This window comes from Phoenix dactylifera, chromosome 4 (genome assembly GCF_051530095.1).
Source record: "Phoenix dactylifera cultivar Ajwa chromosome 4, Ajwa_hap1_PhDact_Kaust_v1.1, whole genome shotgun sequence".
Taxonomy (NCBI): Eukaryota; Viridiplantae; Streptophyta; class Magnoliopsida; order Arecales; family Arecaceae; genus Phoenix; species Phoenix dactylifera.
In genome coordinates, this window is record NC_143193.1 from 46,903,135 (window position 1) to 46,974,451 (window position 71,317).

Below are 71,317 nucleotides of genomic sequence, written 5' to 3' on the forward strand. Positions count from 1 at the left end.
AGAAGATAGATGGGGTGGTGGGGTGGTGGGGGAAGAGAGAGAGAGAGAAAGAGTTGGGAGCAGTGAATGCATTAAATTCGAGTTCTTGGTTGGAGGCATGTGTAGGTGGGGATTGTTAAAGGTAATTAAATGCTATATGTTTTTATGCCTAGAGCCCTGCACTCTTGTCCATCAATTCGAACTCTCCTACAAAATGAGTGCACCTTTCCTTTCTCCTGCTGTCTTATATCACTTGGTATACATGAGGAGGGTTTCTCCTGTTTTCTCTTATTTAGTAGTTCTACTGTGAATAATTTTAGTGGTGGTCTTGGTTTTATTTCTAAGAACTTCCTACACATATGACAATCTAGATTCACTCCTCCCTATTGTTTATCTAGTCTTACACTTATTAATTAAAAAGTTTACTAAAGAATGATCATTCCTATAATTTTGTGGGACCTACTAGTCTCTATTGTAAGAGGTGGATCTAGGTCCTAATCACCTAGATCTAGAACCCTACCACATAATTTGGAGAATGATCTAGATTGACTATTGCATACATGCACCTTAGAATGACATTGTAGTTATACAGTCAAAATCCTTATATAAGGCGAAAATCTAGACTATAAGCATGCACTTATATGATGGCTAATAAGGTGGTGATTGAATGTTCTCGCAGGCCTAATGATCCGAGAGATTTATCATGTTTACAATTTTATGTCAGTGATTTTTTCATTTATTTCAATCTGGAGCTTCATCCAAATATCATACCTGCAGTTTAATCATAGTCCTTATTTGTTACGATCAGCAATGATTGGGTTTTTCTGGTCGGCATACTAATGTGAGCCTCCAAAAAATAACTTATGATCTAATTTTAAACATGTTGCAATTGCTGCATGGTATTGCAGTAGATCAAGAAGAATTTGCGGCGATAATGTCATGTCTAATTCTATTGATTTCCTACTTTAATTCACTCACCTTTTACAAAAATGCATTCAATATTACAATGAGGAAAATTTAGTGCTGCACACCAACTTCAGTAACTCAATCATCCAATTCAATAAATATAAACAATACTATCAACCAGTATACCTTTGAAAGCTAAGCAAGGATGTAGGGTTTAGATTCCAGTTAGAGAGAGTGTGAAAGAGTAGGTATAGAGTGGAAAGATAGAGATTAGCCTCTTCTAATATCCATTCACAGAAAGAACAAAATATACAACCACATTTGCAAGCGAAGGCAGTAAATTTGATAATTTTATATTTATTTGAAAATAGATTAGTATTTTTTTCTATGAAAGAAGTACTAATAATAAAAACTAGCATGCATGTCTCCAACAAAAAGCTAAAATTATAACTGATAGAAATCTAAAATTAATATTTCTGTTTTTAACAGAAGAACTATTTTTATACAGTGACTTGACAGTCTTCTTTTCTCACCTTTTTAGCCCAAATCTATTATGATAAAAGATAATTTATAAATCAGAGAAGGAAAGTATTTACTCATGAAAACATGTGAATCAACAAAAATAAAAACAAGAAGTTGATTAATATCTTACCTTTGCTTCCTATTTTCTATATTCTTTTCCACTTTATTTGTCCCTTATTTGTCTCTAATTTACTCTTGAGTTCTCCACCCATTCGCTGCAGAGGAGCCTTGGAGTCTCCAAAGTCTAAAGTTGCTGTGGTGCTGTCATTGTTGCAGATGGCTTGCTTTGTTTCTCCCAATGCAAGCCATCTGGACTTTTTTGACTTCGTAGAGAAGGTAAGAACGGGCCAAAAGTGCTTTTCCATGGTCCCACCCTTGAGGCTGCCCCTCTTCTGTCCAACAACTTAAATTCCAGTCCCTGCTTTGCCTGCTATTTGTTAATCAGGGTCTGTTTGATGCATTAATTTTACTTCTTGATCTCTTATTTTTGTGGTCAAGTAATTTTTACCCTTTAGCCTGTGTATAAAGTAATGCTCACTGACTATTATGTTCTAATAAATCTGTTTGGCATGCAGCAATGGAACTCCTGATAGCTAAAACATGTCGGCAACGAATCAGCAAATGTATAGTAAAACTTCTTCGCAGCATCGACATTCTTTCATAATTAAACCAAAATGAGATGTGGTTCATGGGTATTGACTATTAAGAATTAGCAGCCTTAGAAACATGTTTTAAGAGGGATAAATGTTGAACCGCTCTCTCAACCATCTGATCGATCATCGAATTAATTCAATTTAGCTTCATAGAAGTAATTAGTGGCTATAAATATTTATTTTTTTTTTCTAAATTTGTATTAGGGGTTCTATTGGTGAACCCTAACCTACACATAAATAGGACCCAAATGTATAAATTAATTAGCATGTACACGAATTAAAATAGAATAGATGCGCGTAGCATCATGAAAGTGGTTCAATGGTGATATTTTATTCCAATGTGGCATCGATGTGCAGCATACCAAGAGATTATCATAAAACATATTTAAATACAAAAGAAACACTGCTAATTGATCTGTTTTTGTTTTCTCTCTCTCTCTCTGTGTGTGTGTTAGGTTTATCGGGTTCTATTAGTCTTATGGTGCAAAGTCTTGTAAAGGTTTTATCGGTTGATAAATTGGGAACTTCTATATGGAGAAATACATTGCTTTTTCTCAGGGCAAATATGGAGTAAAGTAGGGACTAATGTAGGTGGCAATTTTTGTTCCCAGACTGTAGCTTTGCAAGTGATGATTGTGGGAGGTTTTGCAGTTTCCAGTCAAACTTTGTTGCTAGAAAAGCATTAAGAAAAGCAAGGAAATAAGTGACCATCTATTTTATTGGAAGCACTAGCTTCATACTCCTAGGATACCCATGAGATAGAATAAGACTATAAGAAGGCAAGACCTAAACCTAAATTAGGGCTAGACTTACTTAAAAATTGTAGACATATGTGAGGCTCAGAGCCTCAGACTGTAGTTTGGGGACTTTACTTCCTTTTTTTCATGGTACTATCTTAATTCTCTCTTGAGAAGGATGTTCTTATATTTTTTGTTTCCTATATGAGGTCATTGAACTACTATTATGTAAGTATATTGTTGTATTGTTTGTGTATATATTTGGGTGGGTAGTTTTAATAGCTACATATTTCCCCATTAATATGGATACTGCCATATTCCTCAGCAATGATTTTGTGGTTCTAATGGTGTCATAAACTTCCTTGTACAGTCCTTATCTATCATAAAGAAATGTCATTGTTATGATGGTTGCTACATAATCAACATCATAGCCATCATGAAGCATTCATGAGCTTCTCAAAAACTCAAATACCTTTATCATACTAATTTAAAATATTTAAAAATATTATAATAGTAACAATTTTAGTCTTTTCTGAGCAAAAAAGGCAGCTGAACCACCCCATTCCATTTCACCCAAGCAAGAAGAAATAAGTTATTATAAGAAATGCTATATTAATTATATATGCAGTAGACTATAACTGAGTCTATATTTTTGAGAAGACAATGGATCTAAGATAATGAACAGTTAATTTTCTTTGAGCTACAAACCAGTTGCAAACACTAGGAACATATTATGGCAGTTATGTCACTAACAGCATATAAGAGTTTCTAATTGTATTAATTTACTCGTTTTATTCAGTGATGTTGGTTTAATTATCCCTTTCGATGTATGAAATTAAAATTATCTCTTTCCAACTCCTCATCATGCCTCATAATTAATGAAAATACTGTAACCGAAAAGATATCTAACAAACTATGATGTCGCTTGTATGCGTGACATACATGCTCGAAGTTGGGATATTTTAATCAGGAGTTCCATAGAAAAAAAAAAACATAACTAAGCTACTTCAGTTGTATCTTTTGACTGGCCTAAGAACCATAATTTTTTTTCATTTCTTCATAGCGGCATTAAAGTATATGCCCAGCTTCTAGTATATTGACCTATGGTTGGGAGGTTTCAGAAACTTTGGCATTATGAGGGCACCAGCCCTCTTCACATGATATGCTCTCCTTGCAGTAATTAAGAACTCATGGGTGGCACTTTGGACCACCTATTAAATTGCCTCTCACAAGCTTCATGTGCAAGGGTCCAAATATTCATTTCATTCTCTCTGATTTAGATGCGAGCAGGCCCAGCCATGGCACCTCTTCTATCACCATTTCTTTCAGCATCAGATGAAAGGATGGTCATCCATAAGACACTTCTTTTTATTTTTTGGAAACAAAACATTGTATCTATTTGCTCTTCCTTTTTGTTTTTGGGGGGTGAAAAGACAAAACTATTACTAAGGTCCAGAGGAGAATAAAAAGCAGTTGAGAAATAAATGTCACCATGCCAGCAACCAAAAATTGGCCCAAACACCCATTGTTACAATTTCCCCAATCTATCTCCTAGTCTTGATATTTTGCTTGAATAGCTGCTTTTCCTCACTTTGAACATTAGATGGAATCTTTTCATCCATTCTATAGTCCTTTCTCTCGTTATATTGATGTGCATCGCACATGCTAAAATCGAGCGGAATTTGAGTTCTTAAGCACATCTTCATGGATAACAACAATAAATTCAAGGTACCAACCAAGGCTTATCTTAGGTGATTGGTATCTACTCTTCGCTCGATAAAGGTCGTAGGAGAGGTTTATGTCAAGTGATTGGCATCCATTCTTTGTTCTATAGAGGTCATAGGTTTAAATGATGCATGTAGAGTGTTGTTGGGGGCATTCGAGGTATGAAGTTCATGGAGCAATTTAGTGAAGTCTCGTGCCCGAAATTAGGCTTTAGAATCTTTCAATTTAGACCTTAAAGTCGATTACCAAATGACAAATACATAAAATTTGCAACTTTGAGGTGAAGTTGAAACTTGGCTATGTCTTGTTACAAACAAAAAAAAGAAGAAAAATCTGAACTTTTCATCATTGATAGTGGGTGACTAAATAGTAAGATTTGATAGATGGTTTACCAAATTAGAGCTGCAATGACTAGGAGGCTAGGCATTTAACTTGTCAACAAGCATCAATAAATTTTTTCACTCATTAATCAAGTTAAATATTTATATGCTATGCTAAGAGAGTGAATTCAAATTGTGGAGGAATATCTTTCTTGCAGAAATTATATATATGATCCTTTTTGTTGCACCTCTTGCAATTTTGGCTACCTCTAATGCTCTCTTTTATTTTCAGCCTCTGCATTGGAGAACAAATCAGTTTTAGCCTCCACCTATCTTATGTATTTAATACCAATACTGATTTCCCACACATAACATGCATGTGTTTAAGAGGAAGGGCTGAATGGCTGTCCCATTAAAAAGTGAGTTCTAGTATATCTCTAAGCTCTTTGATCACAGCCATCCTAATAAAATAACTTTCTTTATAGAACCCTACCCAATTGCAATCTGACGCAGAAATGTTTGATGCCCTGTTTTCCTGGAAACATGTAGCCTCTGATCCACCAAAGCCACATCAATTAAGTTCATGGTCGTAAACTAGAGTTGTCCAATTTTAAAACGCACACTCTAACTAATAGAACCCTTAACCCTTTTCTTTTTGGGTAAATCGGATAAAATTAAACCATTCTAGTATAAATACATCTGTGGGAGTCAGAAAATAAAATATTCAAAAATTGAGCCAGAAGATTAGTTGTGGAATCCCATAATATAATTCTGATATGGTCCAAAACCCTAAACCTTTCAAGAAAACACCTGCAAAATGACTGTTTTTATTTGCTGTTGTGAAGATCACAGCACTCACCTGCATCCCAAAATAAAAAAAAAGGTATTTTACCATTTTACATTGTGCAGCACAATTGTCAGCAATGAGAAGAGGGAAGAAAATTTTCACAGTTTCTGGCCTACCTGCAAGTTTGGGCTTATAGTCCTTGGGTTAGGCAGATGAAGTTATATTTAACAAAATTGTCATGTAGCTGTTCAGGACTATTGTCAGCAGTTAGAAGGGAGCAAAATTTTTTCAAAGTTTCTGGTCCACTAGAAAGTTTAGGCTTATTAATTCTTGAGTTAGGTTGAGCTACTCTTGGTTCTTGGGTTAAGCTGAGATACTCTTAAAGATATGTCCCTACTTGAAGCTAAAATATGCTTTGGCCAGCAAACTAGGGTAGGCAGCAAATCAGACTACCTAGATCAGACAAACTCAGACCTAGGCCTCTTTTATCAATATAAGAGACTTTACCAACACTATCAGTTAGCACCCTAAAAATAGTTATGATAGCATTTGAACTTAAAATATAGAGAGAAGAGTACCTATGCACTAACTTATTTTTTCCTAATGAAAATCAACAAAATAAATCACTTAGCAGCCAATAGCTTGAATCATCTTGGTTCATCTTGTAGTTGAAATTGAGACTAAGGCCCTATTTGGGGGAGCTTTTGGAGGGCCAAAAAGCACTTTCTGGCCCTCCAAAAGTACTTTTAGTTAAAAAATGATGTTTGGTAAAATTTTGGAAAAACTGTTTCAGCTTTTGCGGGAAGCTGAAAACAGCTTTTGGGGGAAAGCTCCATTTTGGAACTTTCTGAAAACGCTGTTTTCAGCTTTGTCGGGAAGCTGTATTTTTGACCAAAATATCCCCATTTAAAAGTTCCTTTTTTCTCTCACTTCTCCTCAATGCCGCCGACCCTTTTTTTTTTTTTTTTTTTTTTTTTGGGAGGCAGCCCGTGGCTGCCCACGATGGCAGCCACCACGCCGGTCACCCGTGGCCGCGCTCCCCAGCCGCCGCTGCGGCCCGTCGCCTCGGCCGCTGCGACCCCTCGCCTCGGCAAAAAAAAGAGGAAGGGAAGGAAGGGGCAGCCATGGCCGCCGCCTCCCCGGCAGGCGCTGCGGCCCGCCGTCCCAGCCCCTGCGACCCCTCGCCTCGGCAAAAAAAAGAGGAAGGGGAGGAAGGGGCAGCCATGGCCGTCGCCTCCTCGGCAGGCGCTGCGGCCCGCCGTCCCGGCCCCCTCCCGAGCCCCCCCTCCCCCCACGGTTGCCGGGGCCTGCCGTCCCCGTCCCCTCCCGAGCCTCCTCGGCCCGCCGTCCCGGCCCCCCTCCCGCGGCCGCCACGGCCCGGCCCCCTTCCGGCACCGCCGGCCTCGCAGGAGAAGAAGAAAGGAGGAGAAGGAAACAGAGGAAGGAAGGAGAAGAAGAGAAGAAAAAAGAAAAGAAAAAAAAAGAAGAAAAGGGAAGGAAAAAAGAGAAGAAAAAAAAAGAAAAAGAAAGAAAAATAAATAAATAAATAAATATGTATATAAATGAACAAATAAATAAATAAATATATTTTAATGAAATAAAATAATAACTAAATAAATAAAAATAAATATTAGTAATTATTTAACTAATTTTTTTACCTAACTAGAAAATTTGTTAGAGAGATAAATGGTCATCAAAAGAGTGAAAAATTAATTTATACTAATAATTATAATATTTTATACATTTATTATTGTATTATACTATAAATATAATATAATATAATATTATGTTATGTTAAATAATTACTTGGCTAGTCTTGGTTCAACTCAAAACAATGTGGGCTGTACCCGCTAGCTAGGGCAAAGTATTCGGCTGAGGGCCTATTTGCATAATCTCGTGTAATTTAATAGGATTCACAAGAACATAGGATAGGCAAGGCCTATTTGTTTTTAGAGTAGGTCGGGTTTTTTCTCCATCCTACATGAATAGATTGGAAGAGATCCAATTGACATGGGCTCAACCAAGGTCCATTTTCCTTTTTTATTTCTTGATTTGTCCTTAAGGTCAAAGTTTTTTTTTTTTTTTTTTTGAGATTATGAGAGGCTAATTCCTACCTTTTCTATCCTATACTCATCCCCCAATCAACTATAATTGAACCCTCACCCCCCTCATCCTTTATGATAAGATGGACAGATCGACTGGCATGAATACACTTAACAAAATGGCAATGTTTTTTCCAGAATTGAAACTACTCAAACTAGCTGAGTTAGGTCATTTGGATCAGGAATCAGCCAATTTGGCCTTTCCTTGAAGATGTTCTCATCAGTAGTTATTTATTAGCCTCCTTGAAAAGTGACAATAGCATGAGCTGAATCAATTAGAAACATTATAGTTTGTATTAGGTCAATTCGATTAGTTTGCTTGACGTTACATGTAACCAAAAAGCCCAACCCAAGTCCATTTGTAGCCCTTGCACATCAGCCGTTATTGATCAATCTAATAGATTTGATGGCTCTAGTTAAATCTTGAAAGTTGATCAATGGTCACAGTTAGACCCAGAAATTCCAAATGGAGGCCAGATTTGCCCAAGGACCGGCAGACCAGAGCGGCCCATATCATCATCATAGCCTGTTCCGACCCAAACCAGGCCCATTCCTACCTCCAGGGCCCAACTCAAAGTCATGCCGCAGCGTAGCGGGGTAGTGGCAGTTTCGTGAAACTCAAGTGACAGTAAGGTCAGTTTCGGCAATCAAAACAAAACAAATCCAAACCCTAACCCCTCCCCTTTAAATCCCCGCCTCCTCTCTCCCCGAAATTCCCCATCCCTCCTCCTCCTCCTCCGAAGTCATCTTCTCTCTTGATGTGTATGTACTCATATTTTGTCGCGTTTAATTGTTATTCTCTCTTTTTTCTCTTTTGTAATGTTTTCGTTGATGCTTGGAGATTTCTAGGGTTTCTTTTGATGATTAGAGAATATCTGAAAGCAAGATCAGCTTCTTGTTTGGATCTCGAAATGCATCCGATCCGGACAATAATGTTTCTTAAACTTGCGAGATTGAATCCAGTCTAACTCACCTGGATCTGATCCCTGTGATTTTCCGGGCCCTTCTTAGCTGGTACAATCTGTTGCGATTATTTCAGTTCTCTCGTTTTTTTTTTGTTCAATTTTGTTGCAGTCTTGCAAGTTGTTACATGGATATGAATATGATGATTCTCACGGTGTTTTGTTTGATCGTAGCAAACGCACTCTGTCCCAAAACCACATCAAATTAATGTTTTGAGGCAATTTCTTCGTTTGCGAGAGTAATCGAGTTTCCGGGCTTCCGCTTCCGCAAGGGAGCAGATGGCAGTGATCTTGCGGAGGTTGGTCGGATTACATTTTAAAAATAATTTTTATTTCATATTCTAATTTTATGGGAGAAGCAATTTCCAATTTTTTGTTTACTTTGATAGCCGGTTTTGATTGTTTTTATTTTTTATATTTACACTATAATTTCTCCTTGGCGATCTACGAAATTAAATTACTGTGTATGTTATAATATTGTAGGAACAGTATCTTTTTCAATTGATTTTGTAATGTAATTTAAAGGGATAATCCATGTTTTGTCTAATACAATCAAATTAATTTATATTATTATTGGTAATATTGATGATATTAGTTATGACCCTTTTAAGCCTGAATTTTTAGTATTAGGGTTTTGGGAATATTATGACAAAGATATAAGGAAAAGAAGCAAGCTAGCCTCTTGGCAATTTATTTAGTTTTAAGAGCATTGACAATATGTGTATGTAACAACTAGTTTTTTCGAGTAAATTATAAAAATTTCTCCTTTTTTACGTCCTTTGATAGTCCTTATATCATGTAATGTTATTTTGATCATTTTAAAATTTTTTTCTGATATGATGTTTGGATTCTATGAAGGCTCGGTTGATGTGCCTCTTATGAAGGCTCGGTTGATGTGCCTCTTATGAAGGCTCGGTTGTCTTCTTGAGGTGACATTATGTCTCAGAATGCGTGCTTTGCTAAACTGAGAAATCAATTGCAAAGAAAATTGCCTCCAAAAAGTTAAAATAATTCATATAAACTCATTCAATATATTATCATGACACTGTTGATAATTAAATCTCACAAAATTTCCCATTGACAGTGAGAACAGGGGAACAAGATCTATCACGACCTTTTCTTTAGGTGGAAATGGGCCAGAATACAAATCAGATCTGGCCATATTTATAAAAGGACCTTGATTTCCAGAGATTAGTTTAGATGTCAGAGTTTTAAGACTCTCCAGTGTTTTTGTCATAATTTTTTACAGGTATTTGAAAGCATACTGATAAGTCTATAATTTTTGAAAGTAAAGGATCAAGTTGCTCAGGAATCAGACTTTTATGTATGTACTTTTTCAATCACTAGGCATAGAACCCGTCCTAAAGAAATCCTCAGTAGCATCTATAATGTCATTCTTGATGATGGGCCAAATTAGGAATTGAAGGAACCAAACTAGGCATTCATTCTCTATTCCATAATCGTCTAATAGAAAAACAAATTAAAATGCTTACTTTAACTTCTCACCTTCTCAATCTTATATTTAATATCCGCCTCGGCTGTGCGGAACTTGCCCTTACTCTTTTTTCCTTGGGCCCTCATCCTGCGAGGGTCCTTCTTGTTGGCCTCCCTCAGCTTTCGTGTCTCCATTTTCTTTTTCCTCTCGAGCTTGAGCTGTTTCTTTGTTTGATACCTTTCCTTCTTTGGAAGCTCTATTTTGCGGGTCTCGAACCTCAGCTTCCCATCCGATAGGATGTGGTTTCTCGTAGCTTAAACACCTCGAACCCCAAGAACGGCCATAAGGATAAGAAAAAAATCAAAGCTTTTGAAGGAGGGTAAAGAAGGCCAAACCTAGGGTATAGAGAGAGGGAGAGAGATTGAGAATAAGATGGAAGGGAAGATGGGAAATGGTGAGGTAGGGTTAGGGTTTGACTCCAAAGAGGAGTGGAGGAGGGGATATTGGAATTGGAGGAGAAGGAATGGAGGAAATGAGAAAGGTTAGGTTGGGTTAGGATGGGATCTTTTTGAGTTCGGAAGCGGGTTCCACATTTGGATGCAGAGTTCGAGAGAGGGAGGGGAAGGCCGAAGACTTGTGGGTGCAGATGTCTTCTTAAAATCTCTAGGGGCTCGTTTGATTCGCGAAAAGCATTTTTCCTTCTAGGAATATGATTCTTGGAAAACAAATTCGTAAGAAGAGAATGCCTAAGAAAGTACTTTTGGCATGTTTGGTTGACCATCGGAAAGTGACAAATTTCCAAAGTGCTTATGTTTGGTTGGCCATCCACTTTCCTGAGAAAGTTATGTATAATTCCTATTATGCCCTTAATAAAAATTAGGTCTTTAATGTATCTTTAATTCTTCTTTAATGCTAAAGGGTTTTTTTGGAAAAAAATAAAACTAAAGTGATTTCCACCTCATGAGAAAGTAACTTTCCTATGTTTCTCATGAGAAAGACTTTTTCATGAAATGTGGAAATAATATTCCCATGGAAATACAACTTTTCCATCTCTCTCCTTTGAAAACTCCAACCAAACAAGAGGCATCTAATTACTTTCCCGTTGACCACACTTTCCCCCTTTATTTTCCCGCGAACCAAACGAGCCCTAGGTGATAACCTAGGATTTATGCTTGGTCTCTTTTTGAGCCTTTGTTTAGAAAAAAATTAAGCCTTAATTCAACGCCATGTTGACTCCCATTGATTTGTTTGCTATCAATGCAATGTTACCAGAATTGTTCAAAGAGCAATACATAAAGTATCATGATTTCTTTGGTTTGCACATGTGCAGGCCCAAAGTGTCCATATTTGAATCCACAATGTTGAAAAACACATAATATGAGCCCATATAATGGTGAGCTACCCCACAATATATAACCATGTCTTGCCAATTACTACATGCAGGAGGCTAAGCCGACTAGCTTGCTTTAGGAGTGGCAATCAGGTTGAGTCGAATTTATGATATATCAAACATTTGTTAATCCAAACCTAGCATATTTACTAGATGGGTCAAAAATCTAGACGCGAACTAACCATTTTATTAAGTAGATAATCTAACCCGTTCTGTAATGAGTTGAAACAATTTAAACAAGTTAAATAGTTAAGCATTGTCAACCCTAGGCCCTACTTACTTGAGTTGTGACCCAATCATCGCATTTGACATGATTCCAAGATCGGCGGAACTCGTAGTGGGCACCGTACCGATTTTTTGGGGCACAAGTTGGTACCGGTTGTATCAGACATAGTACCATGGGAGAGAGGAAAGAGAGAGAGAAAATGGGGAGAGGGAAGAGGCCAGTAGAGGGTGGCGGAGGTACGACGGAGGCCGGCGGGCGGCAAGGCCACGACAAGTTCCCCTAGTTCGAACGAAATAGGGGCCCCTCTCCCTCTCCCTCCCTCGCTCGCTCTATCTTTCCTTCTTCGGCCTCGGCAATGGGTTTTGTTTCCGTTGCTGGAACTGTACCGGTGAGCCACCAGTTCGGCTTGGAACGGCCATAACTGCCTGATTTGAGATGGTTTTGCTGACCCTTCATGAATCTAAGCTTAAACCTTCCTACTATAGCTATGAATGGCTCAAATTATATGCCATATCGGACAACTAAGTTTATAATCTATATCACTAAGAGCCATGCATGGCTTAAATTGTATGCCATATCAAACAACTAAATCAGTGATCTATACCACTGAGTGCTTGCTTGGATGGTATTGCTCCTTACCATCTAGGAAGAAAGCAAAGCGGTAAGCAAATGGTGCTTGAATTTCAAGTGTTGTTCGTGCTTCTGGAGTGGTTAATATGAGCTCTTGTAATTGCGAGGGAGAAAGAGAGAGAGATGCTTGATCTATGCCTTGCTTCATTAGCTCATCTTTCTATACATAAATGTGTTATTTTAATCTTGATAGTTGCTACAACTTTATGAGCTGATGCATTAAAAACCGAGGACTCTCCTAACCTGTTAAGTTATGTCCTTGAACCATTTCAAGGCATGTGTTTTAAGTAATGGCTTTAAATGACATTATTTGTGAATAAAAAAAAGCGATGCAAATCCCAAAAACATAAGTGGGTGTATCAATTTGGGTGCATGATCATCTTAAATGCTTGTAAGACACAAAAAAGATGATTAATCGTTGATGATTCTTTTTCATTTTTTAGAGTTTGGATATTTGGATTTGGTGTGACGCCAAGCCTCATTGTGCCGGCCTATTGGCCTAGCCCAGCATTCGAATGTCGTCCAAAGGCCCTTCCGTACCAAAACCAAGGCAGAGCCCTAGTTAAGCACGGCAGAGGAGGATGAATCCTCCTCGGACTCTGTCGGAGACTAGGAAACCCTAGTTTTTGCTCCATATAAGCTTCTTCCCATCCCCCACACTGGAAAGCCATCCCCAATCAAAGTTTAATCATCGAAATCCTCTTCGATTCTTCTCGATCGTCGATCGTCGATCGTGTCAGCGCTGCCGCCACTGTGGGCCACCATTGCTTGAAGCTAGGCAAGAAACCGACAACTTTAGATTGACCTTCTCCTTCTTCCGTAGCCCTTGGAAGCTCTGATTTCGGTCGGTGATCACCGGATTTTCTGTCAAGAATGGGTGCTCTGTTTTATTTTGTTTTTCTTTGGATTTTCTCGATTTCATTCCTTTTTTTTTTGCCGGTGATGCTGCTAGATCTTGTCACCAAGGCCTCCGCTTGGTTCCTCACGATGCTTTGCAGCCTCGGTTACATGATGTAAGGGGTAGAGATCTCTATTTTTGGTTGGGTTTTCACCATCGGCCGCCTGCTAGCATTGGCTGTTGACAATCTGTTGGTTGCCCGTCGTTCTCTAGGCCTTCCATCTTCCACCAGCAGCCAATCTTCTTCCTTGGTTAGAGAGAAACTTTCTTTCTCTTTTCCCTCTCTTCCCCATACTTTCTCTCTCTTATTTCTCTTTACAAAGTTTCTCTCTCTACATGGACTTTCTCTCTACTCTCTCTAGGAGAGTTGGATTCAATAGGAACTCTTCACAGTGGATTGACCTTAGTGAAGGGCTCTCATCCATGTTTGGCGGGTAGCACACTAGCTCCTACTTTGGCTTTTCTCTGACATTGTTAGATTTGATTAACCCTTCTTCTCGATCTCTGTTGAATTATTTGTGCTTTAGTCCGTGCATGATTCGATGAATTTCACTTTTTGATCGGACCGACGGGGTATCGGGCACTCCCGCTTGGTCAGCCTTATGAGGGTGTTAGAATTTAAGATTTTTATTTTTTAAAAAATAATTATAAATTTTTTTTAATGAAAAATATAATTTTTGGATATTAGGCTTTGAAAAAGATTTTCAAGATTAATTAGATCTGTTGGTTGGATTGAATTCGTAAGATAAGTAATGTATCACTTTTTTCTAAATTTATTAGCAATCATTGACTTATTATATTTATGACTTTTGAGTGGTATTATTCATTATGCACGAATTTGATGGATAATATATTATTATAAAAAAAATATTATTTTAAAATATTATGACGATATATGATCTTATTATGGATATGATTGATTGATTTTGACACCGCATGATTTTAGAACTCTAAAATATGAAACTTACAACTATTTGAATATCGACTTGGCAATGTTGTACACGCTAATGGGGGCTAATACGCTGGCATATGATTTGTTCTGAAGGTTGTGTCCAAGATGATTAGCGAAATACCGCTAGCAGACCAGAGGTCCTGAAGGACTTTGCTGCAAGATGATGCACATCTTACCACAGGAAGATTAGTCGGTGTTAGAACCTTGCCATAGGATGATGTGTCATAGCTCGGGATCAATAAGATGAATTAAATATTTGAAAGAATTTGAATCTATGAACAAAATTTAATATTTTAAGAAAGATTTGATTCATATATTATTACTAGATATATGCTTATTTTCTGTTATTATCTATTTGACTGGCTGATTTTGTTTAGTTAAAGTGATTATTGCTTACTGGGTTGTCTAGCTCATTATATATTTTTTGTTTTTGCACAGATTCAGAAAACTAGCTTGATCGGGATTTTCAATATGGGAGAGCGACTAGCAGAACTTTGGCAAAGATCATCTTAGAATAGAGTTCATTTAAATTGATGTACTACCCTAGAATATTGTTAAATGGTGAGACATTTAAATGTTGAGCTAGTTTTTGAAATAAAGTTTGCATATTATTATTTAATTTGTTTTGCTGCATATTTATGATATTATATTGAGATGCATTTGTGGGGAGGGTTTTCTATGAGTATGCGACGATTGACACGACCCCTGGTTCATGAATTTGGGTTGGGGGTGTGACAGAACCGCATTAGAGCGGTAGAGTTGAGGTCGGTGCTTGCATCACTCGGCCTCAAGTAGGGGAGGATCGTCAAGAACTGCCGGAGGATAATCAACATGGTGGATGCCGACAAGACGGTATGGTGAACTTCAAGGAGTTCAACCAGATGATGAGGGGAGGGTTCGCAGCCTTGAGTTAGATCAAGGCTTTGAAGATACAAAAATCACAAGATTAAGAACTCGACATGTTCATATAGTTTGTTGGTTCATGGGATTTGACCGTTTTCATCCCTTTTGTTTTGATTGCATTTATGTTCCTTTTTTTTTCTTTGCATTCTTGGCTATAAAAGCTTTTAGTGGACAACCGTATATGGATTGGATAGTTCTTCAATTTGGCTCCTCCCTCTTCCTCTCCTCTTTACTCAACACCATGGCCGCAAGACTTTTAACTCAATTTGGTAGATGAATGCTCCAATGGAGACTTGATGTTAAGAAAGCTGAGAATGGATGAATGTTTGTAGTGGAAATCTTTAATGGTGGAATTGGCACCAAGAAATGCAGAGAAATTAAGCTCTTGTGATTCTAGCAAGAAGCCAAAATTAAGTCTAAAGCAAGCTGATGGGCTTAGCTTCCTGCATGTAGTAACTGGCAAGTCATGGAAATATGTTGTGGGGTAGCTCACCATAAAATGGGCTCATATTATGTGTTTTTCAACACTGTAGATTGAGATATGGACACTTTGGCCTTGCCCAGGTGCAAGCCAGAGAAATCATGATACTCTATGTATCGCTCTTTGAGTAGTTCTGGTTAGGTAGTAATGCAGGCAATACTAATATACAATTGAGAAAATTGAAAATAAATGAGAGCATACTAAATAATTAACAAAAGTACAACCTTCTCCCAAGAACAAGCTGAAGTACTGAAAGAATAGGTAATGCATTACAGAAAATGTGGTTGTGTCAAGCTTCTCTCATATTATTGGAAATTTTCATTCTTAAATTATTTCTTGTTTAATTTTACGTAGAAAAACGATAGCGGTGTTTTTGGAATAAGTATATTAAATGGAATCTTTAATTCTAGTTTTTGAAATAGATAATTTGATTTCTTCTCATTTGTCTTCCTTAATGGCAAATTGTTCTATCTGTTTATTGTGGTTTGTGTTGCAGACAATGGTGGGCCATTTTCACTCACTTCAGATACTGAGGAGTTTGTTACTTACCCTTCCCCATTTATCTTCTCAACTCTCATCTCCACTTAGGTAAATAATCTTGCTTTTTCCTATCATTTCTTCATTTTTCTAGCTATACCCATTTCATTTATTTTTGTTTGTTTTTTCCAAGTAGTTATATTGCTCCTTATTACAAGAGCTCTGGTCTCTTGGAACCATGTAAGCATTCATTGGTCAGAAGGAATTTTATACATGGCTTTGCAAGGCCTGCCTTATTGCATGGACAACTGAAGCCTAAGACTTCTTTAGGATCCATAAGGTAAACAAAAGTTATGTTTTGTTTCATTTGATTTAAATTTGAAGTTGTTTTGAATCATATAGCATGTCTTCTTGTGGTATTATTTCAAAATTCTTTTTTTGGACGATATTTTTCAAAAATTTCAAGATGGATACTGTGCTTGGGGGGCACTTTCTCTGGTTTTGGTTGAATAAACATGTTTAGAAAAAACCTTTTGATGTGTTGAATGTTTTGACATCTTTTGATATTTTGTTTAGCTAGGGATGCTAAACTTTTGTTTCAGTGTGTTGCGAAATGAATTTAACATTTTCATCTTTGTAAAAAAAAGGCTTGGTTGCGTTTCATCTTTTAACTTGTTTTTATTCAATTTGATGGTGGAATTTTCTTTAACTACTAGGTTGTAGGACTAGAAATGGACAAGGTTGGGCTGCCTCATTGTTTGAGCCTGGCCAAAAAATGACTTAGGGGCCTTGGGCTAGGCCCAAACCTGAAATGTAGGACAGTGTAGAGAGAGGAGAGGAGAGATGGTGAACAAGGTGGGCTTTAGGCCATGCTGGGCTTGGGCCCCTAGGTCAATTCAACCAGGCTGCAATTTCCCAGCCCAGGCCCAACACAGGCCTTTTCAGGTTGGGCTGGAAGCGCACCCCCCCCCCCCCCCAAAAAAAAAAAAAAAAAAAAGAAAAAGAAGCAACAGTTCACAAATATTTGCAACTACATTAGGACTGTCATTGTTCAAGTGGTTCAGGATGAGTTATCTTGTTGAAATAGCAGAGAATTTAGCTTCTTTGGCTCAACCATGCTTTCTTGGAACATAAGTTCGCAGGCATTAAAATCATGATAAAGTGCAATTATGTATATAAAAGGGCTTTTCAGAGAAAAAATAATACTACTTTCGTGCCTCAGTTGAGAGATTTATTTCCTATAAATGAAACTTGATGACAGCGAATTTTGAAGATTTTAATTTTATGCCCATTAGGTATTGAGTTTTCCTGTAAGGTAGATTTCAGAAATTCATTGCTTTTATCCAATGAAAGTTCTCTTTTTGCAATGGACAAGTGACAGAGCTGGGACCAGTTAACTATTGAAGAAAAATGAAGCTATTGAGAAACTTGTTTATGAGTTATTGACTTTGGGATTTGGTTTCTTCAGTAAGGTAGAGTTAAAAGAGAGATGGCAAAGGTTGATTTTGACCATATGTAATGAGAAAACAACTAGAGGATCGAACTTTTGTAAAGCCAAACTGATATAAAACTGAGGGACAAAGGATTCCCCAAAAATGGAGAGAAAGATGGGTTTGTCAAGTATGCTTAGCATGAGTTGGGTAAATAGAGATACCATTATAGTTTCTTTGGCAGCACACAATCAGCATGGACTAGAATATGTTGTGGTTTAACTAGAAAAGATTGAGTTGATAATGTGTATATTTGAGAAAGCACACTCAAGCATCAAAAGCTAGTTAGATAAGAAATTTTGAGATGCTTTGGTGAATGTGCAACCTAACCACAGATGGCAATGGAGATGAAGGGGTTCCAACAACAGGCTAAAGTGTCAAGGAGGTGGATGATACAGAAGGCTTAGAATTTTTGAGATGGTGATTGAAGAGTCTTCCTTTGTGCTGAGGACATGTCTTGGATAAGAATATCAAAATAGGAACTGTAATGGCAACCACTGATAGATGGGATAGGCTTATTAATATTTATGCTTAGAGATACTCTGTATTTTTCTCTAGTTTTATGTGTAAATATATGCTGCTGTGATTTCTAGTGAAGTATATATACATCAACAAATATGAAGTTTTTTCTTTATTAAATCATACAGTGAGTAAATATGTTAATGCTAAGTGATCACTATGTTAATCGTTATGGCACATTCAATCACTCTATTATACCACTTCTGTAGATTTGTGTTTTTGTACATTTCTGTTTGCACTCTGTTAATTGTCTTGCTCTGTTTTAAGCAAGTGGGAAAAGTTTATCATCTTGAGAATCGTAGTAAACCTCATGTTGCAGTAGTTCTGATGTTTTATGCAAGGTTCATAGTAAAAGACCTATCCATGGGCTTCTTGCCAGTATGGAACAATTCAGTCTTACTGGTTGTTGTAGTATTCATACAAGTCAGCCTGTTGACAACATGGACCAGGATGTGGTGGAGCCTCAACATAATGCAGGAGATGTGGTCTCTGTTGATGATAATGGTAAAGCCAAAGCAAAGAGAAAAAAGTTGAAAGGAAAAAGAGCAGTAGTAAGGTGGTTGAAGTTCTTCAGGTGGAAGAAAAAAAAGGAGTATGAAAGAATGACTGTGGAAGAGAAGATTTTATACAAATTAAGGAAGGTATATTTCTGCTTTCATATATATATATATATATATGTCATTATGCTGTATATGTTAAATATATAATTTGATAGCCCAGTGGAATTTGTTTCATTTGATAGCCTAGTGTGGAAAGATCAGAGCCTCTTTCATTTGATGAAGATTCTGCTAGCAACACATGACATAGTTTGTAGATAATTTCTCCTCTTTGAATCTGTGGGCAACTTTTACATCATTAATTCTTGTTGTTTTTGACGAGCCTTTTCTAAATAAATAATATAGCAATGGATGTTCTAATTTTTCTGTAGAAGAAGATTATGATTTTCTCATAGGTTAGTGATGTTTTTCACATATGTTAGTGATGTTTGTCCTTTCACTGTCTGTAAGGCCTGAAACTTTGATCACCAGAGCAAATTTCTCAACTGTTCGCATATAAGATCCCAATAAAGCTCCTTGTTTATTGTTTTTTGATGCTATACATATGCTAATTGCATATGGAGTTAGCATAGAAACTTTAACTCTCTTAAGCATGTGGGTTTAAGTATGCGGAATTCCTCTCCATGGCCTAAACATCTGGCACTTCTGTTTCTGATTTAGTCATCATGTGTATTTAAGTTTATTCAAGTTTGCTGCTTATTATTGCCAACCAATTTGATATTTGCCATTTGGTGCCTGCTCGTTTACAAACTAGCAATTTTAGTATAATAAAGATTTGAGGGAATTTCATTGGATTGTTTGATATGATCATGATCTGTGGTAACCACTTTGAAATTGTCAAATTGTGTCCGAAACATTAAATGTTCCACTTGCATATTGGAGCTGAAGAGTTTCATGTTGATATTGGATTCTAAAACAATGTATTTATATGCACAAACATTTGCAACAGCCCCAAAGACACTCATACACAGTTATGAAGTCAGATATAATTAAAGTGATTAATTGTTGGTAGGTTTTCTTGTACATTGCTAGAAGTAGTTACTATTTTATATACTGATGTGAACTTTTTCAGTTTCTTGCCAAGTCCTTCAAGTCCCATCTTTTTTGTGCAATGGCAATTGATCTGCTGTAGCTTTGTTTTTCATGGTGAGATATTCTTTGTGTGGATTAGTTTTGTCCTTTCCTCTTCTTTGTTCGTCATGTTGCAAAAGACTCATTTTACAGCTTACGTGCAAAGATGCTTGTCTTTCTTTGTAACATGGCTCTTTATTTAATGCATGCTCATGCTAATTGTTGCCATTTTCCGAGCATGTAATTTTTATTTAAAAAATGCATCTTTCTAATCCTTTTCACATCTGCTTTTTGTTCATGCAAGTTATCTGTTTTTGTATTTGGTAACTATTCCCTTAACTGCTGCTTGCCTCATGATTAGTGACCTCCTAATCCTATATCAAGACTTAGCAATGTGGATGTTTTTCTGATCATGAATTTTAATTTTTTATAGACATTGTGCATACAAAAACAGATCATGCACGGATCAAAAGTGCAAAAGGCATCTCTTACTTTAAAAAGGGCATCTGGTGCAGTTTCTTTACCGTTTAGTTCTTGGATTTAGCATTTGGTGACATGAACAGCTTAAGATTGCTCATATCCTTGTTGATTAACTAGAGCAAAGGCCTGAATTCTGTAACAAGATAAATGATGCATCTAAGTCGAATTGCATTTAAATTTAGATTGCCAATTGATTGTCATATGCAGTATGAATGCAGCTTGCACTGCAGGTTGTTTTGTTTTGAGATGACATGGCCTTTTCATAACTTTAGTAATGATTTAAATGCAAATTCAATTTTTGCAACTCTGACTATTTTGTGGTGGCAAAAAAAGGCTCGTAGGAAGGAAGAGCGATTTGTCCAGGCACTAAAGAAACTTGAACCATCAGAGACATCAGAAACTACACACGACCCGGAGGTACTTACACCTGAAGAGCATTTTTACTTCCTCAAGATGGGCCACAAATGCAAGAACTATGTGCCTGTTGGAAGGCGTGGTATTTTCCAGGGAGTAATTCTGAATATGCATTTGCACTGGAAGAAACATCAAACATTGAAGGTTGTGGTGAAGACATTTACACCGGAGGAGGTTCGCGAGATTGCAGCGGAGTTAGCTAGATTAAGTGGAGGAATTGTGCTTGATATCCATGAAGGAAATACCATCATCATGTACAGGGGGAAAAATTATGCACAGCCACCAACAGAGATAATGTCTCCAAGAGTTACTCTTTCTAAAAAGAAGGTACCTTTCTTTGTTCCTAAGATATAAGTATAAAGAATTTACCAATGCTATATGTGTAGCTTATCTAAATCTCGGCTATGGTAGAAAAAAATAAAAATACAAAAATCTAATATATCCAAATGAAATTAAATTTAATAAAACTAATTCTGCAAACGTATTAGTCCTTATTCTAGATTCCTTTATTTAGTATTTCTTGTTTATATTTTTTATTGTTTTGGATGTAACTTGTAATGAATTACAAAATCAAAACAATGGATGTTCCACATAATTTTAGAGTGATTTTTTTGGTTGTGATTGTGGCAAATATGATACATGGAAATTTAAAGAAAATGAATGAAATCAATAAATCTATACTTTTTATATAAAAATTGCAACACTTCCGCTTGAAGATCAAAAATTTCTCTATATTGGTAATATTTGTACGCAAGGATGATTGATCTGTAGAATATATGGGAAAGGGATCACGAATTTTATTCAAAATCTGCTAGGGGTATTGAAATTGAGCTTAAACCTCACAAAATCAAAGTTCATATTTGTAAGTCCGTTAGGAGGCCAATCTACTCCACAAGCACCTACTATCTTTCTGTTTAAGAATATCTTAGAAATGATAAAATCCAATCAACCTATAAAAAATTATGTTTCTCTTAGTTTTGCAGAACTAAACACGTAATTGCTTCAAATTTTCTGAAAAACTGGTAAAATCCTAGTTTCATATTAATAATGTACTTTGAAGCTTAATGAATAGATGGCCTATAAACTACACAAATAGCTGATTAGTAGTTCAATGTGGTTATGTAGATTTTCAGCTGAATCTGTAAACTGATCTCGGTTTTGGATCAGCTTGAGACAAAATAGTGATGTTTCAATATTTGTTTGGAAGGTGTGACCAAACCTAATATCTATTGTATGTATGATCTTGTGTGTTGTATGTGATGTGTGTCTATGTGTGTATTTGTCTGTGCGTACATATCAATATGCACCCATTCTTTTCCGGATATTGACACCTCAAACTGTTCATTGGATTCATATTACTCTCTTGCTGTAAAATGTCGATATATTTACCTTATTTGAGAAGTGTTATCCCATAGTCATGGTTATAAGCAACATGTATGAAATCATATCATTGATCTTTTGAGTTTTGAGATTTCGGATCTCTCCAAATTGCCTACACACCTCTAGTCGGCAGTATTATGGGCAAAACAGGGCCGACCATAGGAGGGCCTGTTGGAGTGCGGCTCAGAGTCAGATGTACATCAATAAAGCATAGGAGAATAACTATTATAGCCATGAGTGTAAGTCTGGAACAGCTGATTTGTTTGGAAATTGCTTTTACAACCCAGTATCAAGCCTATATCTCTGTCAAGATGTGTCTGCAACCATGAGGTTGGGCAATTAAACCTGACTATCCATCTAACAGAATTAGCTTCGGAAATCCTAGACTTTGTAAGTGATTTTGCCAATAAAATAAAGATTATTAAGTGCATGGACTAGAAACTAGTTTACAGTTAATATAATCATGAATATTGGATGCCATTTCCACCTTTTATACTGTAAGTTGTTCTTTTTTGAAATGTCCATGGCTTGCTTATGAAGTTTCACTTGCTTTCGTTCTCATTTTATAATACTTTGTTGATCATCAACCTGCAGAATATGTAAAATTATTCTCTGTCCCATTCTGAAGGAAGTGGTTTTATAATTATCTACTTCCTTTTTTGTTTGGTGGGTCGTAAGCTTCTAGAGGAAGAATTACTTGTCCTCCTTGATGCAGCTTTCTGGATTTGCCAAAGATTTTGCAATTTTGATCTCAACCATTGGTCTTCCTGTATCTTTCACTCAGGCTCTGGATAAATCCAAGTACAGAGATGCCCTCCGGGCTGTCAGAAGGTACATCCCAAAGCTTCAACAAGACCTCGAAGATATTCAAGTGCAGATGCAAAGAGAGGGAGAAAATAAGGGCAAGCTATCAACCAATAAAGAAAGTCCAGATGCTGAAGGTAATGGAGCAATTTCCGACCACCAGCTGGAAAGATTTGAGGAGCTCGAGGTGCAAGAAGATGGAAGCAATGAGCTGGAGGAAGATGAATCACTGATGGAGTCGAGCACTTGGTCAGATTCGGAAGATTTGTCAGATATATTTGAAACAGATTCGGAAGGTGAGACAGAGGATAAATTGGAGAAGCCTCTATATTTAGATGCAGTGGAAAGGTTTCCATCGGTAAATGGTGGGACGCCAGATGATTTTGAGGAGCACTTGCGTCAGATTGCTGCTGCATCGAAGATCGGTGATTCATTGGAAAAGGATGTAAAACTAGAAGAGCTTGATGAGATCGACAAAATATTTTTAAGAGCTAGCTCTCTTTTGAAGCGAAGGAGAAGATAATTTAAATTGTGATCATTATTTGATTATTGTTGCAAATTGGAGTGATTGTTCCATTTGCTCTTTTTGGAGGTTCCATGAAGCCCCATATTCTTCCTGTTCTTCTGTATATTTCATAATATTATAGTTTTATGTATTTGAAAGAACGATGTGATTATCCCTAAACTGATACCATATGCAAGCAGTCATCTCTAAGGAGGGAGCAGATCCATCAAATGAGACATTCTCTGGTATTTATCTGGACAGAAAAGGAAATAAAGAAATCTAGAATTAACGAAAGCTATGTTTCATATATTATGCTTCTTTTTTCAAAATTTTTGTGGTAGTGGACCTCCCACTTTCTAAACCTTTTTATTTATGTGGTGCTTGCTAATTGGTGTTTCATGTGATGAATGAAGTAGAACTTCTGAGCACCTTTGCTCAGATAGCTGCAAATGAGGTGGCAGTTTCTGCCAGTCCAATCAATTCTACAATGATTCCGAGACAATTTAGCAATTCAAGCATACAATATTTGTCCTTGTCAGAACATGTGCATGCAATCTAATTTATGCTGCTATGTTACTTCGATATCCCCTTTATACTGCATGTGGCCAAGAAAACTTTTCCTTTCTTTTTATTTTTGTTATTTCCTTACTCTTCTAGCTGGTAACCTTTGAATAACTATTTTTCTTCCACTCATCCTGTCATTCCATATCTTGAAACATTTATTTCTTGAACTTTTTGTACTACTGAATCTTGGATGTTTGAATTATTAAATTTGTAGTAAGAAAACAACAGTGAAAATCTGTATTTAACATGGGAACTCATTTCACTAGTATGATGGATGATAAACTTGACTTCAACCTAATCTCTATCCAAAGACTTTGGAATTGTTGGTTCACGGGAAGAGAAAAAAATATGGTCAACGAAAAAATGAAAAAATGTCTCATGTTTAGTTGAAGTATTTAAAGAAGAGAGATAGAAAAATAGTTTTTTCATGATAATAAGATTCCTACACTCCATAGAAAAGAAAAATTTATATGGAATATGAAAAAGTATAATTTCAATCTCCTAAAAACTGAAATATTTTTTTTTCGAATTTTTAAACTTTTAAATAGATTGTGATATTTTTTTTATTGGAGGCATAATAAATATTTTATATAATTTTTATAAAAAAAGTAGAGGCTTAATCATAAATTATTTTGGAATATGCCAATTTTTTTAATAATTAACTAAACATATAAGAATTATTTTTTAAATTTAATATTATTTTTTTAAAAAATATTTTGGTAAGATTTTTTTTTTTTTTTTTTGTTAAGCTTTTGATCCGATCCAACCCAACCTAACCCGAACTCCGGAACGGACCAACCCAAAATCCGGTAAAAGGAGTGCTTATGAGTCATCACTGTCATTGGCCCTCCCCTCCCTCTTGTACTTCGTATCCGGAAATGGGAGGCCGCTTCGTCTTGCTTCAGGGACTCAAAAGATCCCCGCTTTCTCGCTTCCTCCATTCCTTCTCGCCAATCCCAACTCCCCCTCCTCCACTCCCTCTCAGGTATCAAACCCTAACCTTACCTCACTGTGTTCCCTTCTCCCCTTCCATCCTTTCCTCAATCTATCTTCTTCTTTTTCTACCCTAGGTTTGGCCTTCTTCTACCCTCCTTTAAAAGCTTTGATTCTTTCGATCCATATCGCCGTTCATGGGCTTCGAGGAGTGTGAGCTACGGCTCGGTAAACCTCGTCCTGTCGGACGGGAAGCCGAGGTTCGAGACTCACGAGATAGAGCCACCAAGGAAGGAGAGGTATCGGACCAAGAAGCGGCTTAAGCTCCAGAGGAAGCGGGAGAAGCGGAAGCGGAGGGAGGCCAACAAGAAGGACCCTCGTAGGATCAGACCCAAGGGAAAGAAGAAGACGGGAAAGTTTGCCACCGCCGAGGCAAGGATTAAATATAAGATTGAGAAGGTGGGAAGCCTAAAGTTAGCATTTTGATTTGCTTTTCTATTGATTTCAGCTTGTTAGGTGGGAAAGGTTTTCTTTCCCCCATTTTTGTGGGCGGATATGAGATTGAGAAGGTGAGTTGGATCGGTATTTTGCATTATCATTCTCTTTAAAATCATCCTGTTACTCTCTATATTAGTATCCGGGTTATATTGGGATTATTTAGATGAGTGTGGAAATTATTGAAGGATTTGATTCTTTCGCCCCCAGCAATTATTGGTAGATACTAGTTTTTGTAGGCTTTTGAGTTAGGGGAAAATTTTGGGGAGAGGAGGTGCATGGTATGGAGAGGCTAATTATTCTGTCAAACTGCTGCGAGCTTGTTTGTGTTTAAGGTGTGAATTTTGGAATCTTTTGCTTGCAATTGGAGTTGTTTGATGGTGGAGATGCTCCTATCAAGGTTTTATGTGATCTATTAATGGAGGGAATTGTGTACATGAATCAACCTAGTGCTCTGCTCCTCCATTATAAGATAACATGGCGCATAGAGCTTAGGTGAAAAAGCGGTTTCAAGGTGTATGCAAAGGGCGGATGCTGAGAGCTTCAGCTACAAAGGCTAATAGTGTAACTCTAGGAACTGCAGAGTCCCGTTAGCTCAAGAAGCTGGGGGTTCTCATCGGTCAGTGGAAGAAGAGGTGAACAGAGAAGGAACAGGAAGAAGGAAATAATAGTTTGTACATCTGTCTTGAGGAGATAGATGGTCATATTTTTGCAAAAATTTTGTAAAGAATTTATTACCTGTGGAAGTTGTCATCTATGTATTTCTTTAAGCCACCAAATAAGCGAGCATGCCAGTCAGATATTCCTAAATGATGGTTGCTTATTCCTTGCTCCTTACTCCATAGGGATGAGAAAGCTTTATTCCTCATTAAAACTATGATGAGTTCACCTTTATTGCTCATTAGAACAAGAAGATAACTCAAATCTATTCCCAACTAAGTGCATATCACTAAAATTTACTTACAAGTTTATCCCTTTAAGAGAGTTTTCCATAGTAAATAAACCCTTGAAATCATCTTCATTCTAAATCTTTAAAAGTCTCCACCCATCTTTCACGATCACCATTTTCCACCAATATTGTTTATCCTGATTTATCATGCTGTGTTTCACTTGTGAGTAGTCGCATTAAATTATTGAGATAGTTTTGCTGTCAGTCAAGTGTTATAATTGGTTCTTCTGGCTTTTTCCAACCACTCTGTTTTTGATTAAGAAACAGTTTGAGTGGAATTGATCTGCAATGTCCAATTTTATTGCATACGGTGTTAGTCTTCAGGGGTTTGGAACCATTTGGCTACTGGGTGTGGCATCTTCATAGTTTAGTTTGTCTAATTCACGGTTTATGAATATTTGAAGGGCCCAAATAGGTGTTGTTATTATGCTTTCCTGACCCAGAGTTAATTCAGTTTTCTATTGCTATAGTAAGTAATTTGGTTTCTCTGCCCTTTTCATGTATCTGTGTTACTCAGAAACTTCACTTTTTGAGAGTTTTGAAAGTGGTATCATTTTTGGACACTTGGATATGACACCACATGGCACAACCTTTTACTTGGAGTGGGAGCAGGTGCAGGTTCGGGAAGCAAATTTCTCTGCAGGTGTAGGAGCAAGTTTTTTGGGAGGTTTGAAAAAGGGTGTGGGCAGCCCAGGTAGAAGTTTCCTGCTACTGAGGGCATAGCAGTCCACAAATCTACAAAAGAATGGAGTGTCCTACTTATGTCAGCTAGATTATTACCATTTGACACTTTTTTTCTGGAAGTGTTCTGTCAAAAGAATACCTTGCTGCTGTGGATGACACTTGAATTCTCAACTGTATTACCACTAAACAGTATTAGTCTGAAGTGTCTAAACTCTTTCTATGAGACATTACACCTTTACTTTCTTTTTCTTTATTGTTATCATGGCATGGGCGCAAGTTTTTTTCTAATTAAAAGTATCATTGATTGGTTAATATATGCTTGTCATCGGCCTTTTTTAGGACATACCATACTTAATTTTATCAAATGAATTGTATCAAAAATGTCCCCCCTTTTTAGGATTTTTGAATGTTAAAATGCTGGACACTTGGCACCCATGGCACTTATGAAGTGTCTCAGTATCAGATCCTGGTACTCTAAATGATTGTCACTACATTATATGCCCTACTTTGATGCTGTGTTTTTCGCTTTCTTTCTCTTCACCTTCTTCATACTTTGTAAACCTCTTTGTTTGTTATCCAATTAAAATTTGGTTGCTGTTATACGCAAGTAAAGAAAGGCAATCTGTTCCCAAATGCAGGCCAAAATTAAGGAAGCCTTACTGATTGAAAAGCTCAAGAAGTATGAAGTTCCCAAAGTTCAAGGACCAATGACCAAACCAGAAGACTTGACAGGCGAGGAACGCTTCTACGTCAAAAAGATGGCCCAGAAAAAGTCCAATTATGTACCAGTTGGAAGGCGAGGCGTTTTTGGAGGTGTAATTCTTAACATGCATTTGCATTGGAAAAAGCATGAAACAGTTAAGGTCGTCTGCAAGCCCTGTAAACCGGGCCAAGTTCATGAATATGCAAAAGAGATAGCTAGGCTGAGTGGTGGCATACCAATTCAAATTATTAACAATAATACAATTGTATTTTATCGGGGAAAGAATTATGTTCAGCCTGAAGTTATGTCACCTATTGATACACTGTCCAAGAAAAAAGTATGTGCTTCAGTCATTTCCACATTTTGTTTCTTGGAAATTTATATAGTTTTAGTTTTTAGGCTCCTTTGACCTGGCAGTAATGATGTAATCAATTAACATGTTTGAGTTCTCAGTTGTCAGTGTTGTTGAGTTGACTTTCTGTTTTCAGGCACTTGAAAAATCAAAGTATGAGCAATCACTTGAGACGGTGAGGCGCTTCATTGCAATATCCGAGAAGGAGCTTGAACTTTATTACCGACATGTTGCACTTTATGGTGATCCTAACTCAAGGAATTCAGATTTAGTGTATGGTGATGATGGGCAAGGCCACTTAAAAGTGGAGGCAGGGATATCTACCTTGACAAAGGAAGAAAGTGTCTGTTCAACTAGTGATGATAATTTGCATAAAGATCTCTCAAATACTGAAGTTGATCCTGATGATACTTTTGAAGTTGATTCTTCAGATTCAGAAAATGATGATATTATTGCAGCTATCTCATGTTCAGAAGTTGATTCTGATGATATCCTTGAAAGTGATTCCCATGATGAAATTTTCACAGGGCCTGAAATTGATTCAGAAGGTGAAGAAGTATCTGAAACAGAGACAGATTCAGAGGATGAAGAGAAATACTCGGGGTACCAACACACCCAGCCTGAGAAATCTGTTCATCATTCCATCAAAAAAAGAGAAATCTGTTCATCATGACTTTTAGAAAGTGGATTTTACCAGGTATTAATCAATGCATGCTAAGATTCTAATGAGTTTGCCTAAGTCTTACCGTACTTCAGCATTTTGCTTGTGAATAACAGGTTGGAAGTAGAAGAAATTAGTTATTATCTTTTCTCCTTTATCATCTTTTTTTTTTTTTTGGTATATAGGAATATAAGTAGTAACATTTCAGTTTGACTGGAGTTAAAAAGAGATGCATAGAATTAACAAAACAAAAAATCAGTTTTATTTTTTCTGTGGAAAATTATATAGCTTAATCTTTGCTAGTTGATCAACAAGACTAATTCCTACACTAGGCTTTGTCCTCTTTTGCATATTGATTTGAATAGTTATCTTTTCAAATACTCGTGAATGAGCATAGTTAAAGGCTACCGTTCAAGTTTTTTCAGCAAGTCTGCTACTCGACCTTTTTTGTTACTGGACGCTTAATTTTCCTCCTGAAAGATGTAAGGATGAAGCTAAATAGAGTGACTGATAATGTTTGTTACTGCAGTAGACAATACTCCTTTGAAAAGAAAAAAATAAGGAACTTAAAATACTAGTTCTTAAGATATGCAGCATATCGCCATTTTAGTGTTGCTTGTAAACTTTTCCAGATTGTTAAGTTGCTTGCATGTTTTATATAGTGTCTATTGAAAATTTGCTTGTGGTTGTATTTGATAGATCGATCCAATCTTTTGGCCGCTTATCAAGAAGTTGCACACTGTATAGACGAGAAGAAAAAGTACAAATTCGCAATTGTTCTTGCCTCATTCACTTGCACAGAGTTTCTCTGTATTGAATTATTGCTGTTTGTGGCTTTCATACTTGGATCCTTTTAGGCAGTCAGTGGGAGGAGATGAAATTTTCATTGGCTTTTCAGTTTCCACAATCAAGTTCATCACCAGAATGCTCGATATCTGCTGCATGAACAGAACCCTTTTCTGAGATGGTGAATTCCTATACTTAACTGCTAATTTCTTGTACTGATCTTTGCAATGAGTGCTGCATGCAATGGCGATCATTGCACGTACTTGGGGCTTCTCACAGCAGACTTCTTTCTGACTTGGTTGACAGTGTTGGCTTCAAGCATTGCGGCACGGTTGCCTGAAGTTCCTTCACTTGCTAGCTAGGAAGCCTTCTGCTAGAGGATACTTACCATTCAGATCTGGTAGCATTTACTGGATGCCTTTCTGATCATACGGGCTCTTATGATGCAAGAGAAATGGTTTGCACCTCATAAATCTGTTCAGGTTGGTACTTTTTAAGTATATTGATGACTGGAAATTCCTGTTGAATACTTCATTATTCTAACAAGTCAAGCTGATGGTTATCCCTTCGTGCAATGCGGATAGACCAAGTTTTCAATGGACAGGCTGATGATGAAGGGCACCGTACTGTTTATTATGTAGACATGATCCTGCGCCCTTTGAAGTAAGCATTCTAGATCTTTGCAAGACACCAATGTTAGTGTCTTTGCTCTAATATTATCGTGGACTACTGAATTCCTGATGACAATTTACATGTTAGATTCTTGTTTGCATATTAATTACTTCATGGAATTCAGCCTATTGGAACAGTCTCTCTTGATGGTTTTCCTTACATTTTCCAAGCTTGTTTCTGTTTTTTATTTGAGGGAGAAAGGAAGACCCACATGAAATTTAGTTACTATGCCTATATACTCGGATGCACCAATTCAAGATTCGAACCAGAACCCTTGTATAGACAGTGCGACCATGGGGACAAGCTCAAATTCACAACTCAAGTGGTTCTTTAAAATGAATTTTAACAAGAGATTTAGGCTTTGGGATTGTTGTCAGTAGTTTTTGGAAGTAGAATTTTGACTAGTAGAGCTTAAAAGCTGTTTGTTGTTAGATAATTATATTTTTAAAAAGTACTATGGAACATGTACATTTATTTGTTAATTGAATTGAGGAAACGCTTTTAGTAGACAAAAAATAATAATAGAGCGTTGTATAGTATTATATATTATAGTATAATATAATATATTTGTCACGACCCCCGCCCCGTTCCCGGCGGGCCGCCGCGACGGTCCTAGGGTGCGGGTAGGCATAAGGCCACCAGCCACCGCGTAGAACCCTACTACCTATCAATCATCAATAGATCTTGAAAAATTTGGCATGATACATGCACAAAATGATCACTTTTCCTATAGTGACCTGTCAGGATTATCTCAATACATACAACACACTACCTGTCAGAGCAGCAATCACATAATCCGTCACATAACGAACCTGGACAATATATATTAATACATTATCTCAGGCATATAACTCATCTGTATAAAAATCTGGTTCCCATTCCATCCATGGTCAAACCCATATCCACAACAGGATCTATGACTGTAACTATGCACTATATACAATAGAAGGTTTATAATACACCAAAAGGTATAAACCACTATCTACATTATACTATACTATGGAGCGGCACAGCTAGCAGGCAACCACTAATCCTGCTCCTCTCTATACAATACCTGCCCTGCAATCAAAAATATCAAACTGGGGAGTGAGTATATGAATACTCAGTGAGTGGAGTAGAGAGTACTATGCACATGAGACAGAATATAATCATGGCTCGAGATGAAATCTCAAGATCAATAACAAGATGAACATGATCTCAACATAGAGAATATGGAGTAAATCATCAATATCACCACAATCAATATCAACTCATCTGAAGCATATATGGAATAATCAAGTAAACATATATGCTACTCATGAATATGCTCAACAGATCATAATGCTGGAACATACAAATCAGGTGTCAATATGCTGAAATCATCACTAGACAGCTGTCGGGAGGTGGGTTTTACGCCCCAGGCGAACCAGCAACAACTCCCTACTGCCATATGCATATATCGAATATGACACCACACCAATATGTAAATCATCACTAGACAGCTGTCGGGAGGTGGGTTTTACGCCCCAGGCGAACCAGCAACAACTCCCCACTATCACATGCATATGCAGGATAAGACACCATATCGATAATGTAAATGCTAGACAGCTATCGGGAGGTGGGTTTTACGCCCCAGGCGAACCAGCAACAACTCCCCACTGTCACATGCATATGCAGGATAAGATACCACACTGATCATGTAAATGCTGGCCAGTATCCAGAACAGAAATCCATCTCACATCTACATACTAAACGGCACCTCGCGGGAATTCTACATCCGCGGAAAGCCATACTGCACCTCGCGGGGTCTTACTATGCCCGGCGGCAAGCAGAATATAAGTCGTAGGACCGGCCGATCCTACGCCTAGGGCCGTGTCCCCCCCTAGGAAGGGACTGGGCTCCGCCCACCCAGAAGGCTACTATGTGCACAAAGGCCGATGTTCAACCCCATCGACTATAGGTGTCCTGCAGATACTGCCAAGCCATGCATAAATGCCATAATGCACCCTCCCAATACTCTACTAAAAAGGAGTATGATCAAGACTACCACTCACTCGATCATGACCCAATCATAAACTAACATCAGGGTTAGGAGTGAGGGTCAAGGAAGTGCAATACAACTCAATATACCACTAAGAAGGCTCTACAAATCTTTGAAATGGAGGAAATGAAATCAATTTACAAAAGAAGTTATTTCACAATTTGGAACCAATTTAATTACTCATAAAAGAGTATAATCAAGCTACGACTCACAAGTCTTTAAAATAGAGGAAATGAAATCAATTTACAAAAGAAATCATTTCACAATTCGGAATCAATTTGATTACTCATCAACCCTTCGTAATTCCTCTCAATGTTCCCTCAAATGCATGTACAGAATAATCAAGCATGGAGAATCAAGATTATAGAGGAATCTACTACAATATCAATCAATATGCTCAAGTGGAATCAATTCACACTTGGCGACATTCATGAAAATGAATTAAGGATGCTCATAGTGCAAAGTACATGACTCCCGCTCACCTGTCAATCTGGCACAGCCCTGATACGCCTCCAAAAATCTACAGCAGGCAGTGGGGAACTTCTTCCTCTTATTCCCTAGCTTCTTGCCCAACTGTGACATGCATTTACAACACATTTAGTCTTGTATCAAGGGCTATAATCTACGTGCCAATTATAACATAGGAAACTTTAATTGATTCAACTCCCCTGTTCCCTAAATCTTTTCTTTTCTTTCTTCTTTTCCTTTTTAATTAATTAACTCACCATTTATGTGTATTAGGGACTCCCTTGCACGAGTACAAGGTCTCCCTTAGCCTAATCTAGGCTTAATACCCTATTATGGCATGAAATCCCTTATTTTCCACCCGGATGAACAGTAATCCGAACTGACAGTGGGTTACTTCATCCCGGTTTTGATCCACTTTCAGGACTCCAAATTTGATGAAATTTTTACCTAACATTCTACACTCATAGAGGATTCCAAAGAGATAACATGCATCATCATCGGAGGCCGTTTGACCCCCTAAATAATTCACCGAAGTTGGGACTTCGACACAGTTTTTCCGTAGTGCCGGAAAAATTTGTTAAAATCCGATTCTTCCTCTTTTAACCACCTCTACAACCCTTATCCGACCCCTCTAGACTATATCCACCCTTTGTATAGCCTAATGTCATCAAAAGACTAGATAGGGACGGATATTTACCTTTTTCTTTTTGGAAATCGAGGTCCTTGCGTAGAGAAGAAGGAGATCTACACTTTTCCCTTCAGCTGGAAGTGCAACCGGAACTCCCTTCCACCTCGAATCCCTCTTCCTTCTTCTTTTTTCTTCTTCTTCTTCTCTTTTTCTTTCTCTCTGTGTCGTCTGAGAACCCTTCCCCTCTTCTCTCTGTTTCACTCCCGTGAGCCAGCTCAAACCCTCCAATTAAATCACATCAAAACACTATTCACCCTTTTTTTAATATTATTAATTTCCCATTTTGCCCTTGCCACTTCGATATATCTGCAATTATGCCATTATCTTTTAATTCCTTCTCATTTTGCCCCTAACACTTCAACACATCTACTATTATGCCATTAACTTTTGATTCCTTCCAATTTTACCCCTTATATCAATTTTAAAGGACTATTCTATCCTTTTTTTTTATAAAAAAAAATATTTTGGGGTTATTACATCCTCCCCCCCATATAAAATTCGTCCTCGAATTTAAAAGAGTAAATTACCTGATTACTCAAAGGGATGAGTATATTTACTCTTCATATTCTGCCCGGTGTGGTATTGGAAATCAAATGAATTGGGAGTGTTTTACTTTCTATCTCTACCACACAGGTAGGATACACATACTTCGCTTTTATACTATCCCCTACATGTGTACTAATAGCTAAGGGAATATGCATTAATATCTTATCCTTAGCTAACTTTTTAGCAAAATAAGGGGACTGAATGGGTAGCTCCAGAATCAAATAACACTCTAGCTTTAATCTTATCAATGAGGAGTGTACCTGTCATAGCTGCATTCGATGCCTGTGCCTCCTGTGGATTTACCGTGAACACCCTTCCTTGCCCTCTGCCTACTGGAGCTGACAGTTGAGATGGTCCAGCACTCTGCTGTGATGTTTGTGCTTGACCTCTACCTCTGCCTACAGGCTCCCTACTACTAAGCCTGTCCATCTGCACAGAAGGGTAGGATGTCAAAGGCACAAACTGCTGGGTGGCACCCTGCGGGCATTCTCTGACAAAATGATCCGGCTGTCCACATCTGTAGCACACTCCCTGACCCATTCTGCATCTGCCAGGGTGCTGCTTCCCACATATGCCACATACTGGCCATGATTGGAACCTAGATTCAGTTTTGGCCATAGTGACTGGAGGACGAGGTACTGATGGTAGAAAAGTATCTTGTGATTGACCTCTTTCCCTCCATTTCCTCTTACGTGGGGCAGGTGGAGCTGAGCGTACAGACTGCTCCATCGGGCCCTCCGAGAGATCTACTCCCTCAAATCTATCTCTACTGCTTTGCCCTTTCCCCATACTCATTTTCCTCTGTTCTCTTTCAGCTCTTTCCTCTTTGTTTCTGGTCTCCCACTGTTTTGCTTTATCAATCAGCCTAGATAAGGTGGGGACCTCTACTGCCAGTACTGCATTATAAAGCGGGGAAATCAGACCCCGCCTGAATCTTTCTATCTTGGCAGCTTCAGTGGGGATGATGTAAGGAGCATACTTCCCCAATCTAGTGAACTCACGAGCGTACTCAGATACGCTCATTCCGGGCATCTGCTTCAGCCTCTCAAACTGAAGAGCCCGATTCTGCCTCTCAGCTGGAGACAAGAACTCATCCATCACTGCTTGCCTGAACTCTTCCCAGGTTGGAGGATTCCTACTGTACAATCTGTCCTCCACGTGCCTCTGGTACCAGCCCCAGGCATCTTCCTTCATTGTAAGCCCTACAAGTTCTATAGCTCTTGCATCAGAACAGGGCAGTCTCCGTATCATCTTTTCAGTCTCCTCCAGAAATCTCTGAGGATCTTCACCTTCTTCCCCCTTAAACTCCGGGGTTCTGAGCCTAAGAAATTCCTGTACAGTAATCCCCTCATCATCTAGAGCCCGCCTGGCCAAACTTCTTGGCACAGGTACAGGAGGTGGGATGGATACTACTGACGGGGCAGGAGATTTCCCCCGAGCAATCTGCTCCCTCAGAGCCTGATTCTCCGCCAGTAACTGTTCCATCAATGCATCTCTACTTCCTACATCTCCTTGATCATCAACACTCCGTCTATCAGCAGGAGGAGGTTTTTCTCTTTGGGGCTCGACATGTGCAGAACCCGCATCCAATGCTATATCTGGCTCCATCCTTCTTCCAGGACGAGCAGGTCCTCTCCTTGGAGGTATTCTTTATATCTCTCTAAAAAAGTCAAAAAGAGAGGATGGTCGTTACACACTGAGTCATGATATATTTTACTGAGTTGTAAATGACTCATAAAATAACATACAGAAAAATCCTATGCTCCATAGTATAATCCTATACTTAATCCTGACTCATCCTATTGCTCTGACAGGACTCTTCTTAACCTTTGCTCTGATACCAAGCTTTGTCACGACCCCCGCCCCGTTCCCGGCGGGCCGCCGCGACGGTCCTAGGGTGCGGGTAGGCATAAGGCCACCAGCCACCGCGTAAAACCCTACTACCTATCAATCATCAATAGATCTTGAAAAATTTGGCATGATACATGCACAAAATGATCACTTTTCCTATAGTGACCTGTCAGGATTATCTCAATACATACAACACACTACCTGTCAGAGCAGCAATCACATAATCCGTCACATAACGAACCTGGACAATATATATTAATACATTATCTCAGGCATATAACTCATCTGTATAAAAATCTGGTTCCCATTCCATCCATGGTCAAACCCATATCCACAACAGGATCTATGACTGTAACTATGCACTATATACAATAGAAGGTTTATAATACACCAAAAGGTATAAACCACTATCTACATTATACTATACTATGGAGCGGCACAGCTAGCAGGCAACCACTAATCCTGCTCCTCTCTATACAATACCTGCCCTGCAATCAAAAATATCAAACTGGGGAGTGAGTATATGAATACTCAGTGAGTGGAGTAGAGAGTACTATGCACATGAGACAGAATATAATCATGGCTCGAGATGAAATCTCAAGATCAATAACAAGATGAACATGATCTCAACATAGAGAATATGGAGTAAATCATCAATATCACCACAATCAATATCAACTCATCTGAAGCATATATGGAATAATCAAGTAAACATATATGCTACTCATGAATATGCTCAACAGATCATAATGCTGGAACATACAAATCAGGTGTCAATATGCTGAAATCATCACTAGACAGCTGTCGGGAGGTGGGTTTTACGCCCCAGGCGAACCAGCAACAACTCCCTACTGCCATATGCATATATCGAATATGACACCACACCAATATGTAAATCATCACTAGACAGCTGTCGGGAGGTGGGTTTTACGCCCCAGGCGAACCAGCAACAACTCCCCACTATCACATGCATATGCAGGATAAGACACCATATCGATAATGTAAATGCTAGACAGCTATCGGGAGGTGGGTTTTACGCCCCAGGCGAACCAGCAACAACTCCCCACTGTCACATGCATATGCAGGATAAGATACCACACTGATCATGTAAATGCTGGCCAGTATCCAGAACAGAAATCCATCTCACATCTACATACTAAACGGCACCTCGCGGGAATTCTACATCCGCGGAAAGCCATACTGCACCTCGCGGGGTCTTACTATGCCCGGCGGCAAGCAGAATATAAGTCGTAGGACCGGCCGATCCTACGCCTAGGGCCGTGTCCCCCCCTAGGAAGGGACTGGGCTCCGCCCACCCAGAAGGCTACTATGTGCACAAAGGCCGATGTTCAACCCCATCGACTATAGGTGTCCTGCAGATACTGCCAAGCCATGCATAAATGCCATAATGCACCCTCCCAATACTCTACTAAAAAGGAGTATGATCAAGACTACCACTCACTCGATCATGACCCAATCATAAACTAACATCAGGGTTAGGAGTGAGGGTCAAGGAAGTGCAATACAACTCAATATACCACTAAGAAGGCTCTACAAATCTTTGAAATGGAGGAAATGAAATCAATTTACAAAAGAAGTTATTTCACAATTTGGAACCAATTTAATTACTCATAAAAGAGTATAATCAAGCTACGACTCACAAGTCTTTAAAATAGAGGAAATGAAATCAATTTACAAAAGAAATCATTTCACAATTCGGAATCAATTTGATTACTCATCAACCCTTCGTAATTCCTCTCAATGTTCCCTCAAATGCATGTACAGAATAATCAAGCATGGAGAATCAAGATTATAGAGGAATCTACTACAATATCAATCAATATGCTCAAGTGGAATCAATTCACACTTGGCGACATTCATGAAAATGAATTAAGGATGCTCATAGTGCAAAGTACATGACTCCCGCTCACCTGTCAATCTGGCACAGCCCTGATACGCCTCCAAAAATCTACAGCAGGCAGTGGGAAACTTCTTCCTCTTATTCCCTAGCTTCTTGCCCAACTGTGACATGCATTTACAACACATTTAGTCTTGTATCAAGGGCTATAATCTACGTGCCAATTATAACATAGGAAACTTTAATTGATTCAACTCCCCTGTTCCCTAAATCTTTTCTTTTCTTTCTTCTTTTCCTTTTTAATTAATTAACTCACCATTTATGTGTATTAGGGACTCCCTTGCACGAGTACAAGGTCTCCCTTAGCCTAATCTAGGCTTAATACCCTATTATGGCATGAAATCCCTTATTTTCCACCCGGATGAACAGTAACCCGAACTGACAGTGGGTTACTTCATTCCGGTTTTGATCCACTTTCAGGACTCCAAATTTGATGAAATTTTTACCTAACATTCTACACTCATAGAGGATTCCAAAGAGATAACATGCATCATCATCGGAGGCCGTTTGACCCCCTAAATAATTCACCGAAGTTGGGACTTCGACACAGTTTTTCCGTAGTGCCGGAAAAATTTGTTAAAATCCGATTCTTCCTCTTTTAACCACCTCTACAACCCTTATCCGACCCCTCTAGACTATATCCACCCTTTGTATAGCCTAATGTCATCAAAAGACTAGATAGGGACGGATATTTACCTTTTTCTTTTTGGAAATCGAGGTCCTTGCGTAGAGAAGAAGGAGATCTACACTTTTCCCTTCAGCTGGAAGTGCAACCGGAACTCCCTTCCACCTCGAATCCCTCTTCCTTCTTCTTTTTTCTTCTTCTTCTTCTCTTTTTCTTTCTCTCTGTGTCGTCTGAGAACCCTTCCCCTCTTCTCTCTGTTTCACTCCCGTGAGCCAGCTCAAACCCTCCAATTAAATCACATCAAAACACTATTCACCCTTTTTTTAATATTATTAATTTTCCATTTTGCCCTTGCCACTTCGATATATCTGCAATTATGCCATTATCTTTTAATTCCTTCCCATTTTGCCCCTAACACTTCAACACATCTACTATTATGCCATTAACTTTTGATTCCTTCCAATTTTACCCCTTATATCAATTTTAAAGGACTATTCTATCCTTTTTTTTTATAAAAAAAAATATTTTGGGATTATTACAATAATATTACATATTATTATACATTAAAGTATTCTTACATAGTATAATATCATTAAAGTATAATATTAAACTATATTATATTATTAGAATATGATATAATAAATATTATAATATAACATAATATTATTAAAATATAATATAATATATAGTAAGAAATGATATGATATAATATAGTTGTACATTATGATATAATTATAATAATGTGATGTAATATAATATAATAATGTAATAGTACAGTACAATACGAAACAATATACTAAAAGCAATATATTAAAAGCAGATGTGCAATGTAGTTTGCTCCTGTTGGTTTTGTCGTACAGAAGTACAGGGGTCATATCCTCATAGTCTTCTAAATATGTTTACTTTTTCTTTTCATTAATTCATTGTAATCCCTGTCAATTTGCTGACAGGAAACTCATTTGGACTCTCGATCACCGTATATGTGATGATATTTTCCATGAAAGCAGAGATGGTAGGGATGTTAAAAACCATTTTGATATCTTGAAAATCTTGACATTGTCAAGTCAGAGGCTTTCTCGATATCTCCAATTCCATCCTTCTGATTCATCTCCTTACGGGCTTTCCGACTCGTGTATGAGTTGCCAACCAAACAAGATTTGTATCATTAAAGAGTAAATCCCCAAGGTAGTGTTTGGCTTCCCAAAAAAAAAAAGAAAAAAGGAAAAGGTTTATTATAAGCCCTTTTTTTTTAATTTTTTCGTGGCCAAACTATGTAAAGGAAATATGTAATGTGTGTATGGATGTATGTATCAAACTTGCTTATGTCCTTGATAATCATTCCAAGAACAGATTTTTATAAGTTATTCGCAACATAAAGCCTTTATCTATATTTATTTAAATTTTCTTAATGGATAAAAACACCCTTAGCTTAGGATTATTTTAAAAGCTGTAGCCAAATGAAAATCAAAGTAACTTACTGTAATTATTCTATTTTTTTTCTTATTGCGAAGCCAAATGTAGCCAAAAGGTTAGTGAACTCAAACTCAGGCTGCACCCCTAGGCGGAGGACTGGAGGAGGCGGAGTTGCCCAGTGCGTGTGCTTCGTGATGCACTATTTTTTGATTTTTTTGGTTATATCCGTACATGATACTTTTGTTTTTAGAAAAAAAAAAAAAAAAAACTCAGGCTGCTGGCAACCTACCTATGGTGGCTTTTTTTCAAAATTGCCATTGCAATCTTTTTTTTAAATCTTTCTTGCATTGGCCATCCTTTTTTGGTAGTTGTCAGGACATTGTCATTAAAAATATGAAAATACTTGTATAGATTGCAGTCATGCGAACTCTAAAAAGGTCATGATACTACTATTACTTTCAAAATATAAACTTAAAACTAGTTATTACATTTTCATTACATTATATTGCAATATTTTAATTAATTTATAATATATCGATCCAGAAATAGCAAAATAAAACAAATATATATACAGCCTTCTCAAAAATGGTTTGACCTGGACTATCCAAATCTATGACCACTTTGTTAAAAGCTTATGGACTCAAATCTACACCATTAGTATCCTGTTCTTGGTGATCTTACCAATCTTTTCATTGCCATCTTATAATATTAAAAGTATTTCAAACAATTTTTTCTTTCCTGAAATCTTTCTTGTAGAGGTCAATCTAGCTTACTCCCTAACCATCAAAAAATTGGCATAAATAGATCTATAACATGAATTCTAGCCGGTTATGTAATCTTTCGAAAGGTGATGATGCTGTTATTATTTTCAAAATAATAAATATAAGTTAATCAATATTTTCTTATATTAATTATTATATATTAAAATATAATCATTAATTTATAATTTATTGATCGAGAAATATGAAATAAAATAAAAATTTCTGGCCCTCTCTAAAAAATGATCTCACATGGATTATTCAAAACTTTGACTCTTTTGTTAAGGTGCAGATGGGACTGAAATGCAAGCCACTAATACTCTACTTCTAGTGACATTAACCGACCCCTTGTCACTGCATCAAATCTATTAACAGCACCTTCTAGTTCTAGCATATTTCAAACAGTAATTTTTCTTTCCCAAGTCTTTCTTGTAGACATGAACTTAGCCTATTCCATGGATGCCAAGATCTGCGCAGATCAATTTCTATTAAGAGATTGTCTCAACAACTAATTTATATTGAATTAAACTTGACCATCTATCATAGTTTTCAGAAAATATGATTCTGGTCCACCTAGAGTTTGTCAGGAATCCCATAAAAGAAAGAAAACAAAAAGCTCTTGATGCTACATTGAAAGCCCACATCTACCCAAATTCCTTCCATCACTCCAAATCGATCTACATCTCGTTTTCACGTACAAAAGGATCTCATCAAAGCCATTAAGAACAAAAGTCCACCTAATCCGACCTGATTAACTTTTTCTTGACTTCATCACAGTTTCCTGCCCATGTTCTTCTCACGAAAAAATAAATAGTTTTGAAATCCATTCTCATGTTCCTGTAGCACAAGAAATTAGGTCTATCGGTGCCATAAAAGGTTCAAAACTTATACCATGCCATCAACCCACCACACAGATCTTATTCAAAATATTTTTATTATTTTTAAAGTTGAAAATTATTTGATATGCATAATACTAAATGTGCTTTTATTAAAAAAATATTTAACTTAAACGTACAAATCACGCAGGCTTTCCATAGAATTGGTTAAAAATATGAATAAAATTAGGATATAAATTCTATCTATGTATCCTCTAAAAAGATATCGTATATTATCATTTCGAACGGAATAACTATAAATTAATCCATGTAATTTTATTATTTTTAAAGGATTTATATATTAAAAAATATGATAATTTATTAACTTGAATACAACAAAATAAACATATATATATATATACTTCCAATCTTTCCTCCTCAGCTGCTGTCTAAGTTTTTTATTTTTTTAAAAAAAAATTGTAAAAGCTTGTCCTGAGGGCCCATAAACTTGCCAATGATATGATGCCATGTGGCACAGACCTTCGATTTGGTAATCTGACCTGTCCGTGTAGTACTATCCAAATCTTCTTCAGTGTTCGCATCAACGTCCCACCCCACATTAAATCTCAGACCGAGAGACGTGCACGGCCTCGGAAATCCTGAACACGAAACAGCATAAGATCTTCCACCCACCAGTTGACGGAATCGATGAAACGTGTCGAAAAACTGTTGGTCGAAATCGTTTAGAGGACACGTGGCGTCTTTCTGGAAAGACTTGGAAGGAAAGATCGATAAAAGGTCCGCTGCCTTTCTGTCCCTTTCGTGAGATCCGGCCCGGATCTTTCCCCTTTCGTACGTCACGCCGCCATGTCAGCTTTTCCTCGATAGATGCCGTCGAGATGCCACGTGCCATGAATACGGTCGGGTTCATGAAACTGGTCCGACGATGATGCTATGATTCGGCATGATGGACGCATAGAAACTTCTATGTGGATGCACTTCTAAACACTTCCAGCAATTTTAAGCTGCTGCCTTCTCTCCCTCTCTAAAACACTTCTATGAGTTCTACCTCTATTTGAACTGTTACTGTTAAAAAACAAAAATAGATATATCATCCATCTCGGTTACTGTTAATCGCCAATTATGAGAGTCTGATGATTGGTTCAACGGTAATATGGTTCTCAATTATCATTCGCATAAAACATATGAGCTAAGTTGTGATGGAAACAAGTGATAGTGATCTACATGTATTTGAAGAAATATTATCCACAATATATGATTAAAATGTCACACGACAATTTTTTCCATCGGCAAATGCATTAAAAAGCGTTGGCAATACCAGATGTTGCTGTAGTGGCAAGAGAGTCGTATTAATGATTAGCCTTTTAAGAACACATGAATTATGTTGCATATTGGTGCAAGAAGTCAAGGTGTTTTTGAATATTGATTTTGATGAATGACTAAAATTTTAAACTAATTAGTGTTTTAATCAATTATTTTTTTCTTTTTTAATTCAAAATCTTCTTAAGTACTTGTCTTTGAATTAATGGTCAGCCCAGCCAACTCTACCATGTTTTGATTTCAACCTTTGTACACTCGTCTAACTGCCAATCTTATATATATATATATATATATATATATATATATATATATATATTTCCATGCATGGTTGCATGGTATTTGACATTTTTATGATTTTTCTTTCATGTCATGGACATGAGAAATAAGTAGCAAAAGACCCACCTTTTGAACATCATATCTAGCCTTACGGCCATCATCATGACATGAAGCATCATTAGAAATAAATCTCTATATATACAATACGGGGATCAAGTATGGTCTTAACGAAGATAGAAGAGAAGCCACGGGCACCTAGCCAATCAATTCCTCAATCTCCATCACAATGGTTCTTGCTTCAAAAACAGCAGAAATCCTAAGTAATGGATCCTCAATAATGGAGCTTCCGGTAGCACATAATCGCATCCTCATAGAAATTTCTATGCACTTATCCACAAGACCCAGGTTTCTACTGTTGGATTTAACTTGCCACAATAAGAAGAACAAATATTTGCTTCTGAAAACCAAGAATATCCTCATAGGGATTTGGCATCAACCATCACAACAGACGTAGCCGGGACCCGTCCCTTATTAAGTCTCAAGCAGCCTCACTTTGGCAAGGGAAAAGGAAAGAAGAAAGCCATGGCAGCGGAAGCTTGGACGCATGGAGAACAAGAGGAAGAAAAGGTGGTACCACAGCACATGGCTGCCAGTTTTCCTTTACCTCTTTGTAGGAAGAGCAACAGAATCCCAGGTCTTCACTTCCTCTTCACACTTGGTAGTAATCAATTAATACAACTATTCCTCCCTCTAACTTTTCTTCCCTCATTTGTCTCCCATTTGCATTAATCTGATTCCTGCTTGCTAAAATCGTCTTGGACATGAGGACATCCCTAAGAACGTAGAGTTAGAATCTCCCATGAATTGCTTAGCTGGTTTGATGAGATCATTTGCATGAAGGGGAACTTAGCACCTTATATATCCTTTGTTTGATGGCCGTTTTACTTTCACTACTTCCACATTCAGTACTTCATACACATAATTAGGCCAGTTCTCAATATAGTCATGCCTACTTTTGTACACATGGATTAGAGATTAAACATAAAATTAATGATCCCTGAAAAAAAGGGATCGAGAATAAAATTCTTAGTCAACTGGTTTCTCGAAGAGGTGTTTTTTTAATTTAAAAATTCCTACTACTGAAGAAGTTTCATTACATTGTTTAATCTAGCTAGTTTAATTTTTCTGATTTATTTTTTATTAAATTTTTGAAAGGAAAAAAAAGAGAGAGTAAGAAATGAAAATATGACATGCAAGACTTGGTCCCTAAGTTTTGAGGCCTCCTTTTTTATAACATATTCACGTAGAATATATGAGATCAATTATTGCCATATCTCCCACGTATCAACATGGGGCCTATAGAGGCTTTCCCTCTCACATTTTATGGACAAGCATCCTTTACTTCAGTCTTGCTTGTAATGGCAAGGGATTTTAAGGGCTTACCTCCCTTGTTTCCATTTGGCAAGGTAAGCTTGGGAAGTGCCAAACTAACTATTACAATGGAATTGGAATAAGTTGTCTACAAATTGCTGCATTTCTTCTTTCTTCTCCTACTGACCAAGTTCCATTCTCGGCCAGTGGTTGTCAGGCTCCACTCATGGAGGCTGCTGGGTCCCAGGCTGCGGCGTTATCTGGACAGCCATTGTACGAATTCAATGCACATTCTACTGCACCAGCCGCCAGTGAGTTTTTATATATGGTCGTTCTTCGTCCTCAATTCCACTATAGCAAGGATTTGTTTCTCGCTGCACTGCGACGGCAGCCGGGCTTCCATGGGTTCGACGGGGCGGAGGGTTCTTCTGGTCGAGGACATCGAGATCAACAGGGTAAAAACCACCAGCTTCTTATGATTTTTGTTTTGGATCTTGCAGTCATGGAGATAAATTATGCGTACATGTCTAATGGATATATTGACTAAGAGTATTATATAGTTTTGGAACCTTTAAGTGTTTGCATGTCTAACTCTTTATTCTACATAAGTATCTGGGGCGTAACATATATTTAGATATCCTGATTTAAGTGCAGATGGTGATGAGGAGGCTTCTGAGTGATTCTAACGTGGGCTTGGAGGAGGCAGAGAATGGCAAAATAGCAGTGGACTTCATTAAGCAAGGCAGAACATATGATCTTATCTTCATGGATAGGGACATGCCTGTTATGAATGGCCATGAGGTATTTACTTAACGAAAATTTTGCATACAAAATTTACATTACTAGTTTGTAAGTTTTTCGTTGCTCTTTTCAAAGCATGCTTTTTTGTATTTTGAAGTGTGGATGTATCTAATATTGAGGATAAACAACAACAAAACACTCTCTTAGAGGGCTTTTGGATTGGGGTGATCATCCCAAGGTGGAGGTGATGAGATCAACACTATGGTTATCTTACATAGTAGTGATCTCAAATCATCTCCATTCCTCAAATCACCACCCAACCTAGTGATGGGGCATTCGTGCTTGAGGTCAGGAATCCAAAGTTTACCTCAAGGCAGTGTGGACAAAAATATCCCCCAATCCAATGAAAAAATATTAGTACATCAATATAGTTAACTTTTTATATCAATATCATATAGATGATATTATATCATATTGATGTTATACATATTGTATTTATGATATATATGATATTATAACATATTATTAATCATATTATTGTCAATATTATTATTCAATGATAATTTTAAATTATAATAGAAATATATTATGGTACTTTATGTTTATATAGTGAAATTATTTAATGTATTACTTCTTTTTGCCTTATTTTTCTAATCAAAAAAATATTAGTACTAAAAATAATATATTATAAGTATAAACAAAAATATTAATTCTATAATAACAATTAATATATCCTTATAGGATTAATGATTTATAGGACTAATAAATGTATTTTTATGAAATATATTAATAACTATATTAATATTTTATGATAACGCATTTATATTATTACTAAGTGTATTTTTATGAAATATATCAGGGGTAATTTTGGTATTATATAGTCAATGAATTTAAATTCCTATAGAATACCAAACAGGGTACTCGTGGATAACTGTGAATCTTTACTCATTGAAATATAGCATACCATATCTGGGGATCTTAAAAAATCGAGGATCAGATAACCTCGGGATAAGGATCACCAATGATCTAAGATCATCTTAGTGATCCTATTTAGGCCACCAAATGCCACCTTATTGTCAAGTTGCAAGGTTAGACCCTCATCAAATTAATAGATATATATGGGGCGAAACTATTTGCATGCTTACCTTTTAACTAGAAGGTGCTTATGTACCTATTTTTATCACTCCAATGTTTAAACTTCTGCCTTTTTTCCCTTTAGAAGCCTCCATAAGTGCTTATTACCCTCTGTTAATCAGAAACATGCATAAATGTCTTGAAAATCTGAAGATTGCATACTCCTACGATTCAATGACGTCGACTTGATAAGAAGTAATTTTACTATATAATTCATTCAAGGATTTTTGCACACGCGTGTAGTGCGTGCTCATGCATGCACTCGTTCACTTTAAAAAAAATTGTATATCAATTATCATTTTCTTTTGACAGGATATTAATTGACCAGTTGAATGAACTTTAGCTAAGTTTAGGAACACAGAAGTTACTGCATGAGTCACAGTTGTTTTTGAACCCCCTCCTCCACTTGTTAGTGTGGCTTTCGAACAGCCAAGGCAAAGGGCTAAGGGTTAGGGCAGCTATAGCCGTACCAAGGGAGGAGGACGGTCTATTCGCTTTGGTCTGTCGAGGATCAAAGAGCCGGCCCGATGTCGAAGGTTCTTTTTATCAAAGGAAAATGACCATAAGGGTGTGCAAGCAGATTTTAGACTTTTTGAGAGACGTGTACAGCATCAATATTTTCAAAGGTAAACAATAAAACAATTCCAACTCTTGTCCCAGCATGCAGATTAGGAACAATCACTCAATTTTGCATCCCAATCCCCCTTTCCCCTTAAAAAAGAAGGGGAAAAACGAAAAGACTGCATCGAGTCAAGCAACAAAAAAATCACTTGAACTCGCTCGACATGGGTAGACTTATAAAATTACTTATGCCTACAACTAGGTCAAGTTGGATGCTGACACTGTACAACCTGGGTCATGATACAGTTAATTTCAGGTTTAGGATCTAGAACTGAACCCTTCAAAATCAAAGCTGAAGTATGAGGTAGGTCCAACTTTTCGGGAAATTGATTATCTTTTTGAGCCCTACATAAATTTTAGGATGGAGTTTGATCAAAATCTCTCTCTCTCTCTCTCTCTGGCAGATAGCTTACACTTCGTGTTTAATTACAGGCAACGAAGCAGCTACGTTCTCTGGGAGTGACCACACCTATCATTGCTTTATCTAGTGACTGTCTGCCAAGTGATAGAGACCGCTTCATCCATGCAGGGGCTAATGCTTTCCAAGCCAAGGTATATGATCACACCTTTGTATTTCATCAAGATTTCATATCCCAAAAATATTCATTAATGAATATAAGATGGACTATTGCTTATAATTTATAATTCTGCTAAAATATATCACTAGCATTTGTTTACTGTTGGATATGCTCTTCCCTTCGATGATTAAAATATCTATCGGTTTTGCTGGTGCAGCCGCTTTCCAAAATTGAACTGGTTCGGATTCTCACCGAGTATGGACTCAACATAACTCGTGCTTAGTAACTGATAATTTTGATGGACTACAAGACATCTAGCTTGCTAGGTTCATTTTCTCATAGCATGGAAGATGTATAGTGTGGCCTGTCACATGTAAATATATCACCCATTGGCTATGTAACTTGACAAGTTGATGACTCTAAATCTCTAGTTCTTCCAAGACCTCTTTTTTTTTTTGTGTGTGTGATGTAAAACAGCAGAAAGATACCTCTGGGTGGATGTTGATTTCCAGTTGCATAGTAATAATATTGATGTTTTGGGTTCATCAATGGGTTTGTTCTTCTGCTCAGACACAAAATTGCTCGCTTACTGCAGGACATATGGACAAGTAACAAGCCTAAACATAAATTGGGCTATTAACTGCCTATCTGCTCGAAATCTAAACTTCGCTTGATTATTGCTTCCTGTTTACTTCCATTTGTTTAGGAAGAGATGTTTGAATACATAAAGCATCTTGTGGGAATATTTTTGTTGGAGTTTGAAGTTGCATAGATGCACTTCACAATTTATCTGATCTTGGACTGTAAAAGATTTTATATTTTGATGTTGGATATGTTTGGCTAGTTAAAATTGAAACTTTTTCACTAACCATATTAAGATGAATCAAGGTTTTTATGAGTTTTGAATTGACCTAAAAGGCATGCTAAGAAACTCCAAAGGGAAGACCCAGCATAAAGAACTTAAGCCATGATTTCAATACCAATTTAAAAGTTATGCTAGCAACAAACAATATTAGAGCAGATTATATATGAATGATTATTTTTAAGAAAATCGTATGAGAATTCTGAACTGTTTACATCCACTAATTCAGTACAAGAATTTGCTGTACTTGCGGAAGATTGGTGGTGCCAAATATGTGGCACGTTGAATTAGTAGCATTAAGTCAATGCTGGCCCCATGATGCTAGTTTATATACAGAGAGACTTTATGTGGAGTTGAATTAGAACTTAATTGTCATGTTAGTGTTATAACCGTAATTAGGGGTATGTTTAGTTCTCGACCCGAATCGAAATCGGAATGGATTAGAGTGGAAATCAGATGGCCACATTCCTCGATGTATCTGGTTTGTTTCTGAAATCGGAATCTGAAAATCAATTAAACAGAAAGATATTTTTAGAAAATCAATTACATAGAGGGGTATTTTTGGAAAAAAAGAACTTTTTTAAGTAAACATGGCAGAATGGGATTTGAATACTATAGTAGTTTGACCATATCAGTTAACAGGACCAATAAAGCCCAAATCTTCTGAAGTAGTTCTCATTGATGAGGTCCATGGTCGTCCATGGCAATGAAGTAGGTCCAGGATCAGAGGCCACATATCATATTCTAAATGACATGTTTTCCATTGCATATAGATAAGAAAACAGTTAATCCTCCCCAAACAACCACCAAAAATTGTGGGACGTTTGATATAGGGATATATACGTTTTATTTTTCCATTGTGATCCGGATCAGATAAATAATATTGCCACCCTATAATCATAGAATGTGTTCCCAGGATCTATTTGCCATGGATGTGCTACCAAATATAATGGATAAGAATTTGCTGTTTTAGCTTAATTGTAAAGAAATTTCTTTGTGCAACCGTAGTTGTGCAAAGACAAACCTGGTTAGGATCAATTTAAACTTTCCTTCTTAGTTTAGTAGGGAGAATAACAACGCGTTCCTCCTCCATAAGAGAAAGCCCCCACCATCCAAAGCTCTCCACCCCAAGCAATTTCTTCGCGTTCTCTCTTTCTTCCTCTTTTTCTGTTGAGGTTCGTAGTGGCCATCACTATGCTCGCTAAAAGTCGAAGTTGCCGGTGCCAAGGTAACACCTTGGCCTTCTTCCCCTTTTCTCATTCTTCTTCTCATGACCCGAAATTACGGTCGTCGACCAAAAATTAACTAGAATAATAATCTTTTTCTTTTTTGCCATGGTTTGTCTTTTTTTTCTTTTTCCGACCACCACCACCGCTGACGTTCGTCACTGAGAGCCTTAGCCCCTTCCTTGTATCCACCCCTGGCTGGAGCCAGACTTTAGAAACCTCCTTCCGATTTTCGGATGTTGTTTCTCTGATTTTTCCCCTAATGTTCCAAATTATGTGAGTTTTTGACAATTTGAAATATATATATATATATATATATATATATATATATATATATTGTTTGCAACAGTTTGAAGTAGTATAATAGCCCCAATCCGATAAAGAAGCCCTTGTTTATGACTTTCTTTTCAAATATTGTCTTTTGCTGGAGAAAGTTGTGTTGACAAAAATGAGCAAGGGTCTATACTAAACTATGCCCCATGCATGCACAAAACAAAACATTGACCTATCTGGTCATGCACCTCAAGAGCATCAATCAAATTGTACACATTAAATCTACTATAATGCTAAAATTACCAACTTTTCTTTTTGAAATTATAAATTTTGAAACTTTACAACAACAATTTACAGATACAATTAACTCAAGTACACACCAAACTTGACATCTTTGATAAAATATTTTAATGATCCTAAAATTAATGATGAATATCAGACTTAAAGAGCACCCCAATTTATTTTGACCATTTTTTGATAAAATGATCCAATTTTATATTTTAAAATTTATACTTTTAGATCTCCAACTAATGCAGCGAGTTTAAAAATCGACCATAAGGTGGACTTCTTTAATACTCGAGGATATTGAGACCTCAATACTCAGTGCAAAATCAATTATAATATTCTAAAATGACAACACATGCAAACGATAATAATCTAGAACATTTCAAATACCCATAAATTAAGAATCATTTAATTTAAAAATCATTTACTTATATATCAAGTGGCTTGAAGATCGACAATTATAATGAATAATTATGGTTTAGAAGCAGTCAAACATGCTGAATTATGGATCATATATACGTGCTTTAAGTCATGTAGGTCATAAAAAATGGATTGGATTTACTAGCTTTTTTGAAAGCTGGAATGGATTTAATAGTTATGCATCTTGTCCTATATTTCAACATATTCACATTATTTATACAATCCATTTTGTATGCATTTGATCTATAGTAAATAACTTCCAAAATTCATGATTTTCAATATGTAGGCATCTTAAAATGCTTTATATCATTATCAATATCATTTACCATTGTTTTAGAACATTGATAGTCAATTTTACACTAGTTGTATGTGTGTGTGTGTGTGTGTGTATATATATATATATATAGAGAGAGAGAGATTAACTTGATTACGCTCAAGTGGATCTCCACTCAGATTTGATTGGGTCTAGATTGGATGATAATGTTCTATATTGATGATCTAAGTCATTGGATGTAATTTACTATCTATAAACTGCTTGCATAACAAAAATCATGTGATTTGAAATCTCCTAGATCTTGTATCAAGTAGTCAAAAAATTAGACAATCAGAATAATATAAACAATACACTTTTTTTTTTATCAATGATGCATGGCCTAGTAGTCTCTAAATTATATGATTTTTGGTGTGCAAGCAGTTTAGAGTAGTAGTAGATCATATCCAATGGATCGGATCATCAATATAACTCGTCTGTCGAAAATTCGAGTCGTTAAATATAACTTACTATTTCCAAATTGCTTACACACAAACCATCATGTGATTTGATGATCCTAGCCCATGCCTCAAGTGGTAATAAATTTAGATAGTTTATAAAGAGAGAGAATTTGACTTGGATACACTTGAGTAGATTTCTTCTCAGATCTAAATTGAGAGATGGTAATTCCACTTTGATGATTCGTATTACTGGTTATGATCTACTATCTCTAAACCATTTAATATGTAAAAAAAATTGTAGCCCATGCATCAAAAATATGCAATGTTTTACATTAATTAAAGTATGCATTTTTTGAATGGTCTCCTAATCACATAATTTTTAATGTGTAAGCAATTTAGATATAGTAAATTATATTTAACATCCTATATCATCAACGTGGGACCCCACATCTTGCAATCCAGACTTGTCGGATCTAGGTAGTGATTTATTCAAGTGTAACTAAGTAACTCTCTTTTTTTCTCTCTCTATCTTTATACATACATACATACATACGTCGAGGTTAAAATTTGTTAATCTATTTCTTTACCTAATATGCGCTGAATATGCTAAATAAATATTAATGTACACTTGTAGGTTGTTGAGATGAAAAGGCGATTGGAAATATAATTATTGATTAGGAGCAAGTAATCAAGAAACAAGAAATCCCCCTTTTTTTCAACAAGAATATATTGCTAGTTACGATTTAGTTATAGGTCTTCTATACCAACATTGCTATTGGCAATAGTATAATAACATTTTCCATTGGAAACACTAATCAAAATGTTTACTATAAGTCTGCAATTTAGACACACTAAATAATGTTATAAAGATAGTGTCTAATTGCTATAAACATTAATCTAATTTTAGGGTTTGGATAAATAGCTAATAAATAAGTGAACAAATAAGAAGGTTTAAGGTGATGTAGGTCATGGAGGCATGTCTACTATATTGACCTCTAATTAATGATTTGCCTTTCATGGTGTATAAACATGAGGTGGTGAACCTTGAATGGATATTCTCTAGTCATCTGAAAACTAGAAACTAACAAAATGCAGAAAGTCAATAAAAAATAATATTTTAATTATCACAAAAAGAAATGAAAAGGCAAAGTCACCACCACATAATATTTTTAGGAAAATTCTAACATAGTATACCATTACCTCCTTTTGATTAATGGGTCCTTTTTATAGTTAGCAAAAGACAGAACCAAACATATGCCATTTTAAGTAAAACATTTGTTCACATAGAGGCATTTAAAAACAAATTTACTGTTTGATTTCAAATGGTCAAATGCCAGACAAGACATCTCCTGATTAAAATTATATGTGACTATTGGAAGCTAGAGAGGTTTCTAAAAGACAAAATATCTGGTATAAACGTTGTAAAAATAATTAAAAAAGAGCCAATGGTTAGTGGGTAACTTTTTTGGAATCATATAAAATAATATTAACTTTTAATTTGTTCTAAAGCATCTTGTAATTTCCAATAACAATCATAAAATTTTGATTAATAAAAATATTCATGACATTAAAGTTCTAAAACATTTTATTGATATATATATAAAACTTGGGTTTGATATTCCACCTTACTATCCCTCCGACATTTGGCCACATTGTCGCCCAACCTCCTTGTAAAAAAAAAATAATAGAGGAAGCAAAACTGTATGTTGCAGCATAGTGTAAATATGCCACATTATTATATTCATTTAGTTTCAATAGAATAAAATTAATACAAAAGGCAAATATTGATCTCTTTTTTAAAAAAACATCCACCAAGGATGGTAATTTATGATCCGACCCGTCAACTCGATCCGCGTATAACCTGCTTTAAGCAAATTTGGATTTGAAATGAACGAATTTAGGTCATAAATGGGTCAATCCGTCTAAACCTGTTTATTAAGTGGATTGTGTTCAGATTTAAAACCGGTTTAAAATCTGTTTAACTTGTTTGAAATCTATTTAATTAACTTGTTTCTGACATGTTTAATCCGACCTGCTTAATTTATTTAACCTGTTTAAATCCATTTAGTCCGTCTAACTTGTTTAACAAATAAGTTATGTGAATCAAGTCATATTAGCTGTTTAATAAACATATTGAATTCAAATTTGAAATTTTAATCTGTTTAATAAATAGATTGGATTTAGGTTGATAAATTTTTAATCTAACCTGTATCTAATCTGATCCCTATCTAATCTAACCCAAAGCTACCATTCACCTTCCACTTTTGGGTCATCCACCACGCAGCTCTTAAAGTGGTCCAATCTCTATCATCCATCACCTGTACAAATCTCAAAGCAAGTGCGCCACCTACTGTTTCATAATTTGTTCTCCATATACATACATACACTACACATGGGCTCATGCATCCGGGATGCGGGCCACCAACTGTTTTTTTTTGTATATAATTCTCGGCACGTCCGTTGTTTCGGCCGTGGTTTCCAAAAGCTGAGTCCATTTTTTCAGTGGTACGATGGGTGCATGGGCTCCCACCCATGACCCACCCCCTTTGAGATACTGTGCGTCCACTCTTGCCTTTCCTTTCCTGCCTCATCTACTTAATATATTATTTTATCTATAGCATGCACACACCGACTCTTTCGTTAACTGCTGCTGAAGTCACGGGGGGGGGGGGGGGGGGGGGGAAGAAGAAGGAAGAAGACAAGCGAGAAAGAAAACTCTCCATTGGGAACCCTAAAGACACCATCGCACTAATGACGGTCTCCATCATGATTCTTGACAGGACTTTAGCTTGACGAAGCAGTAGGGTCCAAACGAGACCGAGCTGGCAAACGAGTGTCGTTTCCCATTATTGTTGCACTCCTGGAGCATGACAAAGGAGAGCCACTGTAACAGCACGTACATATTTTATGCAAAAAGTTTTTTCCTTCATTCTTTATGAAAAGTTGACACTAATGATCCTCCTGTTAAGAGCAAACACAAACCACTGATAGCAACGTAAAAATATTTAGTTGATCTTGGTCCGAGGGAGAAAGAGAAGGAAAAGCATTCATTCACATTGAACATTAGATTAATCTTGAACACCAAATATGATAGTAAATGCACAATCCTCTCCTGGTATCACATTATGTGCACATCCTTCTAAATGTTAAGCCATGTAGATATGCTTAATAGAAGATAAAATGGAGCATTTATTATTTAATTTATGAAAAGGTTTTCAAATGAGAATGGGTGTGGTTATCCAAATCTCCCTATTTCTCATAAGATGAAAAAGGAAGCCTTTGATATGATCTCTCTGCCGGCTGATATTCATGCATGCGCTTCCGATCATGTTTGTACCACACATGCATACACAAAAAGAAAAAAGAAAAAAAAAATCCGTAAGGATAATGGTCCACAATTTATCCAGTATTTTTTTTGAAATTTATCTTATTGTTTTACTTAAAAAAAAGAAAGAAAGAAAAGAGGATTGCCATATAGATATTATCCAATAAATTTTTCACCTACATTTTTTTTTTAACAACTTAACAAAATGCTTATCCAAATATACCCACCACCAACCCCCACTTTTTTTTTTTTTTTTTTTTTTGGTGAATCATTAGAGATAAAATGGGCAATAGAACTTTTGATAAACAACCCATTCCTTGTATGGTATACAAAATTGGTGCTCATCCAAGTATGACGAGGGGTGCGCCAAGCAGTAATTTTCAACTATAGTTCTATTAACTACATCCAGCATAGCCAACCATATACAATTTTTTCAAATATTTATTCATAGAGGCTAAGATATAATTTCTATATATCTTGACTCTTTCCAAAAAAAAAAAAAAAAAAAATCTCTTAATTATCTCATCACCTTTACCTTAATTACCATTTTATTAGCATTCAGACGGTCCAAAGCCGACCATTTAAGACTCTCTTGGTCCCTTCTGCTTTCTTCTCTTTATATCCATCCATCCCTCTCTTCCATCTCTTCTCTCTCTCTCTTTCTCTCCTCTCTTCACGTTTCCTGTCAGGTCTCTTCTTCGTCGAATCCGAAGAAGAGAGATCGACGATGGCCATCGCCAACGGCACCGCCGAGGGCTTCGTGGTGAGCTTCGGCGAGATGATCATCGACTTCGTGCCGACGGTGGCTGGCGTGTCGCTGGCCGAGGCCCCGGGGTTCGTGAAGGCCCCCGGCGGCGCCCCGGCCAACGCCGCGATCGCGGTGGCCAGGCTTGGCGGCCATGTGGCCTTCATCGGGAAGCTCGGCGCCGACGAGTTCGGGTTCATGCTGGCCGCGATCCTCAAGGATAATGGGGTCAATGATAAGGGCGTGGTCTTCGACGACACCGCGAGGACGGGTCTCTCCTTTGTGACGCTTCGGAACGACGGCGAGCGTGACTTCATGTTCTACCGCAATCCAAGCGCCGACATGCTGCTTAGAGAATCCGAGCTCAATCTAGATCTCGTTAGAAGGGTAACTCCCTTTTCAAGTAGCTTCTATATTTGTATTACGTTTTTGTACATAAATTCGTATCTGCGATGAATATCGATGATCTCCATAGATCTGTTCTAGAAAAGGGGATGGGATTAGGTTATGGCATACAGTGACTGCGATCGATACATACATAGGTCAAAGAAGGCTGCAATCTGATGTCCCTTGTGTACTGTAATTTTCGGAAGCATCAGATCTGATCTGTACATGGATTTCTGCATATTTTACGGAAAATGATGCAGTTCATGAGGCATTTGATCTAATCAGCAGTCCATCATCCATTAAAAATACCTTCTGCGATCATGGTGATCTAAATTATATATCTTTTGGGGAAAAAAGATCTACTTTTAGATGATTGTTTTTTTTTCTTGAGGACTAAGGAAGATGCATATTTTCTAAATCAATAATCTATTTTAGACTCCTTTTTTTAAAAAAAAAAACAAAAACAAATGTTTCAATCCCTTAGCTTCGCATTCTTGCTGTATGATTTATTTTCTGAAATTATGTTCTATTGACTTTTGTTTCTGATATTAATATTTTACTTTTCTATGGATGGCCTTAATTTCAGGCTACAATTTTTCACTATGGATCGATAAGCCTGATTGAAGAGCCTTGCCGGTCGACTCAGTTGGCGGCGATGGAGATAGCAAAGAAGGCAGGGGCATTGCTCTCTTTCGACCCAAATCTCCGTCTACGACTCTGGGAATCCCCAAAGGATGCACAGGCTCTTATCATGAGGATTTGGAAGCAATCCAACATCATTAAGGTCAGTGATGCCGAGGTTGAGTTCCTGACCAACAAGGACGCAGTCGAAGATGATGCTGTTATGAGCCTGTGGCACCCGGAATTGAAGCTTTTGCTGGTGACTCTTGGGGGGAAGGGATGCAAATACTACACCAAGGTATCATGACAACTCTAGAGTTCACAAACAATAGTATGATCAAGTGAATTGGAAGAAGAACAAACTCCAACAACTTCTTGTAGGATTTATTTCTCTTGTCATGTTTACACAGTATTTGTTTCTTTGATTATAGGACTTTCGAGGGACTGTCAAAGGGATTGCTGTGAAGCCAGTCGATACGACGGGGGCTGGCGATGCATTCGTCGGTGCAATGCTTAGAAAGATCGCTGATGACCAATCTGCACTGCAAGTGAGTTATGGCATGCAGTATTGGTGTCTTCAAACACAGGAGCCTGTTAATACCTTACATGTGACAGGGAAATATAGAAGTTAGATATCAAGTGACATTTTTCTTACATGGGATCCTTGTGTTAACTGCAGGATGAGAAGAAACTGACGGAAGTGCTGAGATTTGCCAATGCCTGTGGAGCTATAACGACAACCAAGAGAGGAGCGATTCCTGCTTTGCCCAAGGAAGCTGAAGTCCTGGAGTTGCTGGAGAGAGATTAGAACTCTTGAAGATTTCCTTTTTGTTGTCCATGTCTCTTTGTTAAGCTTGCTGCAGTCTACCTAGTAGTTCACAAAGGCCATCCCCTGTCGTTGTTCCCTTCCTTTGTTCTCCTTGTACTCCTCTCTGTGTGTTCTATCAGTTTGCTTGGCAGTAAAATTCAAGTTGATCTTTGCATTGTCGCAGACTTTTTTACTCAGAATTTGCTCGAAACTGCATGGCGAAGGATCGAAAAGATCTTCCTGATATTTGCTATAACTTTGTTAGATTTGTTAAAAAAAAAAAAGAAGAATGCATTGGCTTGTGCCTCTTTCTTCTACGAGTACGTAGTTCATGTGAAGGGTGGTAAGTTAATTATATTTAGAATAACTTTATTTTTTGGGTCAGGAAATACCGTTAATGTAGTACGTATTGTTATAAGATTTTGTGGGTACACGCGGCGAACATGCAAGCGACCCTGTTAAGTGGGTGCAGTAGGATTCGTCTTGGTCGTTTGAGATGGCATGAATAAAATTTGCTAAAAGGTACTTGAAAAAGCAGATGGTGGATTCAGAAATCTAGCATCACGAGGATGAGTTTTTTGAAGAAAATATATAATAATCAACACCCAATTGGATTGCATGGAAACATTGTTAAAAATAGATCATAAAAATATATCTTAAAAATAGATCATAAATATATAAGAGATCGGAACTTGAGTTGTTCTGAAGTGAAAAGGATAGGCGAATAAACTTAAAATCAGTCCACGTCAATATGAATCATAGAAGGCGTGGATATGACATATAGAAATGTCATCCTCGATGCCTAGTCAAAGCCTAAGTTGATCTCACAATGCAAGAAGATGTGAAAATGGCATGCCTAATGACATGCTATGCTACACTAATGCGTGCTTTTACGCATGCGAGTGGGTATTTAAATAATACATGGAATATCAAAATGTCAACGAGATGTATTTTTTTATGTCTATATGGTTTTATAAATACTCATATCAATGTTGATTGATATGCAGATACATGCATGCATAAATGCAAGCGCACAGCTACATATACATGTGTATGTGTGAGGATGCTTAATTTGGTCGTAATTCTGCCTCTTAAAGAAAAAAAAGGAGGAAGAATAATGCTTCTGGGAACAAGTAAAAGAAAAAAATATTTGCCGCTTACCACTCAAAAAAAAAAAAAATGGCGACAGGTTTCTTGCTGTCCAAAGATACTATTGGATGGCTCTGAAGCCAGCTTGCGTTGTGAAAAAGTGCAGCACTTTACAGGGTGCTTGCACGCTGGAATAAAGGAAAACGAAACAAAAACAATTTGACATGTCCTTCCTGTGCTGATAGTATCATGAGCTAGCTATGTGTCTTTTTGTTTGGTTACTCATGAAGGGTCTACATCTTATGACCAAAGCACATGAAAACAACACTATGCATCAGTTGTGATCAGATCTATCGAGATTAGAGAGAAATTAGTAAGTTCTAAGATTACAATATCGGCAATACGAGGCGATAAGACATATCAAGTATTGATATGGTACAAGCTGCATACTGGTTCAGTACCGATACAATACGGTATGATGCTGACTGATACGACAAATCTTGATAAGTTCAGAAGATCACTACTATAAATAGGAAACACAACATGCAGTAACCAACGTTCGTATCGGTTGGTTCGTTTTAGGGAACACATGATAACCATGAAATCTCACCTCCTGCAGCACGTAGCCTCTTTGCATGATCACAAACCAGACGGCCATATATCCAACTTTAAATAAAGCAGCAGGCAGTGAAGAGAGGTTTAATCAATGTAATTCCAATGACCATGGACAAGGTATTCCATGTCAAAGCTATAGAATACTCAGTCATGTTGTGCAAGGGATCATAAGCATTTCAGACAGGAAATATATCAACAAGGTCAAGGTGCATATATACACTGCTCCTTAATTTGCTTGCAAACAAATGTAGAATATCGATCCATTTCTTGTCTTATTTCCAATATATTGCAGATTACTGGTCTAAGACCGTGTCACCGTACGTCAAGCTTCAAGAAACTTTAAATCTGTAGCAAAAAAAGAAACGTCAAATCAAACGACAGAAGAACATATGAGAAAAGCCCTAGTAGATGCAACCAAGAAACATCGGTGCCGAGCCTTGGAAAGAAAAATTCCACGCTGAAACAATAAAATGGATTAAAAGTTAATCTATAACAAATTTGGATTCAAGGTTTGGTATCTTTTAAAAGTTTAAATGAATTTTACTGAGATTCTAACATGATCATGATCATATGGGGATTATGAAAAAGCAATCTGAGCCCTATCAAATGAGATGCAACGGCCAACTACAACATCCAGGCTTATACACATGCCTCGGAACCAATCACAATCCACACGAATGGTTGGCCATTCAAAATCATCCACGAAACTTTCAATTTGCCGATCAAGGTCTGCCATAAGATAAGCCTAAGAAGCGTGCAGGCAATCCTTCGAATTTCAAAATCTTCCACAGTTGATAGCGCCTGAACCACGACTGCATACAGTTTCCTAAATTGCACCTGCAAAATATGTGAGGCTTGATGCACGCGTAAAATGGTCGCGCGTGATTCTTCAAACATGTTGGGCTTGCCGAATACGATTAACCCATGTGCCCGAATTTTTTAGCGTCAGGCATCAACTTTCGATAATACAATCCATTCCCAAAAAAACCCCTCGAAGTAAGTACTCTAGAGCTCTAATAGACCATCGTGCTGTCGCCTCTTAAACTTTCTCTCTTTTTTTAATATTGTTTCAACTTAGGTATCGAAGAGTCCTCCACCAGACACTTTGCAGTAAGAGGACTCAGGGCCGGCCCAACCCTTAGGTGACTGAGACGGTTACCTAAGGCCTTGACCCAAAGAAGGCCCACCGTAGAGAAGGCCTCAAAGACAAAACAGAAAGAAAAAAAGACCCCCCTTAGTGAATTTGTCTTAGGCTGGCCCACTGTAGGAAAGACCTCAAAGATAAAACGGAAAGAAAAAAAGACCCCTCTTAGTGAGTTCACTTTAGGCCCCCAAATGCATTGAGCCGCTTCTGAGAGGACTTCTTCGTCTTTGTTATTCTAGGTTGAGCTTGGCGACGGGTCGGAACCTCAAACACAATCTCTACCTCCTAATGCGGTTTCAGGCATATTGCTATTCTGCACGGCCTAAGCATCTTACTGCCAAGCTCTCCAGCAGTCTTTCCTACTCAACACCTCGGTCGAACTAAATTGCAGCGGCAACGTATATCAAAGTTTGTATGGATGGATTTCACAAGCCATTTACCCATGAGCAACTAGGATTAGAGAAGCAATCACATGGCTATTTTTTCACACAAGAATACATCATGTCACAAGAACTTCACAAGAGTAAACGTTTTGTGAATTATATTTGAACCCCTGAACCCTGGGTCGGGCCCAGCCCCTAACAGCCATCGCCCGGTCCAACCGTCCGGTCCGGTGAGCCTCTAAACTCCATTACCCTCAAAAAAAAAAAAAACCCTTATGCTCTCGAAAACCCTAGCCCTCTTCCGTTTCGAATCGAAGAAGGGCGGGCTGATTGGAGCTTCTTCTTCCCCAAATCAACGGAATTACGTGCTTAGATGTTAGCGGAAAAGGATGGCGGACGCCGTGCTGCTGGACGAGAGCAAGTTCGAGTCTACGCTTCAGCTCTGGGCTCTTCGGATTCCCCGAGAGCTCTGCAAGTCCGTCAGCCACGTTCTTCGCGGGTAGTTCTATCGTTCTATCTTTTCCCTCTCTCTTTCAGTGATTTTTAGTGCTAAATAGCAGCGATTATGCCCATCTAATGCTAATTCCATGCTTTGCACTTTATGAATTGGTTTCTTGTACGAAGAGATGAAAAAGGACAATGAGCAAAATACTGCGATCTTATTTGTTGGTTAGTTCTCCATGAAACTAGGGAAAAATTCTCCTTTTTAATAATTTATTAGTTCTTCATGTATAATGTGATATGAAAATGTTACCTCTAAAAAGTAGAGTCGAGCAGAAAACTTGACTTGTGATTCTGGTATTGATGATTTATAATTTCTTTTGAATTTGTTTCCTTATGGAAATGCCTGATTAGTAATATTGAATGCTACCTCATCTTCAGGGTTACTTGCAGAAGCTGAAGACTTCACAAGGTTTTATAACCCTCAAGAAAAGAAAAAGGACCTTAGAGGTTTTATTTGTGGGGAAAGGGAAGGGCTTGGCCAATCATAATTTGTTTACTTTGACAATGTAGAAGAGAGAATGAGATAAAGCAAAACCGTGAAATGAGATGAGCTATCATATTACCTGATTAGTAATATAGTATAGTACATTATCTTCAGGTTTACATGCAAAAGCCAAAGACTTTCCAATGCTTTATTGGGGCAAAAGGAAGTGCTTCGCCACTCATAGTTTGTTTAGCTAGACAATGTAAAACTAGAGAGAATGAGATAAAACAACAATCAAGGAACGAGATGAGGTGTCATAATGTTAAACAAGATACATGACCTAGAGATCACTAAATAGTTTTAAAAGTCCGAAGCTAGTTGACCAATGGCCAACGAACAACATCACATCTTGACCAATAAACCACAGGAATTGACAATGTGGTGTAGAACAATACTCATTTTGATAAATACCTACAATTGAATCATGACAATGTGAGCGTATTAGGAGAAGAAATCAATCGACTTATAGATATAGGATATGAAATCCTTAGAAAATCAAAAGCATAAGAAAACAATCAAGCATGTTGCATTACTATATTCTTAATTCATAAAATAATAAATAGTAGCCAAAAATTGTTGAAGGACATTACTGAAGTAATGCTGTTCATACATATATAATTAGCCCAATCAGTGGTATAATTTATATGTATTTTTTCCTCTGCTAGAGGGACGGAACATGAAGGTTGCACAAATTCATGGCAAGGACACACTTGAGGGATGAAATCTGAACTATAAATTTGTATCTGGGGGTTTTGATTGGTTTTGTTTTTGTTACTTTGTTCCTTTTTGCTGATTAAAATGAACCAAAAACACACTTTCGTGTGTTGTGATTCGATTATGGTGTACATGCCTCCTGAAAAATGTATCTTCCAGAAATCTTATGCTAACTTGTTTCATCAGCTTTCATGTATGACTTTTTCAGTTTACAGACATTCTAAATACTTATCGTCCTTGGCAGATATCTGTTAGACAAAGCTCGTGTCAAGCCCATTACTGAAGATCCAACTTCTGAGAAAAATCGCTTTGTTATTTTATCAGAAAGGATTCAAAACCCTGGTAAGCATATTATTTATGCACAAAACCACAAGGTTGATTTACCCATCTACTTCAGCGAGCCCCTATTGTTTTGCCTTATCACTGTCCTATCTAGCTCTAGATAGTTTTTGTCTATGTTGTGGATAATAAGTAACAAGGTTCACACAAGGTTAAGCTGCAAAGTTTTTGTGGTTGCCTTCTTGCATTATCTGTTTTAGTCACTTATTGTTCTGTAAATTTTGACTTTTTAGCTTTTGCCCATGTCGTGGATGAGATAAGGAACAACATTTATGAAATTTGAGAAGAGGATTATTATGAGGTTTACACAAGGTTAAGCTGCAAATTTTGTGGTTGCTTTCTTGCAGTATCTGTTTTAACCACTTATTGCTGTAAATTTTAATTTTTCAGGGAAATTCTGAATATATAAGACGCATATTATTAATTTTGATAGATCATTGGGAAGGCAATTGAGCATTTGATTTCTATCGGATGACATAAGGAGTAGAAATATGTGTTTTTGATTTTAGAAAATCACTGTTAGTAAGAGTTTCATGTGACTAAGTTGCTTAGTTGTCTTAGCTGTGTCATATGCAATATCATTTAAATCACTATTGTCCACTGTAAATCTTAATTAACTTTCTAGACAAGGGTTTCTGAATGCATCGGATGCCTAATACTAATTGTCCTACAATCTTGACAATTAAAAGCCAAGTAAGAATTTGAAATGCTGGATTTATGATTTTTCTGTTTTTGGTGTGAGAATAATAATTTTATTACTTTGTAATTCAGCAACTAATATCTTGTTATGGTAAATCAAATTGTCACTTACTTTCCATTGAATGATACCAATTGATTGCCACAAAGAAAGGCACTTTCAAAAGCATCATGCTTGATATGCTCCTGAAGTTTCTCTTTTGGTCTTCATTTATTTATATTATCAGTTTTGTTATTTGTATCTGTTTGTTGCAAAATTTGCCATTTTAGTAGCGGACCCGTACAGGTACCATGCTAGTACAATATCGGTACCTGCTATATGGGAGTCAGTACGACCCCATATCGAGTCTCAGTTCAGTATCGGTACAGTACGGTACATCCGGTATAGGATGGTACACACTAGTATGGTGAATCTTGGTTGTTGGGTACCCTTGACATTAAGAAAGGATAGATATCAATCAAAGAATAAAAACAAGGAAATAAGAGACTTGATATTTTATCAATGTGTTGTATCTGTCATTTGTGTATCTTATACTGCTAAACATTACAATTCAATTGGGTTTTCTCATAATATACAGTTCGCATTCTTCTCTTGTTTCTAGTATTTACTGGTGAAGAATATTTAAAATGGAACAGATTTATCTGAGATACAAGATCGAGTACTAGATGCACTGAAGGAATTATGCAACATTGAAGTAGTGCCCTATTCACTGACACTTGGATATTCCTATTGGGGTGCAGGTCAGCTGTAAACCAGACACTCCTCTTGCTCAACCACTTCAGTTATCTAATAATCATATATCCAACAACTGTCTTTTTTTCTAATTCTTTTCTTTGTTTATAGACCATATTCTGAAGCAAATATTGCCCCATGGAGTGGAGGTGCCTTCTTCTTTTGAAACAATAGTTAAGTATTCTTTAATTTTTCGTATGCTAAACTGCTCTGTTATTTGTTCCTTTTATGTATTATGTTGTTAATGATTGAAATTGGCAGTTCACATTGTAAATAATAATTAATTTATGATGCCTAAAATTATATGCCTTGTTGAATTAACATTACCCTCCTATCTCCAGGTCATATTGCTCATTTGAATATTACTGGTGACCTGCTTCCCTACAAAGACGTTATAGCGAAGGTTATCTTTGATGTATGTCTGCTTCTGCTTCATTCTTAATATTTACCTGAATTATGTGGCTCCAGCATGAATTTTAGAATGAAGTAGGACTTTTTGCATCACATATGCCCAAGTACATATATTATACATCACAAAGAGATGCAAGCATGTGCAGAGATATGCCTACAAGGCTGCCAATCAATGAAAAAAAAAAGTAGTAGGGAAGATCGAGGTGAAGAAGAGTGATCTTCGCTGGTGTTGCTTACAACTAATTGACGTCCAAATAGGTGGCTAAGATAAGATTAATAATATAGTAACGATCTTCTTAGCTTGCTTAAACATCATTTATAGGTGAGACCTCTGATATCCAGCGGAAGGATCCGCTGTAAGACCAAATAAGTATTGGTGATTTTGCATCAAAAAGATGCTGATAAGGCATAATAAAGAATGACTCTCATAAGACATAATAAAGAATGACTTATCCCGGTCTTAACATTCACATGTGCATTCCAGATCTTTTTATTTTTTTTCTCTTCTTTTCTTTTTTCATGGGGTTCCTCCCCTAAACTAAGTTGTTTTCAGAAAGCATATGTTGCATGTACATTTTATTTGTTTTCAGGATAATATCTTCTTTTCCCATGTTTGTCCATCATGGTTCAAGATAAAAGTTGCTTACATACAGGACATTTTGCTCTTCTTGCTTAAAGTATGTTCTGCATTTTGTGCTCTCTTTCTAGTTTGTGAATTACTAGAAAAATTATTTAGTACCTTTTCTTGGCTTTTTATGCAGAAAAATCAACCAAGAATCAAAACCGTGGTGAATAAAGTTGGAACCATAACAAATGAGTTCCGAGTGCCAAATTTTGAAGTTCTAGCAGGAAATGATGATATGGTCACTGATGTGAAACAGTATGGTGCCACATTTAGACTCGATTACAGCTTGGTATACTGGAACTCAAGGCTTGAGCATGAACACATTCGATTGGTTTCACAGTTCCAGACAGGAGAGACCATTTGCGATATGTTTGCTGGTGTTGGTCCATTTTCAATTCCAGCAGCACAGAAAGGATGTGTTGTATATGCAAATGATTTAAATCCAGATAGTGTTCATTATTTAAAGATTAATGCAAAGATCAACAAGGTGGAGGATCGTGTTTATGCATATAACCTGGATGCTAGAGCATTCATGCACCAGATGATATCTGTGCCTGATTCAGAGATTAAACCCGAATCTCAGGACACTGTACTCATAGATTGTCAAACAAACAATTTGATAGCTAATAGAGAAGGAAGTTCTGAACATGGAAAACAGACTGGTATCATGTTGCCTAATTTGCAGAAGGCTTATCTATTATCTTATAAGTTATATTCTCGCATTAAGTTTATATATATATATATATTGCAGTTGATAATAAGGAAATGCTCGATACTGGAAGAAATGTTCAAGATCGTCTGGATGATTCTTCAACAATAGCAAATGCTGCTGCTAAAAGGCGGTCTGAGATTTCTGATGATGGTAAGTTGGTGGATCCTTCAAACAATGGTACTGAAAGCTTTGTTTGATGTATAATAATTATGATGATATTAATGAAGCTCAGTTCTTTCCTAGTTAAGTGTAAGCTGCAGTGGAAGGTTAGCAATTACAATATTGACAGTCTGGAGATAGCATCCATTACAGAGTTAAGTAAAAGATGCACTATTACAAAAAAAATGGGTAAAGGATGCCCTCATAGGCGGGAGTTGAAAGCAAGGATAAAGGAAAGCTTAAGGTGGTTAGCGGACCTAATTATCTATTAGGGTGGTCTTGAAAGAACTCAGGTATACGAAAATTAGACATGATTGTTGTTCCGGTCTGTTTTGCATCAGAAATACTTACGGACCTTTAGGACAGCTCTGAGTGTTAAGTCAATAGGGGCTGAACTATGTCCATTCATGTAGCTTTACTGTCCTTACTTTTATGGATTATGAAAAACAACCTTTATGATTAATTTCTACTACAGACCTTCTTGACTTTTAAAAAAGAGCGTCCTAGTGCATGAGGCTTCCACATTTGCAGAGTCTGGAGAGGGTTAGATGTACATAGACCTTCTTGACTTGGCTTTTTGTTTCGAATCCATGACATCCAAACTATTATGGAGTAACCTCACCATTGCACCAAGGCCTGCCCTCGACTTTTAAGAGTTTTTTTTTTTAAAAATATAGTAGCGGCTTCTGTGATAGAAACACTGAAAATGGTTGTATAATTGCAGCGAGTGTGATAAAAGGAAACGCTAGCAAGAGAATCAGAAGCTTCAAATTGTCCATTCCCAAGACATATGAGCATGTTGATCATATTATAATGAATCTTCCTGCTTCTGCTCTGCAGTTTCTTGGTGAGTTTTGTTTTTACTGATATATTGTAATTTATAATTATAATTTTATATTGTATGCATTTTTGCCTATTGACTTGCATAGAAAGGAAGTGTTGTGCAATGCAATATTATTCTGGATATGCAGAGAATTCTTTTTCTTTTGTCCTAATGTTCTCTTGAAAACATCCAGAAATGCATGGAATTCCTACTATGTATTTGCTAATTCTTCTGTAGGTAAACATTTGCACCTGCACATGTATCATTCCTAGAGTTGCACATATTGAACATGATTTCAGAGGAAGATAGATGAAGTCTTAGTTTCAAATTTTATGGCTAAGTCCACCCGCACCCACTATCAACCATTCTCTATCTTTGTTCTGCACTAAGCAGAATAAGAAACTAATTTTGAACAGATCTAGTATAAGCGCATGAAGGAAAGATTAGTTTTTGGACTGTTGTGTAAGCTATGCTTTGCGAAGAATTGATGGACAAAAATGAAAGGAAGGTAAAGAGATTGAAAGATAAATGAAGAAAAAAGTGGAGAGTGAAAGATGGGAAAGGGAGGGCCCAATGGAGTGATCTGTGACCATGACAATTCTCTTAATCTAGTACAATTCCATGCTGAGGGCCAGGATACAAGTACTCTGCCGTAAAATGGTTGGGATATATATGACATTCTGTACTGAGCTTTATTGTAATCAAATTACAACTCAAACAACCTAATAACTAAATGAACCCTTAGTCACCCATTAAGTGAATGCATAGACCAATCACACGGGCATCTTCCTTGAAGATGATGCATATATCAGTTATGGCCATCTTGCTCATAAATCTTGTAGATGCATCTTTGCACCATACTTAAACAAGGATAACATTAGGTTGAAATTTTTTCCATTTTATAAAAGAGAAATGAAATATATTTTGTTGGCATTTAGTAGCCACATTCTTGGTCACCTTTTGGATTATGTACTTCTCTCAAGAGAGCTGTTGCTCTGTTTTGGCTGAGGATACGTGAAGTTGTGTTCTGTGGCCATGTCTGCTGGTTCCAAAATGTGCTAGGCAGTGACATGGAAAGTTTTGCCCGGCTGCCATGTTATGAGACATCATTCTTTTGCATGTATGCTATTTTTTGTTACTTTCAGGAAGAATTATAGAATTCCAAAGAGGTTACCAAGATATGAGAAAAAATTGAATTACCAAAGAGGTTATTTTCAGTAAAATGTGCACACTATTATGAGAAACACATGGACATATTTCAGAATTCCTTTTTTGAATTTCTTTAAGCTCCATACCAGACACCCAAAGACCTTGAAAAGAAACAAAAAGGAATGCATGGAATCCCTTGCCATTGCTTATAGCCATCATCAACATCAACTGATCAACCATGTCTTATTGCACCTTCCACATACCATCATAACGACAGTAGTTCAGTGATGTTTGTGGCATGATGGTGCGAATATTTCCTGAAATGCCGTGAATTGCTCCGAATTGGACGGTTTGTAGCAGAATCGGGGCAAACCACTCGGTTCGCACCGGTTTGAACCGGTTCGTCCCCCTCTTTTCAAAAAGCTTGAATTTACAGTATGCCGAACTAGAGTGGACCGTCCGGTTCACCCTGTACCAAACCGGTACCATTTCGAACTGATAGCCGATTGGTATGTGTGCCGGTACCGGTTAGGCTCACCTTGATCTACGTGGTCCCGTTGTCACTTGCTGCATTATTTTAAATTGGTGGATAACTATTTTGACAGTTTATACCAATGAATCAAAAACACACCAAACTGCCAAAGTGAAAGTATCTTCTAATATCTCATCCTACATATGCAAATGATGGTTGCAGCATTTGGTGCCTTCAAAGAGTTAATTACTCCCAAATCTTCTCCTGATCTAATAGTCAGTCACATTATGTATCTAATCTCTACTGGGATCTTTTTTTATATGTATATTTGTATGTAATTAGGTTATTTTACTCTTTATAAACTTGCTTTTTGCTATATTTCTTGTTCAAGTTTTATTCTTACTGAATTACATGTTAAGTCCATAATATATGATTAATTTTTGTCTTATTTTCATGATTGTTGGTAAATGACATACAGATGTTTTCAAGGGCCTTCTCCCAAGAAAATACTGGAAAGGACCTTTGCCCTGGATACACTGCTACTGCTTCATACGATCAAATGAAACCACAGAATCAATATTAGCTGTGAGTTCCTGCAGAAACTTCATTGCTGTATATTACCTGATATTTTTTTTACTGCTTCCGCTAGATTGCATGAAAAATTATTTTGTTGAACATCAAATTGATCATCTTCTTTCTTTTTATGGTAAAAATAGAATAGTTGCTGGGATGCTTTCCCATTTTTGTCAATGATATGAATCCAAGACCCTGATATGATATGGATTTTAGATGGTACAATGCAGTTTCTATTTGACAAACTGAACAAGATTTAAGAAGTTTATTCTTCAGATTTAATGGATCCATAAAGTATGTTTTATTATTAGAATGGAAGTTTGGTATGCCATTCGTTTTTGATTAAAAAACAAACATTTAGCAGGCAGGAGAGAGAACGGCATTCAGTAGGAAGTAACAACCAAATAAGGCATTCAACTTATTAGAGTGTCTGGCTTTTATGCCATAAGATTGTATAGACTTACCATCATTTAACAATATACAGTAGCTGTGCAACATCATTTGTGTTGATTTGTCGACTAAAGGAAGCTGATCATAAATTGTTAAATTCATATTTTTTCTTTTAACTTACAAATATGTATAAGCCATCTAGAAGTATTTTGAAGTGGCTATCTTATCATTGGAAGGCAGAGTTTCCATTGAGCAAGCAAAAGGTAGGTTGCAATTTGTTTGAACGGCATTTTTCTCAGTAGCTTGATACACTGCTCACAGCCCAAGATTATATCAATATTTTAGTTCCCAAATTTGCAGCCATTCCTGTTTTTATTAATTCCAATGGTTTGCTGATTCTGTTTCTCACTTTGGAAGAGCTGTGAAAAATCTGATTGAGAGTATTTGCCTTGGGTTCCTATGTGTTTGTATGCAGTCCTCCGACCTCACTTTCTCAATTAGCCTTAGTATAACGGGATTCGATTTGCGAAAAATCACAAAGGCTTTAGCCTGAATTCCTCTTGTGTTAGAAATGATAGCATACTTTGCAAGCATGTTTAATTGGATCATGGATCGGCGCACCCTAATTCCCATCCATTTTTTGAGTAGGTCAGCAAATGGAAGCCAAGCTGAATTTTTCTCCATTCAGATCAGGTTGAAGATATATATATATATATATATATATATATATATATTTGAGTATGTATGTATGTATATATGTCTGTGTATGTGTATGGGTAGAGAGAGAGAGAGAGAGAGAGCTGGACTTAGCTATACTCGAGTAGATTTCCACTCAAATCCGGTTAGGTCTACATTGGACAATGGGGTTCCCATATCGATGATATGAGCTGTTGGATGTGATTTAATACCTCTAAACTACTTACAAAAATTGATGTGATTTGGAGGACCTTGGCCTATGCATCAAGTGATCAAAAATATATATATAATTTAATTTCATGTAGACTTGATCAGATTTGAGTGAAGATCTACTCAAGTCTAGCCAGGTCTAGCTATATATATATTATAAACATGATATGCAAGAAAGAAAAATTAAAAAGAATAGTGATAGTTTTGACAACCTATTGCATATAATATTTTTGTAAAAGCTGTGTATAAAATTTAATCAACAACATAAATTGATGATCAATCGCACAAAAGTCATTAATGAAAGCAAATTAATTTATTAAATTGAAGAAGCATTATGAAGAATACTGTGTATTAGTTGCAGATTTGTTTAGGTTGGAATGAGGGTACTTAGCAATGTTCATAATACCATTGTGTACCATTCCATACTGGGCGTACATACTGATGCTGAACTGATACTTAGTACAGGGAGCATACTAAGTGCCAAAAGCTGAACTAACCCCAGTAGTAGGTGTATATGGGATCTAGTACCGAGTTTGTGAACCTTGGTACTTAGTGATCCAAAGAAAATCTAATTTATAGAAATTCAATACGTATATGGTGTGTGTGTGTGTGTGTCATTTGCACTTGCGCATGTGCTTGTGCCTTTCTATGTATTTATGTGTATTGACATATGGATATCTATGTATATATGTATAATACTATTTTAAAGTATTGAAATCCATACTTCAGTTATGATCCAGGAAGGTGGATGAACTATAGCCTTCAGACAGAACTTATAGCTGCTGCCTCATTTGGTGCTGACTTAAGTGTTACCATGGGAATTCACCTCAAGAATATGTTCTTTACTGCCCAGGAAACCATTAATAATTTAATTCCTCTTAGAATTATAAACATTTATATAGATTTAGTATAATATATGCTAATTATCGCTGCACTGCATGATTAGCTGGAGACTCTTATGGAGTTTATTTTAGCATACATTCCATCCTCATTTTTTTTAAGGTAAAAATATTTCGATGTCATAAAACCAACTAAAGCATACTTATTGTATCTGTCCTTTTCATATGTATCTGCATAATTTAGCTTCCATGTTATTGTATATGTACAATCACTATCTGAAAGATTATCCCCTTTCTTGTTCCCTCCAGGAGGCAGAGAAAGCTTTGAATGCTAGGATAGCAGAACCACTTTTTCACAGGGTTCGTGATGTTGCTCCTAACAAGGTATAAAATTGCTTGAAGTCTTTTTTGAAATTGAAAAATGCCAAGGAGTCTGAACCCATTACCAAATATTTTCCGTTCACAGCTCGCTTGCCATTGGGCATGTGCATAGTGATTCACTACAATCCTTGTGAATCACACCAAATCCCTTTTGCCACGGCGCATGCCATCTATCCACAGAAAATACTTGGTGATATGGTTGGGTCTGTAGCATTACTCTTTTAGGTGGCATGGCATGGTTTGTGCTTCCAGCAAGCTCTTTGTGGAGGACCTACATTTTGTGGTTCCATCCGACAGATGGAATC

At 37.0% G+C, this 71,317-nt stretch overlaps 6 protein-coding genes across 24 annotated transcripts in view; 5 read left to right on the forward strand and 1 right to left on the reverse strand.

Annotated features, from left to right (window-relative positions):
* CR4 (crinkly4) overlaps positions 1–208 on the reverse strand; it is a 4,132-nt gene extending 3,924 nt beyond the window's left edge. Inside the window, exon 1 of the mRNA XM_008801842.5 lies at positions 1–208. This exon is cut by the window's left edge and continues 3,924 nt beyond it. The gene's annotated coding sequence lies outside the window, so the exon portion shown is untranslated.
* Positions 209–8,425: 8,217 nt separating this feature from the next.
* On the forward strand, positions 8,426–23,599 carry LOH1 (RNA-binding CRS1 / YhbY (CRM) domain protein). Of its 16 annotated transcripts, XM_088720150.2 has the most exons (8): positions 8,427–8,493; positions 9,552–9,622; positions 14,663–14,785; positions 16,105–16,196; positions 16,282–16,425; positions 18,507–18,735; positions 20,536–20,943; positions 22,781–23,599. In XM_088720150.2, exons 3-8 carry the CDS (start codon positions 14,783–14,785, stop codon positions 23,321–23,323), a joined length of 1,419 nt encoding a protein of 472 aa, XP_088576276.2. In that variant the 5' UTR covers positions 8,427–8,493; positions 9,552–9,622; positions 14,663–14,782; the 3' UTR covers positions 23,324–23,599. The 16 variants fall into 16 exon arrangements, with proteins under 16 accessions (XP_038989637.2, XP_088576276.2, XP_088576274.2 ...); XM_039133709.3 differs by lacking the exon at positions 9,552–9,622 and having other exon boundaries at positions 8,426–8,493; positions 16,279–16,425; positions 18,417–18,735; XM_088720148.2 differs by lacking the exon at positions 9,552–9,622 and having other exon boundaries at positions 18,414–18,735.
* A 1,096-nt stretch (positions 23,600–24,695) lies between these two features.
* Positions 24,696–39,580, forward strand: LOC103714571 (RNA-binding CRS1 / YhbY (CRM) domain protein). Of its 4 annotated transcripts, XM_088720153.2 has the most exons (9): positions 24,696–24,854; positions 24,940–25,261; positions 27,569–27,970; positions 28,122–28,682; positions 29,346–29,406; positions 29,504–29,613; positions 29,739–29,914; positions 30,017–30,095; positions 39,171–39,580. In XM_088720153.2, exons 1-4 carry the CDS (start codon positions 24,748–24,750, stop codon positions 28,656–28,658), a joined length of 1,368 nt encoding a protein of 455 aa, XP_088576279.1. In that variant the 5' UTR covers positions 24,696–24,747; the 3' UTR covers positions 28,659–28,682; positions 29,346–29,406; positions 29,504–29,613; positions 29,739–29,914; positions 30,017–30,095; positions 39,171–39,580. The 4 variants fall into 4 exon arrangements, with proteins under 4 accessions (XP_088576279.1, XP_088576278.1, XP_038989628.1 ...); XM_088720152.2 differs by having other exon boundaries at positions 29,346–29,613; positions 29,739–29,918; XM_039133700.3 differs by having other exon boundaries at positions 29,346–29,613.
* Positions 39,581–43,084: 3,504 nt separating this feature from the next.
* LOC103714601 (two-component response regulator ORR41-like) lies at positions 43,085–47,757 on the forward strand. Its single transcript, XM_008801906.6, has 5 exons — positions 43,085–43,517; positions 44,402–44,649; positions 44,849–44,995; positions 47,123–47,242; positions 47,426–47,757. Exons 1-5 carry the CDS (start codon positions 43,406–43,408, stop codon positions 47,489–47,491), a joined length of 693 nt encoding a protein of 230 aa, XP_008800128.4. The 5' UTR covers positions 43,085–43,405; the 3' UTR covers positions 47,492–47,757.
* A 7,169-nt stretch (positions 47,758–54,926) lies between these two features.
* On the forward strand, positions 54,927–57,028 carry LOC103714607 (fructokinase-1-like). Its single transcript, XM_008801918.5, has 4 exons — positions 54,927–55,442; positions 56,029–56,361; positions 56,495–56,611; positions 56,743–57,028. The coding sequence occupies exons 1-4, from the start codon at positions 55,038–55,040 to the stop codon at positions 56,869–56,871; spliced, it is 984 nt and encodes a 327-aa protein (XP_008800140.2). The 5' UTR covers positions 54,927–55,037; the 3' UTR covers positions 56,872–57,028.
* A 3,336-nt stretch (positions 57,029–60,364) lies between these two features.
* Positions 60,365–71,317, forward strand: part of LOC103714617 (S-adenosyl-L-methionine-dependent methyltransferases superfamily protein) — an 11,546-nt gene continuing 593 nt past the window's right edge. The window contains exons 1-10 of the mRNA XM_088720154.1: positions 60,365–60,601; positions 62,049–62,146; positions 63,476–63,580; positions 63,684–63,744; positions 63,912–63,987; positions 64,745–65,270; positions 65,360–65,470; positions 66,204–66,326; positions 68,402–68,508; positions 70,941–71,015. Coding sequence (XP_088576280.1) covers positions 60,492–60,601; positions 62,049–62,146; positions 63,476–63,580; positions 63,684–63,744; positions 63,912–63,987; positions 64,745–65,270; positions 65,360–65,470; positions 66,204–66,326; positions 68,402–68,508; positions 70,941–71,015 — 1,392 coding nt within the window. The 5' untranslated portion in view covers positions 60,365–60,491. The remainder of the gene's footprint in view (positions 60,602–62,048; positions 62,147–63,475; positions 63,581–63,683; positions 63,745–63,911; positions 63,988–64,744; positions 65,271–65,359; positions 65,471–66,203; positions 66,327–68,401; positions 68,509–70,940; positions 71,016–71,317) is intronic.

Excerpts from the sequence above, each read along its gene's own strand:
- LOH1 (XM_039133707.3), top strand. Across the intron at positions 16,426-18,413 it reads ACTTCTTTAGGATCCATAAG|TAGTTCTGATGTTTTATGCA; the intron begins GTAAACAAAAGT and ends CTCATGTTGCAG. Across the intron at positions 20,944-22,780 it reads TTACTCTTTCTAAAAAGAAG|GCTCTGGATAAATCCAAGTA; the intron begins GTACCTTTCTTT and ends TCTTTCACTCAG.
- LOC103714571 (XM_088720152.2), top strand. The coding sequence starts at position 24,748 with ATGGGAGGCCGCTTCGTCTTGCTTCAGGGACTCAAAAGATCCCCGCTT. Across the intron at positions 24,855-24,939 it reads CCTCCTCCACTCCCTCTCAG|GTTTGGCCTTCTTCTACCCT; the intron begins GTATCAAACCCT and ends TTTCTACCCTAG. Across the intron at positions 25,262-27,568 it reads TTAAATATAAGATTGAGAAG|GCCAAAATTAAGGAAGCCTT; the intron begins GTGGGAAGCCTA and ends TCCCAAATGCAG.
- LOC103714601 (XM_008801906.6), top strand. The coding sequence starts at position 43,406 with ATGGCAGCGGAAGCTTGGACGCATGGAGAACAAGAGGAAGAAAAGGTG. Across the intron at positions 44,650-44,848 it reads AGGACATCGAGATCAACAGG|ATGGTGATGAGGAGGCTTCT; the intron begins GTAAAAACCACC and ends ATTTAAGTGCAG. Across the intron at positions 44,996-47,122 it reads CTGTTATGAATGGCCATGAG|GCAACGAAGCAGCTACGTTC; the intron begins GTATTTACTTAA and ends GTTTAATTACAG.
- LOC103714607 (XM_008801918.5), top strand. The coding sequence starts at position 55,038 with ATGGCCATCGCCAACGGCACCGCCGAGGGCTTCGTGGTGAGCTTCGGC. Across the intron at positions 55,443-56,028 it reads ATCTAGATCTCGTTAGAAGG|GCTACAATTTTTCACTATGG; the intron begins GTAACTCCCTTT and ends CCTTAATTTCAG. Across the intron at positions 56,612-56,742 it reads ATGACCAATCTGCACTGCAA|GATGAGAAGAAACTGACGGA; the intron begins GTGAGTTATGGC and ends TGTTAACTGCAG.